The sequence below is a fragment of the Trachemys scripta genome, chromosome 1 (genome assembly GCF_013100865.1).
Source record: "Trachemys scripta elegans isolate TJP31775 chromosome 1, CAS_Tse_1.0, whole genome shotgun sequence".
In the NCBI taxonomy this organism is placed as follows: Eukaryota; Metazoa; Chordata; order Testudines; family Emydidae; genus Trachemys; species Trachemys scripta.
This window is the reverse complement of record NC_048298.1, coordinates 132,930,856-132,999,509: the sequence shown is the minus strand read 5'-3', so window position 1 is coordinate 132,999,509 and position 68,654 is coordinate 132,930,856. Positions and strand designations below refer to the sequence as shown.

Below are 68,654 nucleotides of genomic sequence, written 5' to 3'. Positions count from 1 at the left end.
CACTATAGTTGGAATGTCTTCAAAACAAACCGGGATATTTGTCAGGAACATTCTGGCCAGGTGAGCACAGGTAGTAGTGGTGCAAACACAGTGCCTCTGCCAAAGAAAGAAAAAGGGACAGAGGAGGGGGGATGTGTCATTGGGGAGGGAGAGAATTAGTGAATGGGGGGGGGGTAGGAGAAACAAAATCTATTAAGCTGTGACACTTCCAACCTGGTGGGATTTCAAGGGAAATCCCTGAACTCATGAGTAGCCCCACTGACCATTGTTTATAGCCCAGAAGAGGGACCTGGTCATCCAGGACCAGGAGAGTTCATCTGAGAGTCAGTTCCCGGAGATTTAACGACAAAACAGATACAAGAATGGCCTGTGCCAATGCAAGCTCTACTCACCCACACACTGCCCACATCCATGCCTCCACCTTGACCTGGAGAGACCATGGGTCAGCCCCCCAGCTGGTGTCAATTGATATATGCTGATTCACAGCAGCAGAGGACTTGACCACATGTCCTGAAGGGAACTTAGTCTTCAGTCTCTATGACCCACTTACTTCTCACTCCTGAGGGCCTCAACCACTGCCAGCTGTGACTCATCACAAACTTTGCCTTCTAGGGTGAGCAAAATGATTGATTTACACATTTTTAAACATGTCCGGCAAACATCTTAAAGATCAATCCTGACCTAGGGAAAGGAATGATGCACTCAGAGGGATGGTGCCCAATGTCTGGCTAGTGGCATCTCAGTGATCATGTAAGACATGAGCTAAGCATGTGGGATTGTGTCTCCCGCTAGTGACTAGACTAGACAGAGCACATGGACAAGGGGGATCCAGTGGAGATAGTGTATTTAGATTTTCAGAAAGCCTTTGAGAAAATCCCTCATGAAAGGCTCTTAAGCAAAGTAAGCTGTCATGGGATAAGAGGGAAGGTCCTCTCATGGACTGGTAACTGGTCAAAAGATAGGAAACAAAGGGTAGGAATAAATGGTCAGTTTTTAGAATGGAGCGAGATAAATAGTGGTGTCCCCCAGGGGTCTGTACTGGGCCCAGTCCTATTTAACATATTCCTAAATGATCTGGAAAAAGGGGTAAGCAGTGAGGTGGCAAAATTTGCAGATGATACAAAACTACTCAAGATAGTTAAGTCCCAGGCAGAATGTGAAGAGCTACAAAAGCATCTCTCGGAACTGGGTGACTGGGCAACAAAATGGCAGATGAAATTCAATGTTGATAAATGCAAAGTAATGCACATTGGAAAGCATAATCCCAACTATACATATAAAATGATGGTGTCTAAATTAGCTGTTACCACTCAAGAAAGAAACCTTGGAGTCATTGTGGATAGTCTCTGAAAACATCCACTCAATGTGCAGCGGCAGTCAAAAAAGTGACAGAAAATATCATATTACCTCTATATAAATCCGTGATACACCCACATCTTGAATACTGTGTGCAGATGTGGTTGCCCCATATCAAAAAAGATATATTGGAATGGGAAAAGGTTCCGAAAAGGGCAACAAAATGATTAGGGGTATGGAACGGTTGCCATATAAGGAGAGATTAATAAGACTGGGACTTTTCAGCTTGGAAAAGAGATGACTAAGGGGGGATATGATAGAGGTCTATAAAATCATGACTGGTGTGCAGAAAGTAAATAAGGAAGTGTTATTTACTGCATCTCATAACACAATAACTAGGGGTCCCCAAATGAAATTAATAGGCAGCAGGTTGAAAACAAACCAAAGGAAGTATTTTTTCACACAACGCACAGCCAACTGTGGAACTCCTTGCCAGAGGATGTTGTGAAGGCCAAGACCAGGGATGGCCAACCTGAGCCTGAGAAGGAGCCAGAATTTACCAATGTACATTGCCAAAGAGCCACAGTAATATGTCAGCAGCCCCCATCCGCTCCCCAGCCCCCAGTGCCTCCCACCTGCCGGCAGCCCCCACCAATCAGCACCTACTCCCCTCCTTCCCGCAATCTGCTGTTTCACATGAGCAGGAGGCTATGGGGAGAGAAGCGAGGGCATGGCAGGCTCAGGGGAAGGGGCAGAGGCCCTGGGGGAAGGAGTAGAGTGGGGACAGGGATTGGGGCAGAGCAGGGGGTTGACAAGTGAGCACCCTCCAGCACATTGTAAAGTTAGCATCTATAGCTCCAGCCCCAGAATCAGTGCCTAGATAAGGAGCCGCATATTAACCTCTGAAGAGCCGCATGCAGCTCTGGAGCCACAGGTTGGTCACCCCTGGCCAAGACTATAACGGGGTTCAAAAAAGAACTAGATAAATTCGTGGAGGATAGGTCCATCAATGGCTATTAGCCAGGATGGGCAGGGATGGTGTTCCTAGCCTCTGTTTGCCAGAAGCTGGGAATGAGCGACAGGGAATGGTTCACTTGATGATTGCCTGTTCTGTTCATTCCCTCTGAAGCACAAGGCATTGGCCATTGTCTTACAGGATACTGGGCTAGATGGACCTTTGGTATGACCCAGTATGGCTTTTCGTATGTTCTTATAAGAGCTTGTTATTTTCACAAAATGAAGGTGTCTCTGCAATAACTCAAGTGGCTGGGCCTAGGGCTTGGGCTTTTGGTACTCTAGCCCCTAGATTCAGTCACTGCTGGTGGGCCATGCTGGGATTGTTGCACTCATGGTTGGTTCATTAAGGCACTCTCCTGTCTCCCAGATGAACAGGGAGGGCTGCCTCGCTGCAGTGGCGGACACTAAGGTCTATAACCTGACTCTTCAGAACAGTTACCAGTTCAGTCTAGATGCTGTGGCTTCCCTGGAAGAAAGTAGAACAGGTACAAGGATTCCAGACTTGGAGGAAGGGCTCTGATTCTCCACTGATGGTCTCTTCACCTAATGTTTTTCCTCACCCTGCATATTCTCCCACAAGGCTCCCCAGGGAACCAAGCTTGTTCCCATTAAAGCCAATGTGAGTTTCGCCATTGACTCCCTGGAGAGTAGGACTGGATCAAAGCCTGCAAAATGGAGAGGATGTTTCTGCTCAGACAGAGGTGTTGGTTCGTTTACTTTGGGTGCATTAGAAATGTGCAGGAAGCTAGGTCAGGTCTGGCTGGATTCTTTCATTCTTTACTGTAATCTGGGAAAGGTGTTTCGGCATGGGAGGGGGAGGGAATGGGTCAGGAGACCCATGATATTTTCAGCAGTCCCACACACTCCTCAGGCATTGGCTGTGCGTTATTTGGGAGCTTGCATTTTGCCTATCCCTCCCTCCCCGCCCCCAACACAAACAATGCAGGATTGTTCCCTACAGGCTGTTCTCCGGGGCTTTGTGTGCTAGTTCTAAATGTCCCTAGCAATGGGGCCTCCACCCCTTCCCTTGGGGAGGCTCCTTCTCCATCTCATAGACTCCCTCACTGGTCGAAAACGTTTCCTGATTAGCCAGCCTAGAATCTTCCCTACTTGCTCAGTTTCATCCCATTTCATCTAACTCCCCTGCTTTGAGCCCCAATAATGAACTCCCCTTCCTTCTCGAGGCTTATACCCTACAGATCTGTGTCACTGTCCAGGCTCTATCTCTGCTGCCTTGTGAAAATGACTCTCAGGTGTGAATGGAGAAGCCCACAGACCATCTCATAAACCATGATACCAGGTGCATCTAATCTGACTGCCTTCTCTCAGTCACATGATGTGCACCCCCACCTTCTCTGTTCTCATAGGGTTGGAGTTCAACGCCACTCAGAGCTGCAGGGTAACTTCATCCGTCACTACGCTCCAGTTTTTGGATAATAACATCTACTACCAGCCAGGAGCACCATACCATGGGAGGGTAAGTGAGCTGGGAAGATACTAGGAAAGGAAGAGGAAAGTCCAACCTCAGGGGCTAAGGGAATGCCGTTGTCATGAGGTCCTTAAAGGGGGTCACCTTGCTCTGAGCTGCCACAGCCCCCTTGTGTGTAATCTCTCTCTTTATCTCTTACTCTCTCCCTTGGTGAGGATGTTAAGGCTGGTCACATTATTTAGAACTGGTGGGGGTGGGTTAGGGATTTGTTCTTGGGGTTGTCAGCCTGGGTTGGGGATGGGGGCAGAGGGAGAGATCAGCTGTTGGGGAGGCTTATGGGGCTTGTTGCAGGGTGATTCATGAGCTGGGAGGGGGTGGCTGGTCAAGTCTACACATTTATATGCCTTGCCTCCTTTCTCTCTTCTTCCAGCTGAAGCTCAACAGTGCCAATGGGATGCCCTTGAAGAACACAGAGGTTTTTCTCACTGTATACAGGGGCAAAATGCAGTCTGAGACCTACCTCAGTGACCACACAGGGGTGACCTCTTTCACCTTGGACACTTCACCATGGAGGGACAGCGACAAGGTTTCATTACAGGAGAAACCTGGCTTTTGAAGAATAATGTTTTGCATTTATATGGGGCGGTGCAAGCATTAACCGGTGATCCCCACAGTGAGGCAGGCCAGTGTCATTAGCCTCATTATACAGAGGAGGAAACTGAGGGGCAGAGCAGTAAAGTGACTTGCTGGAGGCTATAGAGGAAGTCCATGGCAGGGCCAGCATTAGCACTGAGTAATTCCTGGCCCCTAGTTCCATGTGCAGTGCCGTAGGCCAAGCTGTCTCTAAATGGGAAAGCATCATTAAAACTAGGGTTTGGGGTAATGTGTCATGGGAGGATGGGGGGAACACAACATCTGCTCCTGCAAGTCAGCGATTTGGGGGCATCCAGGTGGTGACTCCTCCTGGGCTGGCATGGAAGGGCTCTGTGAGTTTGGCCAGCTGGAGAGATTAGAGAGAGCTGGACTATCCTGCATGGGAAGGGGAGACGGGGAGAAAGGTGTGAAATGATGAACAGGGTAGAGGAGGCCCACGGGTGGTACAGTCTATGCCGTCCTTATAACAGCAGAACAAGGAGGCACTTGGGACGTAAGAAGCAGAAGGTGTAGAACACAGCAGAGGCAATGATTTTCTTGGAATGTCTGGTCAGACTGTGGAACCTGCTGCTGCAAAGTAGACTTGAGGTAAAGAGATTCGAAGCCGTCAGTGAAGGAGAGGAAAGGTGGCCCTGTGGGTAAGTTCTGTTTCAGGATTCAGGAGAGGGGGGTGCAGTTCCTGACTCTGTTGCAGACTCCCTCTGTGGCCTTGGGGAAGGCACTAAGGCACCTAAATACTTTCAAGGATCTGAGCCTAACTCCCATTGATTGCCATGGGAGTTAGGCACCTAAGTATCTTCAAGGGATCTGGTCCTTAACCGCTCTGTGCCTTGCTTCCCCATCTGTAAAAGGTGGTAATAATTATCCTTTCTCCCATCTTTTGGCTGTTTCAACGGTAGGCTGTCAAAGGCAGGGACTGTCTCTTATTCTCTGTATGCCCAGTGCCCAGCACAATGGGGCCCTGATCTTGGTTTGGGGCCCTGCTAGGTGCTAGTGTAATACAAATATTAATAAAGTCTCCAGCAAATAATAGCATTTGAAGAGCTGCCACTTGGACAAAGGCTACCAGGACTGTCACTCCTCATGCTTTAGTTTGTAAAGTGATCACTGGCTGATGCCACAGGAGTGCTGAGGTCAGCGTTTGTCCAGGTGAAAGAGCATTGCACGGAGACATGCATTACAGGTGGCTTATACCTTCCCCATAATCATCCAGCCTTGGCCTCTATACACAAGACAGGAGTAGAAGGACCAGAGGTCTCATCCAGTAACTCAGGAGGCAGGATACCAGAGTCCAGTGGTCTGATCTGTTCCAGTGGGAGGAGGGACACTGCCATGGTACAGCCCATTGTGGCAGTAGGCTAGATACCAGCCAGATGTGGATCAGCTTGTTGAACAGGGTTGTGTGGGAAATGCCAGCCCTACGCAGAAGGGCGATGATAGACCCACAGCCCTCCTTCCAGCCTTGTCAGGTGGACATCTAGCCCTGATACTGGGAGGTACCTTCAAAGCACACCACTGCCCTTTCTCTGTCCCGGGTGAAGTCCATGCTGGAAAGCCCAAGGCACAGCTTTTACGAAGGTGGTCCCATCTTACGGCACGGCCTACCGCTCACTGAGGCCCTTCTATTCCTCCAGCAACAGCTCAGTGAAGATCCACCCCACACAGGGCATGCCGCCTTGCGGGGACATGCAGCAGGTCACCGTTCACTATAACATCCTGGCAAAGGAGCTGGAAGAGGGGGCTGCCCAGGTGCAGTTCTAAAACCTGGTGAGTACACAGAGAGGGGCAGTGAGCAGAGGTGGGGGCACATCCCTCCCCTGGGGATTTCCCAGTGACTGCCTCAGCAAACCATGGAGACGAGAAACCCTCAGCCCACTTCTGTGTATGTTTCTTCTCAGGTCTTGGCCAGAGGATCTCTTGCTCTTCACGGCCAAAGTACAGTCCCTCTTGCTGCCCAGCTAGGTAAGCTCCCAGCTACTTTCTGGGTGACAGAATAGGGAGCTTATAGAAAATAACCCTCCATCTGTGCCGTCTTAGTTATTTGGAAAGAAAGGGCAGAGATCAGAGAGTCTGAGACCAACAAACGAGAGCAGGGAGGGCATAGAAGTACAGGAGTGAACAGCAAGTTACAGGTGCGTGCAGTGCCACATGGCAGCAGAAATATCCTGTCTTTGTTTCCTTTTGTTCTCTTCTTTTTCCTCCCCGACCAACATGTGGGACCTCGATCCTGTTAGATCTCACATTCAAAGCAGCCATGGCTTGGGTCAGTTCTTGGCTGGGAGCCCTCCAAGGGAAAAGGCAGGATGATGTAGAAACTAGTGGGGGTGACTCCTTAGGGAGCACTCTCTTATCAAGTCTGTGCTGACCCCAATGCCTCAGTGTGGCGCTAGGGGTTGCTGTGCTGCAGGGTGGGGGGACTCAATAGGGGGGCTCTCCCCTCTGGGTCAGTATTGACTCCAATGCCTAAATGTGGTTTGCCATTTGGCATAGTGATAGCCCTTCAAGGAGCAGTGCACAGCCTTGTACAGGAGGAAATTGAATTAAGTTTGGCTGAATCATTAGCATTTGAAAATTGCATATTGTACATGCACAGCAGATGTTTTTGCTAACCTAGTTGGATTCACACTTAAGGAAGACCCCAGTGTGCATTTGCAGGCAGCTCTCTGAGCTGCGTAGTGAACAGCCTACTCCCTGAATTGCCCCAACCTGGCAGGACAACAGGGATCCTCTTCCTGATTTTCTCCACCTAAAAACACTCCCTTTGCCTGGGGAAATGTGCCTGTAGCTGGTAGCTAGGAGGGCCAGCCAGTATGTTCCTAATCTCCTCAGGAGCAGAGTTCATCTACAGCTCCACAGGAGTTCAGTCAGTCAGGAGCACTGCAGAACTGAAGCATGTTAGGAGAGCCCTACTGAGATCCTAAGCTCTGCAGGAGCAGTGCTAACCTGCAATGTTGTGTGACGAAGTGGGAATGTTCTATAATATTTTTATGAAGCTTATGTGTGCCTCAGTTTCCCCTATGTGCTGCAGTTACCTACTGGGTGAAAAGGGACTGTGTGTTCTCAAGGCAGGCTAAGACCTATGGTTTCATATCAATGGAGCTCTTAAGAAAACAATGGTGAATCCAACTGCCTGGATATGGACACCTAGCAAGCAACACCATGGAGTGATATGGATTCCCCACCTCGCTGCCAGGCGGCTGAGCCACATCTCCCAGCTCAGGATCAAAGGACTGTGGGGTATGAGGAGGAAGTGAAGTGTTGGCTGCGGGAAGCAGTCCGGGTACAACGGAATTTGGACAAAGAGAGATCACAGGGACAGGGCTTTGGGCTCTGTGCTGACCAGGATGGACTGTGCTGTAACTTTCTTTGCTCTGTAACCAAGGACTTTCTATGCTGTGTTCCAGTCCACTAAATTGGACTCGCCGAACAGAGATCACTGTGTGAAGCAGGGGTGCTGAGGGACCAGAGGTCCAGCCTAGGGAGGCAGTTAAGCCGCATGATCTGGCACACTGAAGGGCTCCTCCCAGAGGCTGTTCCAAAGTGGGGGGACATAGCACCCATCCTGTGGAACTGGGACACTTTGTGGAACTCAAGTTTCCAGGCAAACTGCTGCAAATGGGAGGACAGCTCCCCTCTACTACTACAGGACTCTATCATGCAAGTAAATGGCTGGCCACATACTAAACCAACCAAGAGTAGAACAGCTAAGGAGCTCCGCTACTACAGAGAATAGGAACTCTACATGAGCGTCACTTCACAGCCATGGAGCACCTGAGCTGCGCAGGATGGGAGCAGGCAGGTGTTCTCTTGTGCAGCTCCTACCCTGATTGGCAGCATCACTTCTGTGCAGTGCCACTACAGCTAAGATTAATAAATGTACATGTTCTGTTTGCCATTTATTGCAAGGCAGCAGAGCTTCCAAGCTATTTTTATGGTGACTGAAGTTTCTTCACTTGTGTTTTCTTTTCCTTTTTAAAATACATAGGCAATTACATGCAAAAAAGGACGTTAAGAAACACTAAGGTCACAAAGGGTAGCACTCGAAAGTCAGCAGGGACAGAAGTTAAGGTTGCCCACATACACTTAACTCTGCCCTCTGTGCATCTGCATTACGATACAGTCTTCATCATGTAATACACAAATACATCATGTACTATTTTTCAACTTGCATATATAGAGTAACCTACAATTTTCCTAACAGCCTTCGTTATTTCCAATCTCAAAAGTTCAAAAATCATGAGTCAGTCCCTCCAAAGTCATGAAATTGGTCCCAAAGTGTATAAACTGCTAATCCAACTCTCTACATGTATTCTCCGAGGAAACATCTCGTGAGATACTACAATAAAAGAGCACTGGCCAGAGTCTGCAAAGGAAATATACCCTGTTATATGTATTCTACTTGATTATAAGAAAATGATTAACATAAACCTTAGAGAGAAAAGAACTTGCCATAAAAAAGCATAGGACACTAAAGTTATACAGGATTGGGATGACTAAAGTTGGATGACTATTACAAAAATGTTCCAGGAATATTCACTAGGGGTTTTTAATGAATTGGTTTCAGCTGTTCATATGCCCTTGTTTGTGTTCACTTCCCATGAACATCCCAGCAAGTGAGTTTCAAAAGCAAATTTTAAACAAATGCAACAAAATTTGTCATTTCAGGCATTTGCGCCCCAGCAGAGTTATGCTCACGCAGTCAAGCAACTTGTGTCCAATCAAAATAGCTCAGATTTTGAATGTCTGATACTTACAGTGGATTGTTACAATGCTCTGCAGGCCAATAGTTATTCCCAAGAAGCTATTTGGAGTTAAAATAAATTCAAGAAAATTGTGATCTCTCTGTGGACAGAAAAAGGTGACACTTGTTGAATAAATTATTATTTATGGATTCCTTGCTCAGCTCTAATTCTGGCAGTTAAATCAGAGTAAGCATACAAAGGCTAAAACAATCAATAAAAGATTCTGCATGTATCTATGTTTATAATAAAAATTGTATGATGGTGTATTGTATTGGAAATCATACATGATTATGTTATTAAAGACTGTATTAACATATACATGGAATGAGGCAGATAATATATGGAGATATATACCTATCTCATAGAACTGGAAGGGACCCTGAAAGGTCATTGAGTCCAGCCCCCTACCTTTACTAGAGCAGGACCAAGTACTGATTTTGCCCCAGATCCCTAAGTGCCCCCCCCCCCAGGATTGAACTCACAACTCTGGGTTTAGCAGGCCAATGCTCAAACCACTGAGGGATGGGGGGAGTGGTGTGTGTGTGTCAGGATGGGAACTTTTCTCCTCCATGTATTCTGGGGGAGGGGCGTTCTCCTTCCTCTGAAGAATCAGAAATGGTCACAACTGGAGGTGGGACATTGGATGGGGTGGGCAGGTGCTCGGAGTGGCACTGAGCATTCTATCACTCACAGGTACTTGGCTGGTTCTTGCTCACATGCTGAGGGCCATACTGATGGCCATGTGTGGAGTTGGGAAGGAATTGTCCCCCAGCTCAGATTGGCAGTGACTCTGGGGGTTGTTTTTGCCTTCCTCTGCATTATGTGGGTACAGGTGACTCGCCAGGATCATCTGGGTGTGTCTCACTAAATCATTTCCCCACCATTGCAGGGGCCTTGGGCACTAGTGCACCTAAACCCCTCGTATTCTCTGCCTCTGACACAATAGTTAGTCTCCTGAGGGCTGTGGTACTTTGATTTAATTGCAGTTGTTGGGCTTGGTGTGTGGGTGCTGGCTGGCATTTAGTGGCCTGTGGCATACAGGAGGGAAGACTGGATGATCTCATGGTCTCTTCTGGACGTGAACTCTGCATACAACTGTAGTGCTGGCATTTCCTGACTTTTGCACACTCGTGTAAACTTAATGGTCCCTCAGCACAGTTTTCTGCCTGTCTATATTCAGGCATTCAAGTTAGCAGCATATAAGGCTGAAGATTCCATGGACCAAGTCCAGGGGTGTTATGACCATTTGCACCAGCTATGTGCTGAGGCCTGAGCTACAACCAATGTTGGAGCCATAACTGACTTCCCAGCGTGATAATGGTTTCTTTAAACTTTCCTCTCTCTTTTGGATCTCCTTCTCCATGCAGCTCAATATAAAGGGACCTTCAACGTCAGCCTTCCTGTCAACGCCATCTCGCCCTCAGCTACCATACTTGTTTACTCTGTTTTCCACCAAGGCCGGGTGGCTGCCGACAGCACCGATGTGAAAGTCTCCAAGTGCTTCGGGAACAATGTAAGTCGGGAGTGCAACACGGGGAAGGGAAGCACGTGGAATGGACAATTTGTTGCCTGTCACCTGCCTAGGAAAGAGGGTCACCACAGGGAAGATCCAAACAGCCTCTCTCCTCCCTGGTCTTTCTCTCTCCGTTTGCTGAGTGCCTGCCCCTTGTGCCATTCTAGGTGAAGCTATGCTTCTCAGAGAAGATGGTTCTCCCAGGATCGGCTGTCTGCCTCCAGGTGAAGGCCGCCCCGGGCTCCCTGTGCAGCGTCCGTACTGTGGACCAGAGCGTCCTTCTAATGAGGCCAGAGGCAGAGCTGTCCAGGGCCAGTGTGAGTCACTCCAATGCTGGGGAGGCTGAACTGCACCAACGTTAGAAATATTTCAGTGTCGCCTTTGGCTGCAGGCACTGAGGATTCTGGGGCCACATACCTCACTAGGCATGTGACTAGGGACGTGGTACAGCCTGATCAGACTGAAAAAAAGCTAAGCCCAACCTTCAACCCAAATCCAACCCCCCAACTTACTCCTATGGAGAGATCTTATAAAAGAACCATCCTATGGGATTTAATTCCACATTCTACAGAGAGGCTGTCATCCTCTGTTACATTCTGTAGGTCTTTAGCAGAAGGACTGAACCCTATTTTGTTTCATCCTTATTAAATGCTATAGGACCTGGTCATTAGAGCACAGCCAGAGTGGGACCCTAAAGGTGGAAAACTCTGTATCCTGTTCCATTCAGGTGCCCCCAGCCTGGGCTGGATTGGAAACAATGCCCTAAACACCAATCTCAAGCTCTCCTGAGCCATCCAATCGCCCCTCGCCCTGAGCCTGGGTTGGAACTGGGGCCCTGCCAGTAAAAGGGTTTGTATATTCTCCCCCTGACCTGAGACTGGGTTGGATCTAGTGGTGACAGCTATGTATCCTATTCCCTGATCTCCCGGAGCCAGGCCATCCCCTGGCCTTGGCTTTGGGGATTCTGGATGAGTTGTCAGTTAAATTTGAATGCCTTCGATGGAGTCCGAGCTCATGCTATGGCCATAGGAAAGATCAGCTTCTCCCGGTTTGCATTAAGGTCTCAGCTTTGACCTATGAACTCGGTGTGGTCATTGTTACCATAGCCTGGTCCCAGATGGACTCTCCCACCCTATCCTTAGAGTGTGAAAGTTTTCTGCCTCTCTACCCTAATATTGTCTGTTTCCACCTGCCTGTGTGTGTGTCCATCCCTGTCTCCAGGTATACAGTATGTTCAGCTATCCCAAGGAGTATCTCTACATCATCAGAGACAGTTACAATGACCCCTGTGATGGTCACAGGCATTGCAGGAGGAGTCCTGAGGCTTCTGCTTCTTGAGGGACCTCTAGTTCTCCTTATCGGATGACTGAGACTCCTACAACTCCTTCTACAACTACTACTCCACCTTTCATGCATGAATATTATCACACCTATTCCTATGCTGTATCGCTACCTGATCTATATGAACTTTTGAAGGTAAAGTCTCTTCCCAACCCTCAACCGGTGTCCTAGGACCCCAGAATCTCAGACTCCAGACTCTCAGATTGTGGCCCTTCCCAACCCCCAGACATCCAGTCTCAAATTCTCAGATCACTTGCCTCCCAAGTACTTAGAACTTCAGATTCCCAAATTCCCAGTATCCTGGATCCCAAGCTCCTGGACTAAGATCACTGGAGCCCCACACTCTCAGCTCCCTAATACCCCAGAACTCCAGACCCATTGTTCTACAGACCTCTTGAACCTTAGATTCCCCAGCTCCCAGTTCCCCTGTATATCAGTCTCCTAGGCCACCAGAACTCAAAGTGCCAGACCTTCAGACTTCTGGACAGGAGGGAGGGAAGCAAGGAAGGCTGGGGTGTAGAGGAGAGAGAGAGAGCTGGAGAGAGAATGAATATAGAGGTAAGTGAAACAGATAAGGGAGAGTAATAACAATTGAAGGATGGATCAAGTGAGAGAGCACAAGTCTGAGAGGTCATATGGGAAACAGATTACAAAGGTCAGGCTATTGCGATGAACATTTATGAGTTTATGTGTGAGCCATTGCACTCTGTTGACTGCAATGAGAACTATTCATCTGTGTATCATAGGCACTATACAGCTGACAATTGATGGGGATTCTCCTTCATTTTGAGTGGTCAAGGCCTGGACTTTTGGCGCAGAAGGATCTGAGTTCTAGCCTAGATGTTGCTGTAAAGCTCTGAGTGGCCCTGGAGTGCAGCAGAGGGACAGCCGTGACATCCTAAGAAGTCATTGTCACTGATTGGGATGTGGGCAGTCACATCTAGTGGTTGGAGCAGGAGTCAGTAGTCAGGAATCAGAGCCCAGTTAAGGTCAGGGTCAAAATCAGAGATCAAGAATCAGAGCCGAGGGTCAGACCCGGGTTATTTGGGGTGAGGCAGAGTAGGAGCAAGGTTGGGGAAAAGGCTAGAAAAAAGCAGGCACCATCACAACCATGGGCAATTGGCTTGAGCTACTGCTGAGCAGTTGTTGCTGCTGGGCTCAAGAGCCGGTCTGCTGATAGCTGACCCTTCCCACCCATCGGGCAGCCTGCTATGAGCCAGCTGTGCTTGTTTGGTTGCCTAGGCAGTGGCGCTGGTGTAGGCCCTGCTTCCAGACAGTCGTGGCTCTGTTACAACACAAACCAAGCAGGCTTGTGCCCCAGGGAAACTGGCCGTCCACCCCCTCCATCTAATCCTGGCATTTCCCTTCTCTTCCTTTACACCCAGAACACAGGGCTGAAACTTTTAACCAACCTTAAAATCAAGTCTCCCATTGAGTGCGCAGTGGGACCACCTACCATGGAGTCCTCATGAGTACGTCTTGTTTTATCACTATTGCCTTTGATAATAATGAGCTGCTGGATAGCCCAAGGAAAGTGAGAGTATGAAAGAGGCTTAAGATGTTGGTCACATGGGACCATGTCCAGAGTATTGGAGAGGGCTTCCAGAAATGGACAGGTGGGTTTCATGGGATGCATGCAGCTGGGGAGGGGCGGGGTAAGTTTCTGGTGGTGTGGAAGTGGATGGCCTGGAATACACACGCCTGGGGAATCGGGGCAGGGCTCCAGCAGCAGGGAGGAGGATCACCTGGTGAGTGTGTGGCCAAGGGAGGAGAGTCTGAGAGAAGTGGCAGAAGAGGGAAGGGTTTGGTTAAACGACTGGGAAGTGGGAGGGGTCAGGATCCTCTGTCTAGAAAACAGAATAAGGAAAGATCAGCACTTGGTGGGAGTCTGGGGTCCTTTGGGGAGGCAGAACACAAAGCAGCTGTAAGGAGGCTGGGTCCCTCGGAGGGGAGTATGGGCATGTGTTTGGGTGCTGGGTTAGGAGCAGGTGTCTTGTTGAGAGAGACAAGGTTGGAGGAGGTGGGGAGTGCTTTCAGGGGGTCCTGGCTCGAGCAGAAGGGCCTATGAAGAGATCAGAGTGGGAAGAGGGAGAGATGGGGAGCTGACTACAGGTCACTAGCACCCCAAGGGTCAGGGTGTGGCATGCCCAGTGCGTGTGATGTGGGACAGCGCCATTAGACCTAGAAAGAGCAGTGACTTTATTTCCCCCAGCTGAGTGTGCCCTTGACCCTAGTGATGCCTTCCAGCACTGACTAGTTATGTACCTCACCTTAGCTATGGTGGTACCTGTGAGCCACACTTCGGGCACTGAGGCGGACGTGGTTAAGAACAGTAACGAGCCAGAAGGCAATGAGGCAGTGCAGGCAGGCACCTGGTTCCCGGAGACCTTCCTGTGGAGTCTGGTTCCCATCAAGTAAGTAGCTGTACTGCCACAGGCTGTCACCTCTTCAGACCTCACAAGCCCCCTCAGGCTAACAGGGCTTGGATGGGAGCAGAGGCAGGGGAATGCTGCTGCTGCTGCTATGTCTCTTGAGAGGAAGGCTGGTCTTGTGGTTGAGGGAGTAGCTGGGACTCAGGAGGTCTGGGCTCCGTTCCCCTCTGTACAATGGGGCTAACAACACTTCTCTGCTGGATCTGTTTCGATTGTGAGCACTTCAGGACAGGTGCTATCTCTGCTCTGTGTGCTCCAGTGCCCAGCACCGCAGGCCTGGCTGAGGTTGCACTTGTCGTCTGCACGTATCCCAGGGAGCGAGCCTGAGAGGGGAGACTGCTCCCAGCCAGGATTTTCAGTTGAGGCCTTGGTTGGAAGCAAATTTCCGTTTGCAAAATGTTTGCATGTGTCTCCCATTCAATGTCCTACCTAGTCCTTTCCCCAACCTCTGTGCCCCCCACCCGCAGTCCCAGATTCCTAACCCTCTGCATTTCTCTCAGCCTCCTATCCCACTCCTCCAGACCTCCACCTCTGCTCAGGCCAGCAGCTGCAGCCGCACAGCCTGGGCTGAGTATCAGCTCAGTTTCTTTGTGTAAATGTTAAATATTGCTCTATGTACATGGGATATCCGGTCTGTGGGCATCTGGCCCAGGCCACAATCACAGCTGTATGGTCCTTGGTGGGTGGGCCCCCCTTGCTGAGAGCCTTCCCACTTCCTGTCTGCCTGTGGGGATGTCTACACTGGAGCTGGAGGTGTAATTCCCAGCTGGAGAGACATACCCGCGCTAGCTCTGATCGAACTAATGTGATAAAATGTGCAGCAGCAGGAGGGGCTAGCCGACGTGAGTACTTACCTAGGACTCAAGGTGCTAGCCGCTCCTGCTGCTTGCTCTGTGGTGGTTATGCTGTTTTAGTGCAATGGCTTGATCAGAGCTAGCATGGGTATGTCTCCTCAAGCTCCAACTCCCGTGTAGACAGACCCTATGGCTTCTCTTTACACCCCTGCTCTGTGTTAGTGTGGAGTATGTACACTCCATCACAAGCTCCTTACACTTTGTCATTTCCCCACTAAAACCAAACAAACCCCATAATACTTAAATACACCTCTTCTCAGTGAGGCCAACAAAACTAACGTGGACTTTGGAGGCCAGGCCATTTTGGAGATATCATGAGCCAGTAAAAATCAGGGATATTTTCCAAAAAGTCAGCTCCGGGGGTATTATTTTTGAAACACCATCACTTCCTTTCTGATTCCCTTCCCGTCCCCATCAAATCACCCAGAAAACCCTAGGATGAGATATAGCATGTGAAATTTCAGAGCAGCTGGTTCTTTCGGGTGAAGTGAAGGAGCTGTTGAAAATCAAGCGTATAATGGAGTACTAGCCTCAGTCTTAATTATCAAGTGGCAACTGCCCTCATAACCTTACACTCCCCCCACTCCCGCCCACTGTAGTGTGTTGGCAACAGTGGGGTGCTGATGGGACACGGGGTTGCACAGTCCCATTCGGAACAGCACCTCTCCTTTTCTCCCAGTGACTCGGGGGCTGCTGAGCTGCCGCACAACCACTGACTGGAAGGCCATGACTTTCTGTACCTCAGAGCACAGTGGTTTGGGAATCTCTGAGACCATCAGCCTGTGGACCTTCAAGCCCTTCTTTGTGGAACTGACCTTGCCCTATTCTGTGATCGGGGGGGGAGTCATTCCCCCTGAAGGTCAAAGTGTTCAGCTACCTAACGCAGTGCATGGGGGTAAGTGGCTTATCCAGGGGGAAGGGCCCTCTAATACCACTTTCCCCATTGACAGAGATCCAGATAAGGTGTTACCTCAGTGAAGGGTAGACCTCATCAATCACCTTGAAACAGGATCGCTGGGGATCCAGACAGCTCTTCACAACCTCATCCCATCCCAGTCTTCCCCATTGCCCCTTTCCACCAGGGCTGAGCCCCAAAGGAATTGTGGTGTCCGCTGGGGATTAATTGCTCCCAGGTTATTTGCCATATTAGGTGCCAATGCCCCCTGACTGGCATAGGGGCCTGACTAACACCCAGATCAGAAGTTTGAGGGGAAGAGGCAGAAGTAAATCTCACCCCAGTTCCCCTTTTGTCTCACCTCAGATCCTACTTAACCTAAAGGACTCTGGGGATATTGAGTTCATGCGATCGAATGTCAATTTCACCGCCTGCCTCTGCCCTAATTTGGCAAAAACCTTCTCCTGGGATGTGAACACTACAAAACTGGGTAAGGAGGGGTGAGTGACTGGAACTGCAGGGCAGGACCGAGGGGCATTGGCAGAGCTGTGTGGGGAGCCCAGCACTGGAATAGCAGGGGCTGCAGGGCAGGACTGAGGGCCTGGGTGAACTGGAGGAAAGGATCCAGCTGACCAAATTCCAGTGCAGGTTTTAGATGGTATAGCTCGATATATTTACAATTGGTTTTACAGGGGAGGTGAATTTCACCATCACTGCTGAGGCAACTGTACATTTGCACAGAGAACGTGACTGTTGTGCTAGACACAGGAGGGAAAGGTACAGTGATTAAACCCCTGCTGGTCAAGGTCAGGTCCTGCTGTGGGGTCCTCTGAGGATGGGGTTTGAAAAACTTTGTGTCAATCACAGCCTTACACTGAGCCATTCACTTATGCAGGGGAGAGGGGGGAGATAACCCCTGGTTAGCCCCCTCAGGGACAGTCCAGGCCTGCCCAATGCCTCGGGGTGAGGCTGACTAGGGTCTCTTGATGAGCACAGATTGCCCTGTCCAGTCCCCAGGGTTTGGTGTCTAACAGATACCTGGCCATTCTGAGAGGTATTTTGGGGATCCCAGGAGCTGCTCCGGTGCTTATGGTGCCTTATTATCTCTCAGTATTTCCCATTCTGAGCCTGTTTGCACTCTCCCGCCAAGCAGAGGGACTGCCAGAGGAGAACACCCACACCTCCCTTCTGTGCCCAAAAGGAGGGGGGGGCCGCTCCTGGGCACTGGAATCGGGGGGGGGGCGGGGAGGCAGCTGATGTTCTACTGGACATTTATATGTGCATGGAGATGGGAGGTGATACAGAAATAATGTGATCTACCAGCAACCCCCATGATATCGGGCTGGGCAAGAGGAGCCCTGATGAGAGGGGACAGACAGGAGCTGTGGGACGTTTGCGGGAAGGGGGCCACTGTCAGACAATAAGGTCTTTCATGGCAGCACAAGCTCCTGGTACCATTGAACAATTGAATAACCATGTCACAGAACCACGATGCCACCCTGTCACTGACAGCTTGTCCCACACCTGCCTCGAAGGGTATGTTCACACTGCGGGGTGAGCCCAGGATTAGTAGAACTCGAGTTAGCAGACCCTGGGCTCGTTAACAGAGGGCTTGAGCATCTACACTCTCTTGTAATCCTAGGTTAGGAATTGTTGAACCCAAGCTGGAGCTCCAGCAGCTACACTGCAAGTTCAACCACCCCATCCCAGACTTCCTAGCACCCTCCCAAAATATGCCCGCTCTAGCCTTTTGTTCTTGGGCCGTGTGGGAAAAGTTGATTGTCCAGAGGACAAAGAAAGTCAGCCCATGGGATCATGGGATACTTCTGGCCGACTTCCAGAGCATGATTCCAGTGGGGCCAAATCTACACTGCAAAGCAATAGGGCTTGAACCCTGAGTCCCAGCTTGACGCAGGCTTGGACCCTCCGTTCTGTGGGGTCCTGGGCCCCTGGATCCAAGCCCTGGGTTAGTGCGATTTGTACGTAGACGGAGGGGGGTTTGGCTTGAGCCTGAGTTCAAACCTTGGACTTACATTGCACTGTAGACATATCTGGCCATATCATTCTGCCAGCAAGCCCCAGCACCACTGCATCCACTCCATCAGGCCATCACGATACCATGTTACGACGCCCCAGCAACACTATGCCACTCTGCTATTAATCCACTGCACTTACCCACATGAGCATAACAGACGACCCCCCGCCATTCCATGGACTGGAAGAAGGCAAACCCTCCACCTTCGTCCCCACATCGATACGGCTTCAGGGAAGGTGCGGGGACTGCCTGTCAGTGTAACTTGCTGTAATGTTCACCGTCCCTTTTGTGTCCCAGGAGATCATCAGTGTCCAGGGAATCTTTTGAATTCTGATGTCAATTATTGGCGCATTCAGGGCCAGAGGATCCCACATCTCATTCACCCTTTGAGGAGGCTGGTCTCATGGGGATGCTTAGCGTGGGTTGGGCTCCCATGTCACTCCACCATGCTGACAGGCCAGTGCTTTTGTTGTTTGCAGGGAACACCACTTCAGAGACCATCACTCTGGCTGTGCCGGGATGTGGTGCCAGGGTCAGAGAGAGCTCACATTTCCACTCTAGGTGAGGAGTGACTGTCTGTCTGTCTCAGCCAGGGCTTCTTGGAAAGCAGGATTCTCCATGCAGGAGACTTTCTCCTTCTAATGCCATCTTCTCACGGAGGAGCAAATTCACCCCGGGTAGAACTCCACTTACTGTGATGATCAGCATGCATAGAATTGTATGAACTAAAGGTGGAAGATTTCTGTTACCACAGCCCCCTTCTTGTCCATCCTCCTGCCCCGAATCCCCTTAGCCAATGCAAGATTGTTCCCTGCAAGATCACTGCCCAGTCAGTGAGCCTCTTTCTCACACACTCTTTGAATATTTAAAATATACGCATGTCCTTTGGAAGCATCTGAATGGGAGAAGCCCCATTATGAAGCTACTTCCTAAAAGAGCAGGATAAAATGGACAGTACACTGCTCAAATACTTTTTTCATACAAAGCGTAATTAACCTGCACAACTCCTTGCTGCAGGATTTAGAGGAAAATGGCTTTAGAGAGTTAAAAAGTAGACCTACGAATAAGAACAGAATCTGCAGTGCTGTTAGCTAGCATAATAATGACCAGGGCTCTGAAACCTCATGCTCTAGTGAATAAAGTGATCTCCACCTGGGAATCAATTGAAAATTCCCCCCCACCAACCCCCCAAGAGGAAGTATTGCACAGCGAGATGGATTATGGGGAATTTATGCCTTCCTGTGACTCATCCTGCCTTGGCCCCTCAGATCCTGGACTAGTAGGTTTTGTGGTCTGGTTCAGCACAGTAGGAGGTGTGCCATTGGACTTCTGGATGGGTCCTTAATCTGTAACAGTAATGATATCTCCTATGGCCCTGGTTCTCCTATCACACCAATTTTACCCTGATGTAACTCCATTGGCTTTAATGGCATGACTCCTGATTCACAGCAGAGTAGGGGAGAGGTGAATCAGGCCCTATGTTTCTAGGTTATTTCACAGGCTATGTCAGCAAAAAGGATTTTTATGTCTATAAATCTATAAAGCCCTCTATGGCACGGTTCGGTATCACAGGAGACATCATGGGGACAGCACTGCAGAACATCGACGGCCTCCTGCAGATGTCCAGTGGATGTGGAGAGCAGAACATGGTGCGTTTCGCCCCCAATGCCTTCATCACACAGTACCTGGAGGAGATGGGACAGCTGACCCAAGAGATCAAACAGAAAGGTGCTGGCTTCCTGGAAAGTGGTGAGCAGATCTGAATGTAGGTTGGGCTGCTGGCTGTGAGAGTTCACTAAGGGCTTGTCTACACCAGAAATACTGCAGTGGCACAGCTAGAGCACTACAGTGGTGCTGCTGTAGTGCTTCAGTGTAGATGCTATCCATGCTGCTGGGAGAGGTTCTCCCATTGGCAGAGGTAATCCACCTCCCCGAGAGGTGGTAGCTAGGCCAATGGGCGAATTCTTCTGTCGACCTAGTGCTGTCTACACGGGGGCCTTAGATTGGCTTAACTACGTTGCTTAGAGGTGTGAACTTTTCACACCCCAGAGCAACATAAACTGGGTCAATCTAATTTTCTAGGTTAGACCAGCCCTAAGCTGATCACATGATGAAGGTGTAAGGAGAGTCCAGCTCCTGGATTCCAAGCTGGGTGAATCCGGCATAATTCTACTGATGTCACAAGAGTTACTCCAGACTGACGATGTAAATGAGTGCAGAATCCTTCTTTATCCCATATCTACTCAAGGGGGACAATAGTGCTTACATACCTCTGCAGATCCCTTTGGCTGCGCTGCTCAGGTGCAAAACTCTGAACATTATTATTATAAAGAGGAACTGGGAGGGAGATCGTTCACCCAAAGAATGGGATGGCTGCAAAACATCTTCACTGTCTGTCTGGCTCTCCGCAGGATACCAGCGGCAGCTCCGGTATACGCACATTGACAGCTCATACAGTGCCTTTGGGGAAGGCCCTGGGCCAGGGAACACCTGGTAAGCAGAGATCCCCAGAGCATGAGCTGAGAGCTGGCCTAGCTCAGTTCAGGCATGGCAAAGAGGAGCAGATCTGGTCAGGGAGGCACTGCCCTAAGTATAGGGAACCTGAGATGGTTCAGAGATTCGGATGCTGCTCTGAACTGACACTGGGGCTGGGAAATCTCACTCGGGAGCTGATGTACTGATTTGGGGGGTCTCCATGTTTGGGTGTCCAAAGTTGGGCAGAGTAAGATGCCACCTTTGAAAATCTGACTGCAAACGCTTTATCTTCTCACAAGACGCCCATGGCTCTCTGGGTAAGTCTATGCTGCATGTTGAGCCTGGATCTGTGGGACCCTGGCTTGCGGACTCAGTGTTTACAAACTCATGCGTAAGCGTCCATGCTGCATTGCACACCTGGGTTTGCAGTTAGGTCCCTCAGTCATGCTGACCCGTCCATACTGCACTACACAGAGCTTCTGATTCAGGTCTGCAGCTGGGATTTCAGCCCTACTGGCCCTACCTGCACTTGGGGCATGAGGTGAGAACAACAGGGACCAGAAGGGAGAAACAACACTGAATTTTTAGAAGCTCCAAAATGTCCTGGTGGGCGGGGGTGAGTCTGAGCTCAGGGCTGAAAGCTTCAGATCTTTTTTATTGTGTCTGTGTTGCTTCTGTTTGCCCCCTCCTACTCTCCTAATACTACATCAGGGAGCAGCCTGTTTCACCCCACGTGCAAAATACAATGGGAGACACCATGACGTTTGTGTCCTTTTAGAAACGGTTCTGCTGGGACTAGCGCCCCACTCGTTCTCTGTCCCCCCTCCCATCTCTTCCCTGGACTCAGGCTGACCGCTCTTGTCCTCAAGTCATTTCGCCAAGCCCAGCACCTCATCCACATAGATAAGCAGAACATAAAGGATGCTGCCAGGGCCCTGACCTGGAGCCAGACGCCATCCGGCTGCTTCCAGAGCATGGGGAAGCTCTTCAACAACGGCTTGATGGTACAACGCACCCCCAGCTGCTTTCCAGACTCCTCAGTGTTGCCTCCCACTCTGTCCCTTGAGCTGTGTGTCAGGAGCAAAGTCCAGCTACACTGCTGGGGAAGCCATGTCACTGGATAGCCTGCCCTAGGTGACCAGCCCTCTGTGGAGAAAGAAGTGTTTCAGGACTATTTAGAAAAGCTGGAGGAGCACAAATCCATGTGCTGCATCCGAGGGTGCTAAAGGAGTTGGCGGATGTGATTGCAGAGCCATTGGCCATTATCTTTGAAAACTCATGGCAATCGGGGGAGGTCCTGGATGACTGGAAAAAGGCTAATGTAGTGCCCATTTTTTAAAAAGGGAAGAAGGAGGATCCAGGGAACTACAGGCCAGTCAGCCTCACCTCAGTCCCTGGAAAAATCATGAAGTAGGTCCTCAAGAAATCAATTCTGAAGCGCTTAGAGAAGAGGAAAGTGATCAGGAACAGTCAGCATGGATTCACCAAGGGCAAGTCATGCCTGACTAACCTAATTGCCTTCTATGATGAGATAACTGGCTCTGAGGATGAGGGGAAAGCAGTGGACGTGTTATTCCTTGACTTTAGCAAAGCTTTTGATACGGTCTCCCACAGTAGTCTTGCCGGCAAGTTAAAGAAGTATGGGCTGGATGAATGGACTATAAGCTGGATAGAAAGCTGGCTAGATCGTCGGGATCAACAGGTAGTGATCAATGGCTCCATGTCTAGTTGGCAGTCAAGGGTCAGTCCTGGGGCCGGTTTTGTTCAATATCTTCATTAATGATCTGGAGCAGGGGTCGGCAACCTTTCAGGAGTGGTGTGCCGAGTCTTCATTTATTCACTCTAATTTAAGGTTTCGCGTGCCAGTCATACATTTTAACGTTTTTAGAAGGTCTCTTTCTATAAGTCTATAATATATAATGAACCTATTGTTGTATGTAAAGTAAATAAGGCTTATAAAATGTTTAAGAAGCTTCCTTTTAAATTAAATTAAAATGCAGAGCCCCTGGACCGGTGGCCAGTACCCGGGCAGTGTGAGTGCCACTGAAAATCAGCTTGCGTGCCGCCTTCGGCACTCGTGCCATAGGTTGCCTACCCCTGATCTGGAGGATGGCGTCAGAGTGACCAGATGTCCCGATTTTATAGGGACAGTCCCGATTTTTGGGTCTTTTTCTCATATAGGCTCCTATTACCCCCCACCCCCATCCCGATTGTTCACATTTGCTGTCTGGTCACCTTAGATGGCGTGGACTGCACTCTCAGCAAGTTTGCAGATGACACTAAACTGGGAGGAATGGTCAGGGGCAGCAGGTTAAATGGGCTCGTGCTGCCCGAGCACCAGGAATGTTCAAGGCTGGGGGCTGTGCTCTACCAATATTGGGGGGAGGAGGGATAGCTCAGTGGTTTGAGCATTGGCCTGCTAAATCTAGGGTTATGAGTTTAATCCTTAAGGGGGCCACTTAGGGATCTGGGGCAAAATCAGTATGTGGTCCTGCTAGTGAAGGCAGGGGGCTGGACTTGATGACCTTTCAGGGTCCCTTCCAGTTCTAGGAGATAGGATATCTCCATATATAATATCTGGAGCTGGGTTTCTCTCCTGGAGTGGGCCCCTGCTACCACCACCCCAGAGCGTCCCCTCCCGCCCAGTAGCGTAGCTGGAGGGGAGCAGCCACTCCCCTCTGTGCACATTTTCCAAAAGCGGCGCCTTTCCAGTTTCCAGGCAGCCAGCACTAGGCTCTGGACTCGGAGTCTGGAGCCGGGTTTTGCATGTGGCCACCGGCTGGCGCTGGGCTCCGCACCGCCCCCCCTGCATCCCCAGCCCTGCTCCCTAGCTCCTGGGCTGCAGGCGGCATTGGCTGGTTGCCGGGCTCCCTGGGGATGAGGAGGAGGAGGCTCCCTAAGCCGGGGTGGGCTCTGCCGAGAGGGGAAGGGGTGGCAGCGCAGCCCCCCAGCGCAGCGGGGGGCCTGAGGAGCAGCGGTCCCCGGCATCCCCATGCAGAGCGAGGCAGCTGCGAGGGAGGGAGGGAGGGAGGGGGGCTCTGAAGCCCAGATGGTGCCAGTGGAGAAGGAAGGAAAAGGGGGGGGGTGTTTTTTCCTCGTGGTCTCTCTTCAACGGAGGGGGCTGAGGGAGCGGCAGGACCAGGAGGCAAAGGAGCGACTTTGGGTTATTCCCCCCCCCCCCCCCCCGTACTTACACCCCCCCCCAGGGCTGCACCCTGGGCTGTGAAACTGTGCTTAGTGCAGCTTGTGAAGGAAGGAGGGTAAATGTGCTTTAAGGTGCCAGTTACATCTCCTCAGTCTCACTGCTGACTAGCTGCAGACCCAGGGCTCAGAATTAAGCAGTGTTCTCAGGGACTGTACAGACTCTATACTAGTTTTCAATTGCCTGCTAAACGCTTCAGCCATGCCACCTTTTCACTTAGCTATCTCCTGAATAGTGGTGACTGGGAATGGGGGTGGGGGGAGTGTAGCAGATGCCAATTTAAGGTGAATAGTCCCTTGGCCAGATTCTACTGGGTTTATGGTGCTTTGTGCTATGGACTGGAGCAAAGTGGCTGGTGAATAACCAGGAATCTGGTTAATAATTGTTCTCTAAATTCAGCTTTCTTCTTTCTCTCTCTCTCAATTATCACTAATTCAAAATAGTAGTGTGCAAGGGTACGTCTATACTTACCCGCTGGTTCGGCGGCAAGCAATCCATCTTCTGGGATCGATTTATCGTGTCTTGTCTAGACGCGATAAATTGATCCCATAAGTGCTCGCCGTCGACACCGGTACTCCTGCTCCGTGAGAGGAGTAGGCGGAGTCGACGGGGGAGCCTGCCTGCCGCGTGTGGACCCACGGTAAGTACCTTTAAGTTTGAACTAAGATACTTCGACTTCAGCTACATTATTCACGTAGCTGAAGTTGCGTATCTTAGTTCGAACTGGGGGCTTAGTGTGGACCAGCCCCAAGTTGACTGGATAATGTCATCACATAATCTCTCGTTATAACATTGTAAACCCTACTACCTGATTAGTAATTTGATATGTTGGGTGGCGCCTTTTTTATGTGTTCGCTCCTCCTGATGTTAGAACCTGGCTACGCCACTGGGGAGCGGGGCTTCTTAGACCTGAGCAGCTGGGGCTTGGGTGAATTTTGTGACACCCTGTCCCCCCCCCCAGCCACCACCCTGCAGTCCCCACTCCTGCCCCATGCTGGGCAAGGGGCAGCCCCATCCCCAGTGAGGCTATGGTGAGGGGCAGCAGCAGGGGAGGCCACACGTGATGGCAACCCGCCCCCCCCCCGGTACCCACCATAGGGGAGGCGAGTGGGCTTTCTGGACCTGAGAGAGGTCCTAGGAGCATGTGCAGTGACCATGGTGCAGAGTGAGTGTGCTGCGGGGGAAGAGGAGGGGTCCCTTCCCTGGAGCTTGCTGCTGCCAGTGGGGGGGGTGAGTCCTCTCTGGGGCAGCCTGTCTGCACCCCAAGTTCCTCATCCCCAGCCCTGCCCCACCCCAGAGCTTGTGCCCCAGCACCCCAACCCTGAGCACCCTCCTGCACTGTGAACCCCTCATCCCCAGCCCCACCCCAGAGCCCTCCCTGAGGGGAAAAACACACAACTTAAAGTTGGTGGTCAGTTTGGAGTATCATTGTGTTTAGCACAATACTCAATTATTTTACACCCTTTAAAGTATATAACTAGTCGTATACAGGTGTTACAAAGTGGGAATGTTCTTAATGTTTTCTCTGAATACTGTGTGGGTGCCTCAGTTTCCCCTAAGCATTTCTTAAGGATCTAGATGGTGGGATAAGGGGGTGTGATAGTTGTAGAGCCCTAGAGGGCCAGTGTGATGGTGTCTGCACAGAGAATGGCCGAAACCCTGTCTCCGGACAACTAATGGCCTAGGCCAATCTCCTGCAAGGTGCCAACTGAACGTGTTGGAGAACAGAGAGATCAGGTGGCCTCCTAATGCTTGAAAAAGAGACAAAGGCCAGAGGAGGGAGTGTTAGTGCCTGTGTGGACTTCCAGGAAGCGCATGGTGTGGAAGGGGATGCTGGGATGCTCTGGAATCACTCCTTCAAAGCCAGTCAGGACTCTGGGGGAGCCTCCTCTCTCTGAGCAGACTGTCTCCAGGGCAAGAAGCTTACACCTTCCTGGGTCTGACCTCAGAGCATTCAGCATGCCCTTCCACACTGTGTGCTTCCCGCAGCAAGTCCGCCCAGGCGGAGTCCTGGGGCAGCCAGAGGTCCCTGCACCCCAACTCTGCAGTCAGACATGACTCTCAGCCAGCTGGGAAAACAGAAGGTTTATTAGACGACAGTAACACAGTCTAAAACAGAGCTTGTAGTTACAGAAAACAGGACCCCTCGGTCAGGTCCATCTTGGGGGGTGGGGAGCCCAGACCCAAGTTCTGGGCCTCTCCCCATTTCCCGAGCCAGCTCCAAACTGACACTCCCTCCTCTGGCCTTTGTGTCTCTTCTGGACAAGGAGGCCACCTGATCTCTTTGTCCCCAACACCTTCAGTTGGCACCTTGCAGGGGAAACTGAGGCACCCACACAGTATTCAGAGAAAACATTAAGAACATTCCCACTTCGTCACAACAGGTGCAACAAAATATAATACTGTATATTGAAGCAGGCAAGTGCTGCTTCTGACTTTCCACTTTTAATTGACCCTGGTAATCTTGTGGCGCCGACGCGTTGTAGCTTCATTTTATCCCAGCAACTAATTCTTGATTTGTAGGACCACTGTCAACAATGGATTTTTCTGATAGTGATATTGGGCAATAAAGAGAAACATTGCACTTAAATGCTTACGGCTTCCAGTCCATGTTTACACTATTTAATAAAATATATATATCGGCTTATTTTCAATTTGATGCAAAGTGATTTCCCCCCACCCCCACCCCCAATCCAATATTTTGGAATTGGCAGACAACCAAAAACTTGGTTATTTTCCCTGCTCTCTAACTGTGGCTGTGGGAGATCCCTGCTCCTCTGGGAAAGGGACAGCCCAGAAGTGTCCTGAACCAACCCCATCTCCAACCAACCCTGCCTACTACCCTCCCAGCAACCGTCCCTGCTGCCAGACCGTCCCGTGACCCCTCAGCAAGCAGCCTGGTCTGCCTTCCCCAGTACTGAATCCTACTCAGAGGGCAGAGAGTGACAGAAAGGAAATGTGGGGGGGGGGGGTGCATCACCAACACGAGGTGCATCTTGATATAAATCCATGGTACGCCCGCACTTTGAATACTGTGTGCAGATGTGGTCACCCCATCTCAAAAAAGGTATATTGGAATTGGAAAAGGTTCAGAAAAGGGCAACAAAAGTGATTAGGGGTCTGGAACGGCTGCTGTATGAGGAGAGATTAATCGGACTGGGACTTTTCATCTTGGAACAGAGACGCCTAAGGAGGGATATGATAGAGGTCTATAAAATCATGACTGGTGTGGCGAAAGTAAATAAGGAAGTGTTATTTATCCCTTCTCATAACACAAGAACTAGGGGTCACCAAATGAAATTAATAGGCAGCAGGTTTAAAATAAACAAAAGGAAGAATTTCTTCACACAACACACAGTCAACCTGTGGAACTCTTTGCCAGAGGATATTGTGAAGGCCAAGACTATAACAGGGTTCAAAAAAGAACTAGATAAGTTCATGGAGGATAGGTCCATCAGTGGCTATTAGCCAGGATGGGGAGGGATGGTATCCCTAGCCTCTGTTTCCCAGAAACTGGGAATGGGAGACTGGGCACACTGGGAGACAAGGTGGTCGGGGAAGGGAAATCAGCCCAGTGCTCTCTAGAAGAAGAGAGCAGTTTGTGCTAGGAAGGTGTGTGCTGTGAGGTGAAAGCTGCTTCATCAGAGGGGGAAGCTCAAACACCCTTCCCAGACCACCTCCTCCCAGGTGAATGGTACCATGGCTGTGGTATGTGCAGCTGTGTTTCATTTAGGGAGGTGGCTTAGGGAGAGCTGGGCTGGGGAAGCAGAGACTGGAAACCTCCCGGTGCTCTGTGCTCATTGTGTTTCCTTACCTCTGCTCTGGCTGTTGGGGAATTATAGGGTGCAGTGGAGGAAGGACTTGGGCTGAGCACTGCCATTACCACAGCCCTCATTCGCTCGGGGATGCAGCAGTCGGTGAGTATCAGCAGCAGGAACATGCTCTCTGAAAACTGAGCTCTGCACGCACGCAAGCTCGCTGGCAGCATGATCTGCATGTGCTCCAGGTATTCGCTGACTGCCTAGTCAGAGCACTCGCGGCCTGTACACTCTGCATAACTTTGCACACATTCTGTCTGCACTGCCCTCCGTTAGGTACCTCGATAATATATGTTACTCCCTTGTTTGCATTCTAGGACCCAGTCTTGCAGAAAGCTCTGAAGTGCCTAAAGGAACTAGTCAGTGCTGATCCTGGCAGTTCCAGCCTCTACAGCCAGGCACTAGCAGCAATTGCCTTTGCTCTGGCTGGGGATGAGGTAATGAGGAAAGAAATAGTAAACAGATTGGATCAATCAGCCATCCTAGCAGGTATGACAATCTGGAGGTCAGGACAGAGACACTGACACAGCTGTGAGGTGAACCCAGGACTGGACTAGCAGGGGGCTGCAGGGCAGGACTGAGGGGCATTGGCAGAGCTGTGTGGGGAGCCCAGGATGGGAATAGCAGGGGGGCTGCAGGGCATGACTGAGGGACATTGGGAGAGCCAGTAGCTGTTGGCCAAGCCCTCACTGTAGACAATATACACCGGGTGTCTTTCCTATCCACTTCTCCTCAGATGGGCATATGTATTGGACCCAGCAGCCCAAACCAAAGGAGGGTTCCATGTACTGGTATCGGGCTCCGTCCGTTGATGTGGAGCTGACATCTAGCAACCTCATGGTTCATCTCTTGAAGCCAAACTTATCTTCTGCTGACATCAGAAGAGCGTCCCAGATCGTGAGCTGGCTCACCAAGCAGCAGAAATCCTATGGAGGCTTTGCCTCAACCCAGGTAACCTGCTGCTTCCCTCACAGGCAGAGAACCCACCTTGATCTGGGGGCCTGTAAGAGCAATAGGCTGTAGGCCATAATGCTGTCCTGAGGGGAACAAACCACCTAGCTTGGGAGGCTGTGTGGAGCTACCTGCACATGGGGACTGGGAGGGGGAAATCTTTCTCCAACTCATACTGTCTGTTCTAGGGGAAGCCTCTATCTCTCTCCACGTTGCCCCTCGCCGTTGTGTGAGGGGTGGGGCAGGAGGAGGGATGGGAGTTCACAGAAAGCATGTGACTCTTTTTCCCCCATCATATGTCTGTTCCCCAGGGCACTGTGGTTGCCCTTGAAGCCTTAGCCTTGTATGGCCTCAAGACCTACAGCAAAGATGGCCCTGACCTCCATGCTTCCATCTCCTCTGAGGGCTTCAGCCATGAGATCCAGGTGAACGACACCAACCAGCTTCTGCTGCAGACGGTGCAGCTGCCAGCCATCCCCAGCAGCTACACAGTGCAGGCTCAGGGCCACAGGTGCCTGTTCCTCCAGGTCAGTCTGGGCAAGGGAGAGGGGTCCTCTCTGGGGGAAGACGCCATTGAGACAGCCATTGGTGTAGGAAGGAGACGAGCGAACTCCCTGGTATTCAGCCTGGATTGGAGAGCAGGCAATTGGGAACTATCCTGCCCCAGGTCCCCAGGGCTGGGTGGATGGGGTAGCTAGGGGTCTAAGAAGGGGTTTTATGTCTCTCAGTCAGTGATGGTGGAGTCCCTCCTCACCAGGCTGGAGGAGCTGCTGTCTTCCAGGAGGCCTGGCGACCAATTGCCAGACACAGAGGGACAGCGCAGCCACCCAACCTGCCCAGTCCTCAGGATGGTCCTTTCCCCCGACTGTGTGAGACAGCAGAAGGCCTGGAGAGCACGGTTTGCTCTGTGACATCTGCCCCTGCACTGGGGCTCACTGTCCATGTCTGCCTCTCTCTGTGTCTCCTGACAGACCACCCTGCGATACAACATCCCTCCCCCAAGGAGCGACCTCACCTTTGCACCGTCTGTGCGGACGGAGTGCATCGGCCTGAAGGCTATCCGCTTTCCTATCACCGTTCACAGCCAGTAGGAGACCCGCACCTGCCACTCGCCATCCCTGTGCACAGGGGCTTCTGGCTCTGTTAGCCTCCAGCTCTGTAGCAATCGCCAGCCAGCCAGGGTCCCCCTTTCCCACTCCTCTTGGGAGGCCTAAGTGCTGCTGCGGACCCAGTCTTCCTAGGACATAGTCCTCCCGCATCCTCCCAAGCACCATGGATGTTACTAGCCCTGGGGTGAGCCTCACCTTATGGGATGTAGAGTGGTGCAGGCTGCGGCCCTGACCTGGGCAGTGCTGATCCCCCCCAGCTCCCCATGAAGCCAGCAATGTTCAGCATCTTGCAGGATTAGGCCCTGAAACACTAATATGGAGGGACACGCACAACACACAGGCTGAACCAGCCCTGGCACTCACCTCATCCAGGTAGAGGGTGACTTGCTCAACTTCTCTTTCGATTTTCTTCACCACAGGCATTTTCTTTAACTGAAAATAGAAAACAAACCCAAACAAAGACTCCAGCATGGAACATCTGTCTCCACGGAGTCTCGCCTGCATGCAGGCAAGTATGTGATTGTCCTTGGTGACCAGAATTGGTGGGGGGAACCACTGAATTTGTTTCAAGAGAGAGCTGGATGAAATTATGAGTGTGACTGTCTGATGGGGGTGCATGTGATGGTGGGGGCAGGGCTCAGCAGCCCCGTGGCTCACTTCTGGCTTATGTCCTGTGTTCCTAAAGCTCATGCTTCAGGGCTTCAGCCAACCACCTGCAAGGGCCAGGAAGGGATTTTTTTCCCCCAATGGATTTTGAGAGGGTTTTTTTTAATCACCTTACTCTGAAGTAGCAGGGATGGCTGGGGCTGAAGATGGGACTGGGGGAGGGTGGGCCAGGGCTGAGGTGGCACCGAGCATTTTCTCTCGCTCAGGGGCTGGGCTGTCTGGGTCTTGCTCACAAGCTCAGGGTCTAACATCGTCATGTGTGGGGTTGGGAAGAATTTCCCCCCATGTCAGATTGGCAGGGACCCTGGGTTTTTTCCTCCTGTCTCTGCGGTGTGAGAGTGTGAGTCAAATGCCAGGATTATCTGGGTATATCTCACTTAATCATTTCCCTGCCTTTGCAGGGACCTCAGTCACTGGTGCACCTTGGTCCCGCCTAGACTCTGCCTGTGGCATATCATAGTCTAGTCTCCTGAGGACTGTAATACTTGGTGTCATTTTGGTTGGGTTTAGTGTGTACCCTGTTTCCCCGAAAATAAGACAGTGTCTTATATTAATTTTTGCTCCCAAAGATGCGCTAGGTCTTATTTTCAGGGGATGTCTTATTTTTCAGAAATGAAAAATGCCTTATTATCGGTGGATGCCTTATTATCAGGGAGGTCTTATTATCGGGGGGATGCCTTATATTACAACGAGAGGCAAAACTGTAAGTAGGCCTTATTTTCGGAGGATGTCTTATTTTCGGGGAAACAGGGTAGGTGCTGAGTCGTGGTGGTGGCCTGTGATATACAGCAGGTCAGACTAGGTGATCGGGGGAGAAGGGGGGTGGCCCTTCTGGCTTTAAACTCTGTGTCTCTCTGACAGTTGCACACTGACTCTGTTTTACACCAGTCCACAGTATGTGACATGCTGCCAGATCCGAATTCTCCACTCATTCATGTTGGTGCTAACATTCTGACTGCACGTTGCACCGGTGGAAACAACAGCACAGGGCATATGGCGGGGGACAATCAGGCCCCAGGTGTCTAAAGATTGGCACAAATGAAGGCACCCACCGTGCAAGGCCACTTTTGCACATTTGAGCATCAAGGTATAAAGAAAGGGGAAATCTCCCGTGGGACTAAAGCTGGGATCAGGGGTTACCATGGTGTATAGTGAAAAGCGGACGCTCTAAATGGGACTAGGATGACAGCGCAGTTCCTCCCCTGAGACTATTGCATTTCCATGGTGGGTGACCCCTCCCTATAGAGGCTGGCGCTAGGGGAACATGAGGGATTATCACACAAGATCTTGGTTCTGGCTGTAACGTCTGCCTTTGCATCTCTGCTCTTTAGCTGACTTGGGACTCTCAGTACTATACCCTTCAGGTGAAGGACCTGAAGATGTGAAGGTCTATGATTACTACGTGCCGGGTCATGGGTGAGCTCAGAACTGCTGACCAGTGGCTATACTACTGCAGAAGTCTGGGGCCTGCTTTTGCTAGGCGCTGGGCACTCCCAGCGCCCCTTCAAGTCGATGCCTGTCATGGTAGCTCCGCACCTCTCAGGCTTAGGCCCTTAATGAGCAATTTGTAGCGGCAGCTCAGAACCTCAGACTCCTACAAATCAAAGCTGCTGGCGAGACCTGTCTGATAGCTAATATCTGGCTAATCCCTCCCTCAGCACTGCATCCTGGGGCAGGCCTGCCCCCTGCTGTACACTGGCTAGTTGAGTGTGCTCTCCGGTGTCCCAGTGAGCAGTCTGGGCTCTGCGGCAGAGTGAGCGCTAGGGTGAAGCAGACAGGGGCCAGGGGCAGAAATTTCCCTCCAGAGACCCAAGGCTGTAGAACTTGCTCTTCATGTGGGTCCAGCTGAGCCCAGAGCTTGCTAACTTCAGGGCATGCTGCCAGTGCCAGTGTTTTCATAATAGATGGACTGATGCGGTCTCCTCTGGGGGCCGGACCCTTCCAACAAAAGAAGAGGCCAGAACCCAGAGGAGCTTCGTTTTGTGTAAGGGAATGCAGACAGAGAGGCCAGATGCACACTGGTGGGTGGTTTAGGTAATAGGGAAAATAATATATTTCATATCTGCCCTGGGATCTTCAAGAGGAGAGGAGCTAGAGACATGTCAGGGCATGGTGTTGTTCTGGTCCAACTCTGTGGCCACCAAGAATGTCACTGTTCTTGGAATACACTGCTTCAAAAGCCAAGGCCGTGACCACTCAAGCTAAAGGAGAATCCCCAATAGCTGTTACCAGTGCAGAGCCTATGACACACAGATCAGCAATTCTGAGTCTAGCCAGTCTAGGTTATTGGTAGGCTCTCTCTTTATTATGAGCAAGTGTGCTGGCATTGCATTTGGCTCTACTTTCATGGTTTCTGACAAATGTGTTTCATAGTCAATTTTCCTGCCTCTTACAGAAGAAAATGCTGTGCCAGACTATGGTGCCCCCTGCCTGTGAGATGAGTAGGTGGTGCATCCTCTCATGCTTTGTATGTGACTGTCTGGCGCACGCTGGGAGTCCTGAAAGTTTCATTCAAGAAAAACACCAACCTGGGTAAAAGCATGTTGAGGGTGGGATGGGACTGGCATACAGCAGAACCCTGTTTATCTGATCGAATTGGGACCGTGGCCAGATCAGATCAACATAAATCCAAACAACTGGAAAATGGGAAAGTGCAACGTTGCAGCACCCTCTAGTGGTCACAGGAGAGATCGCCCCCTTCTGGACCTGTGTGCGCTGATTGTCCAGTTAGCAGGGGCGGGTCCAGGCACCAGCGCAGCAAGCGCGTGCCTGGGGCGGCAAGCCGCGGGGGGGCAACCTGCCAGTCGCTGTGAGGGCGGCAGTCAGGCGACCTTCGGCAGCGTGCCTGCAGGAGGTCCGCCAGTCCCATGGTTTCGGCGGCAATTCGGTGGCGGGTATGCCAAAGCCATGGACCGGCAGATCACCCGCAGAAACTGAGCCCCAGAATGGATCCTGATCACTCTGTATTTAGGCAGAGATCAACGTCTGTTTCAGGATCCTCCTTGTGAGGCAGGGCTGTGTATGAGCCGAGCACTGGTCTTGGATTTTGGACATCTAGGCCCTGTTCTTGGCTCTGCTGGATGACCCTGCACTTTCCTTTCCCCTTATGTGTACAAGGGGCCTGGGAGTGGGAAGATACCTGTCTCCAAAGGGTGAGGCGATGCTCAGCTTATTCATGCGTGCAAAGCGCGTTAACGTTCTCGGATGAAAGGGGAGGGGTGGGAGGGAGAATGTGATTGTAATGAACAGGCTGGTGTGCATAGGCAATACCACCTTCTGCTGGATGGAATCAGCACTACCCTACGCTGTCAGTGGAGTGAGATTCTCCTTTAGCTTTAGCTCAAGTGGTTACAGCCTGGGATTCTGAAGCAGCAGGAGGGGATTGCTATCCTTGCTGTTGCTGTCAAGTTCCATGTGGCCAAAGTGTCCTAAATCTCCCTCGGCTGCTTATGTTATTTTTTCTCAGGGTTGTGTGTGTGTTTCTTTTTTCTTTTCCCCTCCCCATCTCAGTCAGGGACACTTTGTAAGTCCTTTGTTTTTCTCTTCACAGGATTGGGACAGTCAGCTGCTGACAGCTTTCCAACAGTCCTTTGTCAGTCATGTCCCACTGATGTCAGATACCATAGTGAGAGATTATGGGTGACGGGCCTAATCAGTTGCCAGAACCAGGGAACTCGCATCTGCTGGTCATGCACCAACATCATCCCTGTGGGATCCCATCATTCTCCAGTGACCATCAAACCAACCTTGCATGCAATTGTTTTAATTCTTTTCCTTGGGCAATTCCCCAGCTTAAATTGACTTGAAGCCAAAGACACCCTCCCCCTGGAAAGAAAAGTCAGACAGGAACTGTCAGCTGGGCAGGAAGCCATAATCCAAGCTCCCCAGCCAGAAGCTGCTCCATGAATCCCGCACAGGTTCCCCACAATGCAGCACAGTCATTGCTTTCCGAAGGCTGCAGGAATGTTATCGAGCTGTGGTGGGAGTCACTGCTGGAGGCCTCGCTTCCATCCAGCCTCCTCCCCCTGCACTGAAAGACAGGGCAGAGCCATTACCCAGCAGACAGGGGGCAGCAGCTCACCTCAAATACTTGGGAGATTCTGTCCCCCTTGGTATCATCTGGGAAAGCAGCTCGGCTGCTGTGTTAGTGAAGGCAGGCAGGATGGGTGTGATCCAGCCCAACCATTCCCCTTGGCCTCAGTGGACTTTGGCGCAGGCCCTGCCTTGGCCAGCAGTGGGTGGGCTCCTGAGCTCCTTGGTCAGACTTCTGTTTTAGATCCAGCCCCAGTGAAGTGCTTCCTGGAGTCAGCGGCGGCTCCAGGCACCAGCGCTCCAAGCGCGTGCCTGGGGCGGCAAGCTGCGGGGGGCGCCCTGCTGGTCCCTGCAAGGGCAGCAGTCAGGCAGCCTTTGGCGGCATGCCTGTGGGAGGTCCGCCGGTCCCGCAGATTCAGCGGCAATTCGGCGGTGGGTACACTGAAGCCGCGGGACTGGTGGACCTCCTGCAGGCATGCCGCCGAATCCGCAGGACCGGGGACCTCCCGCAGGCATGCTGTGGAAAGCCGCCTGACTGCCGTGCTTAGGGCAGCAAAAAAGCTAGAGCTGCCCCTGCCTGGAGTGCAGCTCCATTTTATCCCTTCAGAGGCAGCTTGCACAGAGCCAGCTACAGGTGCCTGGTGTGCACAGTGGTTGCAAGAACCACCAGGTGGCAGGAACAAATAGCTCAGCCCCACTCCAAAGGCCAGATCCCTCCTCCTCCCCCTAGACAAGGTGGCACCATCCCAGCTGCTGCTCCCTATTTACCCCATAACAAGCAGGGCTCCTGCCTCCCCACAACTCCTCCCTCCCACCACAAGGGTTTCAGCACCCAGCACAACAGAGCGGTCCTTCCACCCCTACAGGAGAACCCTCACTCAGCCGCTCTTCTCCAGTCCCCTGCAGTGGCTTCCTCACTGTGTCCTGACAAGTGCTCCCCATGACCTAGCAGCCACCCCACGACCTAGCAGCCACCCCACTCTCTCCTGGGGCACCTCCTGCTCTCTGGATTCCCATCATAACCCACCCCAGACATCCACTCTCACCCATCCCGCCCCCAGCTGTCAGCTCCCGAGCCACTGGTTAGCCTCACTGTGGGCCAGAGCTCACACCTACCTCAGCTGCAGACAGCATTATAGTCAACCAGGGCTCGCTCCTCTGCAATGGGAAACAAGAAAGCCAGAATTACACCTGGGGGAGAGTGTGCAGAGTCTGACACCAGCTCCCTTCAGCCACAGCTTGGAGGCCAGGAAGAGCCTCAGCTCCCTGCCTGTATACACAGCAGCCACCACAACCCACCTGGCTGGTAGTAGTCATAGACTTTGATGTTGGCTGGTTTCAGGCCCTTCACCTCGATCTCTTGTTCCAGTTGCAGGATGAAAGTCTGTGACTCATCGCTCAGCTTGTGGGGGTAGGAGGGAGACCAGCAGGGAAAGGGAGGGATAGAGAGAAAGAAGTTACACACCTGCTTTGGTCAGGGCTTGATGTGACTTTCTCCACTTAAAGCTCTCCAGGCTGTTAGAGGGTCAGGACTTTAGAAAAGGAGCAACTACTAGGATTGGCAAACACCAGACAGAGGAACAGGGCTATACAAGCTTCCCCACTGCACAACTCTGCCAATGCCCCTCAGTCCTGCCCTGCAGCCCCCTGCTATTCCAGTGCTGGGCTCCCCACATAGCTCTGCCAATGCCCCTCAGTCCTGCCCTGTAGCCCAGCCACCCCCACTTCTTGTCCAGACCAAAAGTTATTGCTCAAATTTACCTTCTCCAGATAAATGAAGATTGCATCAATTTTCACCTCCGTTTTCCTAACGAGGGGTCTCTGCTGCAGCTGAGATAGGAGATAAGAGAATTTCTGAGCTCCTCCTCTTCCCCCCCAGGGAAGGGAGTGTGAGAGGGTCTATAGGTTCGGAGGGATGGTGTGAGAAGTGCCCCGCCCCTGCCCTTACGTCAGGTTTCATTTCCTCAGGCATCCCATCATGGAGAGTTTATTCATAGATTCCGAGTCCAGAAGGTACCACTGTGACCTCAACACAGACCATAGAACATCCCCAAAATAATTCCTAGAGTTGGTTTAAACATTGTCAGTGATGGAGAACCCACCATGACCACTGGTAACATGTTCCAGTGGTTCATTACTGTCACTGTTAAAAATGTGTGCTTTACTCGTGATAATTCTTGCAGGCCCAGGGAAGAGCAGGGTCCTGCCCGGATGCTCTCCAAATGAGCTGGGACAGTCTCCCCCTCCCAGGAGCGAGGGGCATGGATATGGTGTACATGGCTACAGCCTGTAAATCCTCTTTGCAGCAGCTGGAGCAGTTCTGGGTCTGCCTGCTGGACATAAGCTCTGATTCACAATCAGGCCAGCTGCTGTTTGGTCTGACTCCTCGCCCAGCTCATGAATGCTAGTACTGCTCCAGACACAGGGGAGGGGAGGCTCCAGATTCCCAGAAGCTAGGCAGCCTGGGAGTAGTATGTAGAGAGAGATCAGCGGTGGCCCAAGGTGGTACAAAGGCTCCAAGTGTTATGGAGGGTTGCAGGAGCAGCTGAGTGAGGGCTGAGCAGCGAGTGAACAGAGGGGTCCCCACAGCTGTCTAAGAGCCTCTGTCTGTGGAAGCCCCCTCCTCTCTCAGCAAGGACAGATCCCACCAGTGATTCACCACCTCACCCTTCGCCATGGCCCCCATTCTGATGCCAAGGTTCCTTACCGATGTGCGGGAGCCCGAAGACAGACTGAATCCAGACAGCAGGGAGACCTCCACAATCACCATGTTAGAAGTGACTCTGCTCCCGATGTAGCTGGAAGTGGGGAGATGGTCAGACTGTGAGCAAGGGCTAAATGAGGCTGTAACATTTCCTCCCCATCTGTCCTCACCAGCACTATCCCTCCTATGCACAGGGACTGGTGCTTAGCGTCCTGGCAGGGAGATGAGGCCTTGGCATTTGAAGATCTGGGGGCTAATGGAATCACCCTGTTCTGAGCTGCCCCACCCTCTTGGATATCCCTCAGTGATTCCCTTCTCTGTACCTATCAGACTCCTCCCCCAGCTGGTTAAAGCTGCAGGACCCTCCCACTGTCCCACCCGCTTGACAGGCACCTGGTCCTGACCTTCCTCCCCATCTCTCCCTGCTCTCCTTTCCCCACACGGATAAGCACCCCAGCCCTTTGGCTTGCCTTGTTTCCAGCTGCCAAAGCTCTCTGCATCCCCCAGCCAGGTGGCCTGATCCCCTGCCCAGCTCTGACACTCCCTGCTCTGCTCCAAGCAGGGGCTGCATCCCAGGCGAGTGGTGTTACATGGGGGGAAATCGCAGGGTCACCTGACGTGGATGCGGACAGTGAGGAAGCGCGCATTGCCCTTGGCGCAGTCAATCAGCTGTGTGGTGACGCGCAGAGAGAAGGTCACGGAGACCCGTGGAGGGGGCTCATTGTATCTCAGCACTGTCTGCAGAGGAACGAGAGGAGGGGAAGTGACAGATCGGAAATGCCGTGCAGAGGGAAGGGGCAGAATTCCCACCCCCCAACCAGCAGCACTTCCCCCTTGTCTCAGACACACTCCCCAGTGACTCACCTGGGCGTAGACGCAGCCGCTGCCCTGGGCCTGCACTGAGAACTCCCCGGGGATTTCCGTTAGCACCGTTTGCTGCAGGAGCAGCCGGTTCTTGTGGGTGACCTGGAATTTCCTCTCAAAGCTCCCCTGAGACTTCACCGTCACTGTCACCTGTGCCAATGTGCTGAACGTCCGGGCTGCATACTTAGCCAGGGCCTGCAGTGCGACCACCGTGTCCTGGCGAGGGAGAGACAGCTACCTCACTGTTTGTGTCAAACCCTGCGGGCACAGGGAGGGATCTGTGCACCTGGGGGATACCCCCCTCCATTCCTCAAGTGCAGCGGGATCTGCACCCCTGGGAACGAGCACTAGGCTTCTCCTCCCTCTGCCTGAGTACAGGGGCACTCCCCAAAGGAATTAGCCCCAGCATTCACATTCTCTGTTCTTGAGTGCAGCAGGGGTCACAGCCCACAATATTAGCACTGGGTACATGGCACCAGCTCCCAAGAACAACCACCCCCCAAGGCACTAGCACCTGCGTTCACCCTCCCAGGCAGTGGGATAACTCCCCCCAGGCAAAGCAGTGCTGGTGTTTGCTCTCCCAGGGCCACAAGGTTCAAAAAAGCCGCCCTGTGTGGAGATTCACCTCCCAACCTATTCCTCTGCCTGAGGCCCTAGAGGGAGGGGGGCTCTGTCTCTGGTGGGAGCCGCTCATCACCTGCGTGGAAGCAAACCCTCCACGGGCGTTCTGCTGCCGAGCCAGCCAGGCCACAATGCCGGCAGCAGTGGCCATGTCCTCTGCATTTATGCGTGGTTTGGAGAGGTAAGCCAGGAGCACATAGGCTGTCAGCTCAACATCCATTGACTGAGTCCTAGGCCAGAAATCTGTGGCAGCCGGTGAGCTGGGCTTGGGGCTCCAGTGGATTTGGCCTCCTAGGGAAGGAAAAAATAACACACAAGTTACCTGAGGGAAAACGCATCTCCAGAGATGGGGAAAGCCCTAGAGGAATCATCCCAGTCATCCCCAGGGGCCCAACCCAGGATTGCTCCCTACAGTCTGTGCTCTGGGGATTTGTCCAGTCCTAGATCTCAGTGTTCTGAATGATGGGCCTTCCACCCCTTTCCTTGAGGAAAGTTGCTCATTCTCACAGACTCCTCTGTGTTAGGAAGTGTTTCCTGATTATCCAACCTGAAATGCCGCCCTTTGCTCTACTGCAGCCCGTGAGATCCATCCCCACAATCCACTTCCTCTTCCTTCTTGGTGATCACACCCTTCACATACTGTAGCCTGTTACCATGTTCACTGTGACTGTACAGCCAGCCAGCAGGAAGTGCTCCAACAGCCCTAAATATCCTACAAAATCAGAGTGTTTGTAATTGGGGGGGCGGTTCAAAAGCACTCAGCCCTGGCCTACCTCTGCTCCCATGGAAGTCGGTGAGAGTTTTGCCATTTGCACTTGCGTGTTAGGTTTTAGTGCTGAGTATGTCTGAGCAGGTCTAACTCCTGGATCCTGCAGTGCAGTTAAAGGCCACGAAAGCAGCCCCCTGAGCCCCTGTTCAGTCCCTCACAAAGCAGCCTGCCTGGCTTTACAGACTTCAAACCCCAGAGGGCTTGACCAGCGCTGCTGCTGCCGACTGACCATTCGCACCGCCCTGGGCAGGTGTATGCTGCTTTTGCTCCCAGCAAATCAGACAACAGTCTCTGCCCTGAAGAGCTGCCAGTCTAACCCAGTACCTGATTTGATGGCCTGTTCATCCAGCTTGTACAGCAGCTCCTGGGTCACCTCATAGTCCCCGGCCAGGGCGAAGGCATAGGCCAACACGGCTTCCGTGTAAATGTTGGTGACATTGTGAACGGCGTGAATGAGGCAACGTAAGGCGGCCTGCACCATGCTGCCCTGTGCAGGAGAAGATGACCACACAGAGGTCACATCTCAGACAACTGGTATTTCTTTATCTGCAGGCACGTACAAACCTGGGGACAATTGCACTCACTTCAATGGGCTTACACCAGGGATGAATGAGACCCCTTGAGACTGCACTGGCACAGCAACACTATGGGCCAGACTCTGATCTCTGTGAAACGGATGTAACTCCACGAATGCTACACTTGTGCAACAGAGCAGAATCTGCCCCACTGAGTGGGCTTTAACTCTACACCGCAACAGCTCTACAACGTGCCTGCCCTGGAGCTGCACCAGGACTCCTGCGTTACTAACCCCCACTGCTCTGTCACACCAGACCAATTATGCTGAGTGTGAGCTTCCTCCAGGCAGTGCCTTATCAACAACACCTGGCCTGGCAGGTGCCCTCAGAGCCCTGCCCGCGTGGTGCCCAGCCATGGAAACGGTTGCAGCAGCAGTGTGAGCTTCTCTAAAGCAGTGCCCCATCAGTGCCTGCCCAGAGGGATTCCAGCCCGCTCGGCTTCCTCACAGCAGCGCCCAGCTGGGGCCCTAGAGGAGAAAAGTGAGAGATGGGGGATGAGGTGGGTGGGCTCACCTTCAGTGGCTGCCCCAGCTCCAGCAGTGCCGCAGTGATGTAGGCCCCCAGGGAGATCTCATCATTCACACCGCCCTGTGGGAAGTACCAGCACACAGAGAGATGGGAGAGTGGACACACAGCACAAGTTAGCAACCAAATGTCATTCTAATGGGCATGTCCCCTATGGAGAGTCCTGGGTCCTAGTCAAGACCCATTTTCCCATTTAAAGGGGTTTCTAGCATTGGGGAGGTGTCTCCTTGGGGTGTGTCCCCTGTGAGAATCCTAAGGGATCTACCCCAGACTCTGTTCCCTATAGGGCTGATGAGAGGAATCCCAGGGCTGATCTCCCAGGATTCTTCTTGACCCCCACAATCCTTTGCAGTCACAGCGTCTGCCCATGTGTGCTCAGTCCCCCAGCAATCCTGTCTGGCTTGGCTGCTATTTACCTTCATGGAAGAGTGGAAGAGCCTCCCTTTGCTGGTAAAGCAGCCGCTGGGGAGCTGGTGAAGCTCCAGCCATTTCAGGGCATCTTGAATGTTCTTATCATCTATGAAGATGGATTTTTTGGCTTGTCCAAAACTCTTAACCACAAATGCTGTCAGCCTAGGAAGGTTGGGGTGGGGAGGCATGGGGTGAGACAGATAGACACAAAAGCTTAAATTCCTCCCCAGCAGAAGCCCATTGAAAGTGAGAGGTAGAAGTTCCCCATTTTGGCCCATCCAGCCCTTCTCTGTTGGACCAACTCAGCATGGCCTCCCTACAGCACATGTCTAGTGCTTTGTCCAGTCTAGTTTGAGATGTGACGGGCCCTTGCTTTCTTCTCCTGAGAATCAGTCCCCACCTCTTACTACCAGGAAGAGTTCCTAATCTTCAATCTATATTCCCCCTTTCTTAATTCCATCCCATGATCCCCAGGTAGCCCATCATGCCGCAATCACTAATTCCTCTCCCTCCTTCTTGTGTATGTCTTGCAAATACCTGTGGGCAGTTGTCTAAAGGGACTGGGGGGGGTGATTATGGCATCACAGAGCCACGCCAAGCAGATTCAGCAATTTCCATTTCTCCTCCACCCACTGGATCATTTTGGTTTCTCTTCTCTGAGCTCTCTCCAGTCCGTCAACGGCTTCCTGCCCCTAGGATGCCCAGAGCCATAGAGCGGGGCACTAGCTTTCCCCACCCCTGCCCTCTCTGTGGGGCGATGCTTCTGTATGTGCCACCCAAAACCACACTGGCCATCTAGCAGCCTTATCACGTTGGCAACTCCAATCTAATCTGCTCTCATTAGGTCTTTCTCAGCGTCACTGCTCCCAGTGAAGGCATGCGTGTATCAGATGATCTTTCCCCAGCTGTGGTAGCAGGCATCTGTTCAGGCTGAGCATCAGAACAAGGGAAGGCACCAGCTCTTACCACGTGTTCCCCTCTCCATCGCGCTCCCCAAAGGCGCTGTAAGCACCATGTCTGTGCTTATACAGGAGTTGCCTCTGGTACCCTGGGGAGGGAGGAAAGAAAACTCATACATAGGCGCCGACTCCGTGGGTGCTCCAGGGCTGGAGCACCCACGGGGAAAAATTAGTGGGTGCTCTGCACCCACCAGCAGCCAAGCTTCCCCGCCCCTTCCTCCGCCTCCTTCCTTGAGCGTGCCGTGTCCCCACTCCTCCGCCTACCTCCCAGCGCTTCCTGCCTGACTACCACCAAACAACTGTTTGGCTGCTCCGGGAGGGAGCGGGAGGAGCGGGAACGTGGCGCGCTCAGGGGAGGAGGGGGGGAAGAGGCGGGGCTGGGGTGGGAGTTTGGGGAAGGAGTTGGAATGGGGCGGGGGGGTGGAGTTGGGGTGGAGACTTTGAGGAAGGGGTTGGAATGGGGGCGGGGCCTCATGGAAGGGGTGCAGTTGGGACGGAGCTGGGGGCAGAGTGGGGTCAAGCATCCACCGGCGGGAGCAGAAGTCAGCGCCCATGAACTCATATACTGCACAGCAGTGCCAGGGAGAAGGCCAGTAGTGACAGGGGGTGCAGGAGAGGGGCAGGAGGCTATTGGCACAGCAGGTGCCAGGTTGGATGCTAGTGGAGCTGGGCTCAGGGTACTTGCCACTGCGCAGGAATCCCGTTGCCCTCTCCCTGATCTCCAGGGTCAGCTGCCCAGTCTTTTCCAGATACTGCAGCACGTAGATGATGGGGGCAAACAGCACCATGTTCTGCTCCCCACAGCCACTGGGCATCTGCACCAGCCGGTCCAGGTTCTGCAGCGCCGTCCCCATGATGTCACCTGCCAGGGCGGAGGGGAAAAAACCTTCAGTGCAATCTTAAATGCTTTCTTGTGGCTGATCATTCAAAACAACCTGGGGTGCCCTGCCCAGTCCGGATCTGACAACTCAATCTTTAATTACCAGGATGAGAGCTCTGGCTGGTGTGGATGCAGAAGGGGGCTCATGGGAAGTTATGGGTGTTTGGCAAATGTCTAACCTGGGGAAAACAACACAGGTTGGATACAATGTGAACTGACTGGAAACCTTTGCCACAATCCTCCAGTTAAAAAAGCTGCACTGAACTCTAATTACAATGAGCCCTGCTTGTAAAAGGACACCAATGGGGCTGTTTCTCTGGCTGTGCTGACAGGTGACCAGGTTACACAGGGAGAGTAACACAGAGGCACTTTTGCAGGGCCTGAGATTTTACTGGCCTTTAAGGCAAGCAGACAGTGTTAGTAGCAAAATGGCAGCTTGGGTGTCCTTCTGTTTCATCACTGCAGTTGCCTCAATCTTTTATCAGGCCAGATCAGAAGCACTGAAATCCAAACAGGACAGTAGCTGTTCTCACCTGACTGGAAGTGGAAAATGCTGTAAATCTGAGGGAGGGAAAGCCTTGTTCTCTGTTATATCCCAGGGGCTTTCTTAAATTAAGTCTCTTATAGTGCAGACAGGAGCCCCGACCATGACTGCCTCGTCTTGTAGCAGTCCTGTATTGGGACACTAGGCAGCACAGTCTATGAATGAATCCACAAGTCAGAGCCAGAGAGAACCTCAGGGTCTGGCTGTGTCCAGCAGCCTCAGTAAAGCCTTTGTCTTCAGTACAGCCGAGGCCAGTCTGTTCTCCACTGCAAGGCTGCACTATAGCTGTGAAACTCAACACGGCTGTGAGCATTATTGAGTATATCCCAGCCAGGCTCCCAAAGTCCTGTCCCAGTCGGCACTGGGCTCATTGTAGGCCTTGGCCTGCATTCTCTGGGGGCAGCCTCTTTGGTCCAAAGTCCTGCTCAGGAAGGTGCAGGGGATCTTCCCCCAGGACACTCCCTTCCCCTTTAAAGTTGGGGTGCCAATCTAGAACTTCTGAAACAAGGTGGTTGGAAAATCTTGCAGAGATTCACTAATAAACAAGCATCAAATCTTTTGAGGCTTCCCCTGTCACTAATGGGACATGACTGCCCAGATCAGCACCTGTTTGTCTGTAACAGGAGTCAGTGAGCTCACACACTGGGGCAACTTACCCAAGACAGAGATGGTAGCTCTGGCTGATCCTTTCACTGCATTAGCAGGGAGGGTGAGGGACACAGGGTCTTTGACTGTATTTCCTGATGATCACACGTTAAAGAAACAGCATTAGAAATCAAGCTGTAGGAATCCACCCAAGGAGACGAGGTGGTAAGCAATAAATCAGAGGTGTTCACATCTTGATCGCCTCCATCATCCCGGCCAGTGCAGTCCACTCTCCAGGGCTCTGGCTAGTCCCAGTTTTAACAATTCCCCAGTGATGGAGCTCCCAACACTCCTCTGAGGGAGACTCTTCCAGCTTTGTTATCATCCTGTCTAACATACCTCCCTTCGCTCATTTTCACCTGGCTAGCCCCATTTATTCCATCACATCCCTCACCAACAGCCCTTAGTTACTTGTTGTGATCCCAGTTAGAGCAGTAGTTGTAGATCCTGCACTAACTCTTTACAAGGCACTGGCAGAGTGACTATGGAGATAAAATGGCATCAGAATATGAAAGCCATTACCCCAAACTCCAAGCATATAGATTCAAGTTTGGTCACCACTTGGCTGGGCATCTTCCTGGGAAAAACCTAGACTGCTGCAGGGAGGGGCATGGGGGACTCAATGGGAGAGGGGTTCTTCCCTCTGAGTTATCACTGGCCTCAATGTCCCAGAGTGGTGCTAGAGGGCGCTGTGCTAGAGGTAACTGGGTGGGTAGCTCAGCAGAGGGCGCTCTCTCCCCAGGTTGCGTGGTAGACGCAGTGGAATGCCAATGGGAGGGATTATTTTTTGTCTTTTCCTGTCACGCCGAATGAGAAATACAGTTTTACATATTCCTTTATCTGCCACCCCTGCACACCAGTCCCATTCCCTGCCCACAATGAGTGCAGGGACAAGGCTCCTGAGACCCCTCTGGTGCAGCCCTCCTACCTCCTCTAGGGCACAGCAGGCAGCTGTGAGCCTTCTCCACGAGCACTCCCTCCGGCTGTTGGAGCAGAGACAGGGGCATTGGAGGGGACAAACAGGGTTACAAACAAGATTTCCAAACAGCCGCAAAATCCATGTGTGATTTCGGGTCTCAAGGGGTTGTGCCCGAGCTGTCAGGAGCTTTACCCCCATTAGCCTCGGGCTGGGGTCTCTCTCCTTTTAAACCCAGAGGGCTGGGCTGGAGCTGCCCACCACAAGGACCCCAGTGTTCCAGTCACAGTCAGGTCAAGGGAACAGGAAGAACAAACCTAGAGGGAGGCAGCACCCTGGTCTGTGATCACATGCCGGAGGTGAGAAGAGCACAGATGGGAGCGTGGGTATGGCGTGCAGGGTGGCATGGGAAATGGTGCCGCAGGGAGGGTATAAGCAGGAGAGTTAGAGGAGCGCTGGGGACAGCAGTGACTGGTGCAAAGGCTTTGGGATGCTGGCTCCAGCCAATGGCACAGAATGAGAAGTTTGTTCCCCAAACTCTCCTCCCCCCTTCAACTAGGGAGATGGGGACAGAGGGAAGCCTGGCCTCATACTGACCCGGACTATCAGGGGTTTGATCAGTGTATCCTTCCGTGGCATTGCTGGAGGGAAGGTCCTCCTGCCTCCACACTGTGGCGTGTTGTCCATCACCACTGTGCTGACCGTTATATTCACCGCCCCTGTCAATCAAATTGAACAGTGTCTGTTTCTCACAACTAGTGCCAGGCTGAGGCCATGTGCCCCAGCTGACATTTTGCTGACACTGATCAGGCAGAGGGCTGGAAGGTCTTAATCTAGTTGACTAGTCAGGATTGCTGACTCCTGGTGATTTTGGCCCATTAAGAAGATCACTGTCAATGGCAAGTGCCTTCAACGCAGGTGGAGAGGGAAGACTCAGCAGCTCCTTGGAAACTGGAGTCCCTCTTTATTGACAGGCTGGGTCCAGTATGGCAGCAACAATGCGAGCTTGCCCTGCATGTACCTGTGTGCCTCTCCCTGCCCCAGCTCAATAAGAGTCTGCCCCACCTTCAAGGGACATGAGAGAGGGACTCCAAACCCCATCCATCCTGTCAACAGATGGGGGAGGCAATTAGTGCCAAGGTGGTTTTGTGTCTTCTCCTACTAGGAATTGGACTGAGAGCCAAGTGGGGACCCAGAGGTGAAAGGCTCCATTTTACACTCCCAGTCTCTCTGTGCCACCCAGCCCCTCTTCGTCAGAGTCCAGTGGTGATGGACTTACTCGCCCCTCCGCCACTGTCCCTGCCTTACCCAATGTTGTGGCTGTCACGCTCCATGAGAAGGTTCTGGATTCTTCTGCACACAGGCAGTGGATGTACCTGCAGCTCCTGCACAGCTCCACCCGGAAGTCTGGGGATTTAGCCAGGGACACTTGGATCTGAGCGAGCGATAGAGGTAGGCAAGAGATTAGCACAGCCTGGAAAGCCCAGCTGCTGGATGCAGAGCTCTTGGGCACGGCAGGGACTGCTCCATCGGGCGTGCTGCCACGTGGAGTGGCAGGACACTCACCTGGATGCACTGCCGCAGGTAGTTGAAGACGGTGGCCTTTAGGGTGAAGGTCTCTCCCCGGACCACAGAGTATGGCAGCGTCACATCCACAAAGAAGGGCTGGAATGTCACAAGACTCGTGGTTGGGGCGAGTCCAAAGCCCAGCCTGGCCATGCAGAACATCCCGGCTTTCCACTCAGTGATGGTGTCAGGCACTGTGACTGGGACATCCCTGTTTCCAGTGGGACTGAGAGCGGGAGAGCCATCACATAAAGCAATTTAACCCACCACCTTACAAAGGGAGCAAAGCCAGGGTCCCAGGCTCAGTGTGTGCAGTCGCAATCCTGATATTATGGAGCAGCCAATAACCCTAATCTCAAGACAACTCTCTAGTCCATTGATATTAGCCCTCCTTAGGAATGAAAAAGAGATGGAAAGAGACTTCGTACTGGGCCATATTTGGTCCATCCCCCAGGCCAGGATGGCTCCCTACAGTCTGTTCTCCTAGGCTTTGTCCAGGGCTCATTTTAAATGTCCTCAGTGATGGAGCTTCCATCTCCTCCCTTGCGGAGACTCTTCTATAGTCCAGCAGACCCTCATTGTTGGTGTTTCCCGGTACACTCCAGATTTGTGGGTTCCAACCCAAACATACTGGGAGTGGGAGCCACACTTTGCATTCAGCTGGGAGTGTCTACCGAGTTGAGAACTTGGTCTTGAACCAAGTAGAGGATGCCCACTGAGTGGGGATGCTTGGTCTTGAACCAAAAGGAGTGTTTTTCTTTGTTAAGTGTGGTGAGAGCTGAATCTTGCTCCCCAGGTTCCCAGCTGGGTTTTGGTTTGGCACATTACAAATATAGAGTTCAGCTACAAAATTCAGACCCAAGTTGGGGGAATTCAGGCCCTCTCCACAAAGATCTTTGGGATCTTTGAATTCGGGCTTTTGCTTCCACTGCAGTGAGTCTAATCATGTGATCCACGCTCAGAAAACCCTTCTGTTTCAAAGAGAAAGACCAAAGGAGACAATCCCTTGCTCTGGGACAAAAATAGGTGTTTGGAGTCAGTATAAATACATTTGATCTGCTCTCAAGAGTCAACAGTGACTCCATTGGTACATCTGGTATGTGGGTAGAAGGGACCTGCCATGATATTTATGATCAAAGACAAATGAATTAAATGTGTCTTGCTTGACTAAGGACAACAAAGGGGTGATAACTGTCTGGAGGTATGTAAAGACCAGGTAGGTTCAGGAGGCTACAGAGTTATAATGTAGGAGGAAATGTGATAGAAACTGAGCAAAGTAAGAGATTCTGGATGTAGATCAGGAAATATTCCCTAACACTTAGGATCTACTGAGTGGGAGAAAACCTCCCCAAACGGAGCAATGGAAACTCCATTGCTTGAATCACCATCAACCAGGACTAGATAATGCATTGGAGAATGTGTTGTGAGAACAAACCTGTACTGGCTGGGACAGTGGAGGTACTGGTAAATCTTTTCCATTTGGGATTTTAAGAATTCTTACATCTGGCCTTTAATACAAATGCTGGGGAGAAATCACTCAGACTTAACAAGAAAGGGCACGGTTTCCCTTCAGCCCCCATGGCATTCCTCTAGCTGCCAGTACCTACCCGACAGAGATCAAATCCCAGAGCCAGGTTTCAGGGAAATACTGGCGAACTCTCCCTGGGATAGTGGATTCTGGAGGAGCCTCTGAAACAAAGAATACAGATTCCCTGTCAGGATTTGGGCAGCTTAGCCCCCTCAGTCCCAGACTGTCCAGCGCTGGGACGGCAGGTTCAGCTGGCAGAGGGAGGGTGCCAGGGCTGATAGTCTGTGAGTGAGGGGTTAGTCTGGCACTGGAGATGGAAGATTAAGGACAAAGCCACGCTTACTTCTGGAGACTGGCCCCCCATTAGTCTCTATGCAATGCCCCCAAAAGTGCCAAAGCTGAGAAGGAGCCCTGCCCCTCACTGACAAGTGGGTGCTGCACCCATTAGGGGCAGTGGGTGTTCCCAGCATGGGGCACATGGTGAGAGATGGCTGGCAGCTAGGCTGTCCCAAGGACCTGGAAAGAGGAGCCTGGCAGAGGGATGCACTTGGGATTGGGCTGAGGTGATGGGAGCTCCTATGGGAAAGGAGGGGAAATGGGGAAAGGAAAGCAGCATTGTCCTAGGGAGGCTAGGGCCCTGGGGAAAAGAGAGAAGGGGAGGCCTCTATAGGGTGACCTTAGCGGAGGTTGCTTATGCTGTGCCTACCCATCAGCACCAGGGCACTGCCGGTGGGGCTCGGCTTTCCTCCCTTCACGCTGGGAGAATTGCAAGTGCCACTGTGATCCTCTGGTGGGCCCTGCTGCCTCAGTGCATGACCAGTCACATCACTGCTCTCCTGCCATTGGCAGCCTACTGTGTTTGAATTCTGGGCCTGATCCAAAGGCCATTGAAGTATCACCAGGGCCTTAACACAGTGTCCCAGATGCACTAAGGAGGGAACATGAAGACAACTCCACCCGACCCTAATCTCCACCTCTTGGCATCAAGCTTCTCCAGAGTGCTTCCCCCACAATGGATCTGTGGTTTAAGTCTGTCCCAGATCAATGGGATCTGTGCTCATTCTGTCTTGGTTTTGGATGGCTCTTTTGCTGGGAGTTGACTGCTGGGGTGTCCCGCTGCCCCCCCCCCCCCCCCCCCCCCCCGGACTTCTGAAGGAGCAGAAAGAAAGACAAACAAAGGAGAAAGGAAAAGGGGAGAGTGGAGGATCTGTTCAGCAGCTTGGGGAAGAGGAAGGAAGTACTGAAAAGAAACAGCAGAGACAGACAACCATGAAATGTTTGAAGAAGCCAGAGGGTTTAGAGAGTGCAAAGTGAATAGCTACAAAGGAAATCACTGTTACCTTGGCCAGCAGAGGCAGAGTTTTGAGAATAATTCGATAGCAACTGAGCAGATCAGGTAAGGTTAATTATAGTTATAAATTATAACACTTTGTATTGCTCAGCAACAAAGGGGCTCAAAGCACTTTGCAAACAATAATGATTTAAGCTTTATAATCCCATTGTGAGACAGCGCAGTATCATTATCCCCCTTTTACAGATGGGGAAACTGAGGCACACAGCGGGAGTGACTTGCTCAGGGCAACACAGCAGGCCAGTGGCACAGATGTGAAGAGAACCCAGGTCTCAGAACTCCCTGTGCTGAGGACTAAGCACCGGGCAACTCTCCCTTCTGGGTTTTGGCCTCAGCCCTGGTTTTCTCTCAGTATCCATTGGCCAGGCAGAGGCAGGGATACCCATCCAGCAGCTGGAGGGAGGGAATGGATAAAGCTTACCCAGGATGCTGATGGGCCTTAGTGGGGGTGCTGTCGGCCTCTTGTCCACGGGATAATAGCACTGAGTCGGCTTCTTTATCATGAGGTTGGAAAAGATTTTCAGGCCTATGCTCTGTTACAAAGAAAAAGAGTGATGGGGCGGGAGAGCAGCAGCTGCAATATGGCAAGGTCAGATTCATTAATAACCGTGATCTAATCTGAGCTGCTGGGATCAGCCCTGCGTCTGGGGTGGTGTGGGGCTGCTCTGCCTCAGGAGGGGATGCGCCTCAGACTCCTGTTCCCCTCTTGCTCTGGGAGGGTGGCACATCACTGCATCCCTTTCTGGGGTGCAGTTTACTTCCCCGCTTGGGCCTGCCAGCTCCAGTGGCAGGCACATGGGGGCGGAGCCATTGCCTGCCCCCTCCCAGCACACTGGGAAGGAGTAACCCATCCATGCTTTGTGGCTGTTCAGAGGTCTGAGCTTCATTGCCCGTAATTCCCCTGCATGGCCTTGTAGGATCATGGCACAGCCTTGCCCACTGTGACAAATCTATGGGCAACGGGGGCTGCGTTGCACACGGTGGGAGAGTGCCCACTACTGAGTCACCCAGACAACCTCCTAAAGGCCCCATTTGATTCTCAACCCCAAGCACTAATTGAAGCCTCCAATCTTCTCTCCTCATCAGAAGGGGGAGTCTCAGAGACTCGGATTGGCCATTTAATGTCCAGTGACTCCAGTCACCTGCCCAATGTCGTCGCACCGCCAAGGAGTGCTGTGTTCTACTGCCACCAATCTGAGGTGCCCACCTCGCCTGCCCTGCCCCAGCCAGTGAGTGTCACTGCCTCGCTATTAGTTGGGAAAGAGTAAAGAGGGGTAACACTTATCCCTGGAGGAAAATGATCTAGAAATCAGGAGTGTCCTGTAATGATGAACTCTAGGCGCTGCGGCACAGTCTCCCCAAGGGATGAGGTGGAAGCCACACACCACTTGGGACGCTAAAGCTAAGAATGGGGGAATAGACTGCAGAGAGTAAAGCTGTTGGGGGAGGGCACTTTCCCATTCGCATGTGTTTTCCCGGGTGTCATTTCCACGCAAATTCCAGGAAAGGATCAGAGATAATTACCCTGAAGAGGTTAAAGACATCCAGCTGATAGGGATACCAAGGCCTCCGTGACACCAGTGGTAATAAAGGTGGAAGTCGCACACATAGATCTGGGTATTCCTCAACTTGGTGGGGGTACCCATGGCGGTGTATGAAAGGGAATAACTCATAGACCTAGGGAAACCAACAGAACGGAAAGAATCAGGCAGAGAGGAGCACCATACGGAAGCCATTGACAGACTGGAGAGAGCTCAGAGAAGAGAAACCAAAATGATCCAGTGGGTGGAGGAGAAATGGAAATTGCTGAATCTGCTTGGCGTGGCTCTGTGATGCCATAATCACCCTCACACCATCCCAGAGACAAATGTCCCACACTTGCCCCTCCCTAACACAGAACCCCCCGCCCCTTCACCCTTCACCCCAGAGCCCCAGCTTTCACCTCCAGCCCCTTCCCCGGCAGACCTGCTGGTTCACAAGTCACTCCCCCTTTGTGTCTCCTCAATCCATCCCTGGTCCTGGGTGACCATGACTCTGAGGGACAGACAGTCACTCACCGTTTGATTGGTCAGCTCTTTCTCGGGCCTCGTGAGGACCACGCTCTTGTCCACTGCCCGGACTGCACACACCGAGCCGGAAGCCGCCTGAAGCTGGAGCTGGACTGTCGATCCTGGGAGAGTTTCTTTAGCTGAGAAGCCCATCTTCACCTTGATCAGCACATGGGGAAAGCAAGCAACAGTGGAAGAGAAAAAGAGATGTTACCTTTATGGGCCTTCCCACCCCTCCATCTCCACCCCTCTTTTTTCTCATCCCTACTCACAGATGGCAAACACCCTCTCCAGCTCTTTCCTCTGCTCACTCACTCTTTGTGCCTCTGACCTGGCTGGCAGTGGGGCCAGTGGGTCTTTCCTTTCAGCCCCACCCAGTGTTCTGGTTGGGAAGACATGGTGGCTAGGTCTTTTCAGTGGAGATCACCCAGACCTTTGCTCTTGTAACTCTGTCCCAAGGCTAGGCACAGCTAGCAGAGCACTGCTCCGTGCACTGAGACAGTAGCTGATCCCCACTTCACACTCCGAACTGTCCCACAGAGGCCAACTCCCCCCAGAATTCACAGGCTCCCTTTGACACAGATTCTGGGGGCCCCAAAGGCCATCTCTGACAGCAAGAGATCTCTGGGACAGGCAATGCAGTGATAAGTCCCAGGGTAAATGGCTCTAAAGCACTGCACAACTGACCACATGCATCCTGGTGCCTTGCTTTCCTCTGTGACAGCAGGTAGTGGCCATGGCTGGATGAAAGAAACCAGACTTGATGGTCCATTGCTCTGATCCAGCACAGTGGAAGGTGGGGTACTGCATTAGGCAGGCTTATGGTCTGATCTGGTATAGGAAAAGACCAGACTAGATGGAGCCGGTGCCTTGACCACTCTGAATACTCTCCTGCAGACCGGTCACTACTAGAGGGAAGCTCTGTGCCCCTGGGACCTGCGCTTTCACACAATGCTTGCACTCATTTTCTCCCCTCTGAAGATTCTGGGGCTCCGGTTTGCCCAAGGTGCACCAATCCCTCCCGGCTCTTCCCACTCACCAACACCCCCAGATTCCCCCATCAGTTGCGTCTCACCTGGTTTTTGAAGCACATGGCAACATCAAACTGGATGCTGTCGGCTGCCACCCCCTTGCTGGGGAAGATGGCATACACCACTAATGAAGGGGCGGGCGTGAAGTCGGAGGTGAAGGTCAGAGGGATGGAGAAGGAGCCTTTCAGTGCTTGATAGAGAGAGAAAAAAAGTGTTTCCATCACAACTCCACCAAGATCTCCTCCTATCCCCTCTGCCTCCCTGAATGTCTAATGCACCCATCACCGTGGTATCGAGGCATCTCCCACTATCCCTCCACTCTCTTTTCCATGTTCTCCTCTCTGCTCTATCCTTCCCTTAATCCTTTTCAGTCTCTCCTCCCTTCGCTCCCTCCCCACTCCATCATTCCATCCTCAGTTCCCTTTGTCCCAGCTGCTATGATTTCTTCCCACAAGCCTCTCTCTCACCTATTGCCCATGTGTTACAGCTCTGCCATGGAACCAGGTCACTCAGAACCAAGGGAGATTTCAAGGGAAACCTATGAAACATCCATTTGGCCCCCAGGAGCCCTTCAGTAACTGGCTCCACCCTCTAGATCAGCCCTGGGACCAGGTTTCAGAACTCACTGCTCAGTTTCCCAATCCGTATGTTCTTCTGGCCCCTAACAACAATCCCGGCTTTCCCAGTGACCTGAGGGAGGAGAAAAACTGGATGAATCTGCATGTTGTTATCCCCAGAATGCAATCAACCCCACCCCATGCACCCAAGTATAGCACACAGGTTGTACCCTTGATGGAACTGAGGCTCTAAGATAAGGGTCTTTTCACCGCTAGGATACTGGCTGATTCAGGGAGATCAGGGAATGGGATGAGGAGTCTTTCCCCCCAAGGGAACCAGTTATGAGTCGACCCCAGGTCAGGGGCAACGGATGGATAGTGAGTGCGTCAGGGGATCAGGGTGTGGGAGATGGGGTCTTTCACCTCCAGAGAACAGACTCTATTCAAGCCTGGATGAATAGTGACCAGAAGTCATTCCCACTGGGTGGCTGTTTGGCAGCCTGTCTGAAAGGAATGAGGGGTTCTCAGTCCAGTTCCTAGTGAGAGAAGTGTGCACATCATAAAAACCCACCATGCTTATTGATGCTGAGTGGCCTACCCTCGGCAGCCTCAGCAGAGGCCAAGGATGGAATAAGCCACACAGACTGAACTCCTCTCTCACCCATGGAGATGTCCCCAGGGCCCAGCTGAGGGTCATGTTGTGGAGAAGTTTGAACTGCTGCTCCACATACTGCACCCAGAGGTCTCTGAGTGCCTGTCTATCTGGCACTTTCCCTCAGTTCCAAATTAAGTGGCAGCTACAGCATTTCCCTATAGGCTTCAGCTCGGCAACCCACCCCAATGTGGGCTGCTCTCCCCTTCCCCATACATGATTATCCCTCCACTGTGACTCACGTAGTAGGCGAAATCCATGCGGCTGGCTCCTTCTCCCAGGTCCTTCCGGCTGAGGACAAATGTAACCTGGACATTCTGCTGCAGCCCACAGGGCAGCGTTCCCGGCAGTGGGTGTATCTTCAGGAAGCTCTTGGTTGTGACATGGAACGGCTGCAGGTACTGGTAAGTGTTCACATAATCAACGTTGATCTTCCCAGGTTCCTGCACCAGATCCTCCAGTTTGAATCTTCCCTAGGATAAGGTCACAGACACATAGAAATTAGGGATGAAGACCTGTACAGTCACATTTTATCTCCTCCTTCTCCCCAACCCACACCAAGGCAGTCTATGCTCTAGGGCTTTGTTCATGACCAGCTACAAATGTCTCAAGAGATAGGGCTTCCACCACTTCCCTTGGGAAAGGCTATTCCTAATAACTCTGCACTGCCAGAGCTGTGTGGGGAGCCCAGGACTGGAATAGCAGGGGGGCTGCAGGGCAAGACTCAGGGGTGTTGGCTGGGTTGTTTAGTTCCAAGTCTTCACGTTCATGAACACAAGTGTTGAATCTTCTGGACTTACCTCCAAAGAGACCGACGAGCTATTCCAGGCAGTTGTGTCCATGTTGAATGAAGCTCTCCCAGTGCCATCTGTGATGTATGTTTTGTTAAACCGTCGCCCCATGTAGCTTAGCATGAGGTAAACTTTTGTGCTTTTCATAATATCCCCACGATGATCCTGTAGTTTAATCTGGTTGCACCACAGAGGGACATAAAAACTAAGATCACTTATCTCGTTTAGTTCCCTACCCATCAGCGTCCGGCCCATGACTAATGCACCTCCAGAGCACTGATTGCAATCTAGCCCCAGAGCAGGGGCACTGACTGGCTCAGGGGGATTGGAGCTGGCTCTTTTCACCTCTAGGGCCCTGGTTCCAGTCTGGAGCCACGTCAGGCAAAAGGGATATTAAGCTTTCCCACCTCTAAAGCCAAGTATTCAGCATCAGCCAAGTTGAGAGTGGTTGAAAATTGTCCACCCTCAGCTATATGGTGGCCTGTGTGAAAAGAGTTGGTGTGGGTCAGTCCAGTTCCTATTGGACAGGGGTCCAATCGCATCTGCTAATGGCATTAATTAACCCCTTTGTTTGACTCTCAGCAGACATCAGAGGTGAAACTACCTAAGCAAACTGGGGAAGGGGGGTGGATGTGGCATGAAAATGCCTAACTCCTGAAGAGTGCAGAGAGCAATAACAGCACAGGAAAACCCTGGTATGAGGGGACATGTCTCCCACAGGTAGCTGTACCTCTGGAGCTGATGCTGAATGAACATCTCTGCCAGCCCAGTGGGAGTACATCTAAAGCAAGGCTAAGGCCCATTGGCAGGGGGGAGAGGGAGGGAAGCTGTATGCATAGTGGGGCCAAAGAGATCTGGTCAGCTCTCCACCAGGTGTTGGTTCAGCACAATTTATCAGCCACTAAATTCACTTGCAAACTAGGGGAAGGAAAGAGAGGGGGAGAATCACCTTCCCTCTGTAGGGGACTCCAGGGATGTAGTAATCATCCAGCTTCTCAAATGTGGCAGTCACCGCTGTCCTGGAGATGAGGAATTGGCTGGAGGCATTGATTTGCACCCCTAAGTGAAAGGGAGAGAGGGTGAGGAATGTGAGCTAGTGAAGCTGGCACCAGGGAATGACTCCACCTAGAGAATGGCCCCTGGTTATCCAGCCTTTGTTCAATTTCATTTCATTATTCCTGTAACCCCCACTGGGAGCCTGCTAAACAGTTCCTGCTTGGCATGTGCACCCTTCAGAGACATGGAGACTGTTGGCATGGCGTGTTTCCCCAGAGTTCTCAAACACACCTCTGTAAAATCACTGCCAACATTCACAGCCACTCCCAACCCCATTGTGAAGCAACAATGCCTCAGAGCAGAGATCTCTGCAGGACACACACAGCCCAGAACGCTCTCTGGCTCTCCTGATGCCTTGATGCAACACTCTGAAAGGAATGGACAAAAAGAGGGATGAAGAGCTCCTGATCCCCTCCCGCTCCATTGGTGTGACCAGTCTGGAAATACCTCCATCTGGTACCTTCCCTGTACCATGTGTTCCCACATGTCTCATGCATCTATGCTCACCTGTGCCGTCTTCCACCAGAGAGGCCTCTGCACTGAGCTTGCTGTCATACTCATAGGAGGTGAGGTTAAAGACTGCCATGCTCACAGACGTGGAGAAGCAGCCCCGGCTGGTGGTCTGGAAATGGAAAGGGTGCATGCATTAGCTGTGCCTGGGTGGAGGGGCTGTGGAGACAGGAAGGAGTTACTGGGCCACACAAGCCTTGTGCAACTATTTCCCATGCTACAAAATGGGCAGTGCTGCTGCCCTCTCCTGTCCCTCCCTCTCCCTGACACCTCTGTCTCCACAGTGCTCCCTTCCTACCCGCTTACCGTCTCCAATCGGGCTAACCAGCTCACCTGGCCACTGTACTCTTCACAGATATCTGTGCCAAAGTGTCTTGGAGGCCGCCTGTATCTCCAAGCTTTCTGGCACAGGGTCACCCGGACGGTGCCCTGCACTGCTCTCCCATAGGTGTACCTGTGAGGAGCAGGGCAGAGGGGAAAGAAAACCAGGAGAGAAACACTAAGGAAAGATAGAAATATTGTAGAGTGTGCAGTGGCATGAGCACTGTGCTCCTCTATGGTTGCCTCCCTCCTGAGGGTCTCAAACACTCACAAATGAAACCTCCACTGTGAGGGAGGTCAGTACCATTATCCCCATTTTACAGTCGCTTCTTCAGGGCTTTTCTCAGTTTGATTTCAAATAACCCAAGTTGGGGCTTCCACATTTCTGGGGGTGGGGGGACGATGTCACAGTCTAGCAACTCAGTGACAGGAATGTTTCCTCATAGCCCAGTCTGAAATTTACCCCTTTGCTCCTGGCTCTCCCCATTCAGTGCCTTCTTGAACATTTTCTCCCTCTCCGTGGAGTTTACACCATCCAAGTAGCGGTGGAGCGTTCGCACATCCTCCTTCCCCCTGCCCCTTAGCCATTGCTAACAGTTATGGCTCCACTGAAACCCACCCCGCTCCACCTATGAAGCAAATACAGTCAGCAGAGTTTAAGCAATGAGAAGTGGTGTGTTCTTCCCAAACATGATGGTGCGTGTTCCTTCACCTCAAGAAGGGTCTCTCTAGGCTGGTATGTGTACCTCACCCTACCCCAGCTCTTTCCAGGTGGGCATGTGTATCTTCCCAGGGGACAGTCTCTCCAGCCTGGCACAGGACTCCCCACTCCGAGTGAGGGCCACTCTCCAGTTGGACTCCTGTAGATCTTCCACAGGGAAAGACAATGGCTTGGATCTTGCACTACCCAGTGAATCTCTTGGTATCTGAAGAGGCACCCAATGTTTGCCCCTTCTCCTTTCCCATTTCCTTCCTTTGATGGACTCAGGGGAAGGGGGGCTTGGGGAAGGGGTGTGTGACCATTGATTAGCAGCTCCCCCCACCCCACAAAGCAGCCTCCTCACCTGCCGCACACACGGAGTGGGAAGGTTTTATCCAATGCGTAAATGTGAATTGGCCCCTCAAAGAAAACCTCGAATTTTGGCAGCACTAGAAGAAAAAGCCAGAGAGACCAGGTGAAGAACAGGCTGGCAGGACATAGGCTTAGGGATGGGTTTCACAAGAGAACTGGGTGTGTGGATGTATAGGGGGTGTAGGCATTGAGTGAATGAACAAGGGGAGGAGTATGTCCTATAGGTCACTGCTGGGATCCCTCAATGAAATGGTGTTGGAGGAATTTCCAGCACTGCTGTCATACTATTCCAGCCCAAGTATTAACTAGGCAACTTGGTGAAGTGACATTTCAACTTGTCCTGACTATGATTCCCGCATCACCCCATCAGGTGCGATCCTCCCCGGATGTGACTCCTCCACCGGCATGTGATTAATCTTGGCTCTCAGATGGTATATGATCACTATCCCACTACTCAGATGAAAATGTTTTGCCTTCACATTTTTTTGGACATTAGAAATACAATCAATCGATAGGAGTTTCCTCTCCTCATATCTCTCCCCTCCACATTTTATCATACCATACTCCTCGACACTAAAGGTACTGGAAGCTTTTGTGCTGGCCACGTTGATGGTGTAAGTCCCCAGGGAAGGTTCATCAGCTAACTGGAAGGATAGATCCACAATGCCCTGCCTCGGCCGCACATCGAGCCATTGACCAATCCGGTTACTGTTGGGGTCCTGCTCTCAGAGAGAAAAAAAGGCAGCCGCCATTAGCACTGGCCTACTTGCTTATTTAAAAAGGCTGAGTCCAGAACTTTCTAACAATTCTAAGGGGGTAGCCGTGTTAGTCTGTATCTACAAAAACAACAAGGAGTCTGGTGCAATCCGAAGAAGTGAGGTTTTTACTCACGAAAGCTTATGCCCAAATAAATCTGTTAGTCTTTAAGGTGCCACCAGACTCCTTGTTGTTTTTCTAACAATTCTAGTTGCTTTTGTTCATTACGTTCTAAAATGGTCTGAGTTGTGAAACTCAAAGTTTTAAGTCTACTAGCTTCTTTTTTCTCATTAAAGTCTATTCAGCCACAGTTCATAACCCAAAAATTGACAAAGGTTCCAAGTTTCAGAGGAGCCTAGATCCCAGAACCCACAAAGTTATAAAGGTTTTAGATTCTTTGCCCATTAAGTCCTAAATAGGCCTAAAATAAAGTTCTACCTTATTGCTGCTAATTTTAAAGAGCCTAGATCTTATAGTATATGACGTTTTAAAGCTGAAGTCTTCAAAGCTTCAGAATTCTGTTCCATATTATAGCTTAAAAGGAGACTATTAAGGGCCCTGACTTCTAGAACCTCCCACTTTATCTAGGAATGAAATTCAAGAACCAGCATAGGTTGCTTGAAGCTCTAGAACCTACCCATTCATAAAAGATTGATCATGAGGTTCTGGGATGTCTGCTGTGAAAAGTGACTGGACAAAACACACACACAACCCTGTCCAAAGGGAAATATCTTTAACTCAATACTCAAATTATCTATGTATGTATCCTGGAGCATCCATCACCATAGTATCTAGGTGTTATGAGATACCCACCTGGAGTTCTATCACTGAGTACTGAAAAGTAAACAGATAGCAGGATTAGAAAATGTAATGACCCAGCAGACAGATATGTAAAAAACGGCATTGTCACTTAGCTAGTTACACATGCTGCAGCAGCATTCCCATCCCCAAAAGTTAAAAAATTAGTCCAGCCCTCTCCCAAAAAATCATGAGATCGACTTTAAAATTCATGAGATATTTTAAAGTAATAAATGTTGGGTTCTTTGTCTTCTGGTTTCTGAGCCTTTGGTGTGCACTTGCTTCATATTTTCAAGCTTTTCTCTGCAACAAGGGCTAGAAACTTACTTTTTTAAAACCAAATGAAAGCTGATGTTCTCTTACAACATCATTCCAGCAGCGGAGGCTTTGAGAGAAGCACTCAGAGACCACGAGACTCACAATAAAATCGTGAGCCTTGGCAACACAGCACCAGTAATGGGAGAGAACACGTGGCTCTAAAATCACTGGCTTCCCAGGGAAGGGTTATAGTGGGTATTTACTCTTCCAGCCACTAGTGAGGGGGAGTGGTTACAGGATTATAAACCCAGGAGCAGGTGCGAATTACTGGTTTTGGATCCGATTTCTCACTGCCTTGTACCATCATTTACACCTGTGCAAAATGAGTATTAATGTGGTGTGAGGTGGAAAGGACTACAAAGGGTGCAAAGGACTGCACAATGTGCAAGGCACAGGAGATTCAGGCTCTATCTGTATGTATGAGTGAGCCTGTGATAGCAGCCTCTAGTGGATGGCTCAAAAAGAGGAAATTTCCTCCTCTTCGGATCTGTGTTTGTACAGAACCTAGCACAATGGGGTCCTGCCCCATGACAATAATATAAATAAATATTAGTAAAGTTGTTGGCAGAAGAAGCTCTCTTTGAGCTCAGGTAGTAGAATCCTGAGCTTTTCAGAGCTGCAGGACAAGAGTTCTAGTCCCAGCTTGCTGTGCATGGGATTTGTATAGTAATTATGGCTGAAGTCTGCAGACGCTTACACAGGCTGGCATGTCCTCTTTGGTAGGGGAGTGTGGTGCAGATCTCTGGACTATCCCTCAACCAGCCAGAACAGGGAGCTGGGATACATTCAATAGAGAATCGGCATTTCTGAGCCACATGCTGGGGAGTGGCCATGTGGTGATTCAGACAGCACTGGACCTAAGCCTCGGCATTAGCAATCGGGCACCAGCTCCCATCCAATTTTAATAACAGTTTAGCGACTGTTACCTTGAGGGGTAGGGCCTATTAGACCTTGTGTATATTCATGAAGAAAGAGGCAGACATGACTTGGAATTGCCAGGGAGTGGAGGTGACTGGAGGAAGGGTGGGGGATGTGGAGTCAGGAAACTTCCCTTTGTCCTCTTGAATGTGCCTTACCTTGCTGTTAAGGGGAACAAACTCCTCATTCAGAGTCAAAATCCGAAACTTCACTGAAGGGAGAAAAGAATATTGAAAGAAAAGTTATGAAGATGGAACACATTCAGAAATGGACTTCAGTCCTGCCCTGCAGCCCCTGCTATTCCAGTGCTGGGCCCCCGACACAGCTCTGCCAATGCCCCTCAGTCCTGCCCTGAAGCCCCCCTGCTATTCCAGTGCTGGGCCCCCGCACAGCTCTGCCAATGCCCCTCAGTCCTGCCCTGAAGCCCCCCTGCTATTCCAGTGCTGGGCCCCCGACACAGCTCTGCCAATGCCCCTCAGTCCTGCCCTGAAGCCCCCCTGCTATTCCAGTGCTGGGCCCCCGCACAGCTCTGCCAGACCCAGGAAATTCTACCATTTGTACCCTACACCCAACATTTTTGTCCCACTTCCTCTGACAATTTGCGAGGCTTATGGGTCGCAGTCTGTCTCTGTTATATTTTCTTCTCAGTGAAGCCTATAAAGAGCTATGAGCTAAGCTCAGGTGGAGGCCTTCAAGCTCCTCCTTTTGAGAGGTGAACAAGAGTGGGTTTTCCCCAATCCTTAGGCCCTTGCATGTCCCCATCTCCCAGCTAATTCCTGCCTAGACCCTAGTGTTCCCCATCGCTGACTGTATGTATCTCCAGACTTTGTTCCCCCACCCCCAAGCACCAGTGTGTCCCCTGGCAGTCCTGAGGCCCTGCACTACATCATCCATCCTTGTGTGCCTGTCTCCCCACACTGTACATCCTCCATGTGGTCTGTCTTCCCTCCCACCCATGTGCTCCCATCACATGCATGAGCACCCCAAATATTCCCCAGCCCCCATTGCCAACCACAGGGACAGGTCACGCAGCTGAGGCTTCGTGGCCAGAGCCCCCAGCAGAGGGTGGAGCAGCTCAGGCATGGACTGAGGAAGGACTGGCAAGTCAGGCCTCCCGCCTACCTGCTCCCACCATTGCTTCTTCCAGCAGTCAACACGTACAGCAGCTACCTCAGGCCTGTGGTGACAAACATGGGGCAGCCCTGACCAAGCCCGGAGAGCTGCAGGTGTGATACACTCACAGCTCTTACCTTTCTGCCCTGGCGTGTAAACAGGTTTGTCTGTTTGGACAAAGGTGCTGCTGTCACTCCTGCGGATCAGGACCTTCTTCTCCTCCTTCACATTGAAGTAGCGGCCGTTGGAGATGGTCAGCTGGACAGTGCAAACCTCCTCCTGGCCCCCAGCAGGAGACGGGACCTGCACACGGAGAGAGGGAACCATCGTTTGCTCGCTGGGGAGAACCGGGGGATGGGAAAGGAGCACAGCGCATTCTCCCCTGTCCCAATGGTATCAAAGCAGACGATCTTCTCCCTGCTCCCTGGTGTCTTGCGTCCAACTAATTCCCTCCCTGCCGGGAAGGACACCTGCCACTGATGCAATCCGTTCTCTCAGTGGCCAGGACTCCGTCTGCTGGAACAGTGAATGGTGCCTTTGTTCTGCTCTTGGGTTTGGGCTGTGGAGCCCTGGCAGGTGTGTGAATGGCAGAGATGTTAGCGGGGGTGGGGAGATGTTTGCCCTAGTGCAGGAGCAGCCTGTATGATGGCCTGTGCACTGCCTGGTCTCACCAGTGTAATGAGTTGTGGAGGGTTCACTCCAATCCTTAGCGGGACACCACAAATCAGCACTAACTGGTCCCCCTCACTGGCCATCTCTGTGTGGAGATCAATGACTGAATGGTTCATGGGGGCTGAAATTCCCCCTCACTCGTAGAGATGGTTTAGGACAGAGGCACATGGGTGGTGGACATGATATGTAGGAAGCACCATGCTTTGCCTACTCAGGGATAACCAGAGGACACCACTCCCCAGGGCTGCCGATTCAGCACCTTTTAAGGCCAATAAATGCCCATCGAGGAAGAAATCAGGGAGAGACAAGAACGTAAGGCAAGACATTTGGAGAGGTAAATGAAGAGACACAGTGGAGAAAAGCCAAGATGGCCAGAGCTTCCTTAATAGGCAGCATGCCAGGAGAATTCTGCTGTTTCTAGGTCACGTATCTGGTACTAAGGGCAGCATGTCAGACACATTTCACCTCCCCAAACAGGAGCATTACGATGAAGCCACACAGATAAATGCAGAAAGAGAGCAGAGACTATGCAGGCTGCCATTTACCATCCTTCCTGGCTTTTTTCTGCCTCACTTTCCCTCCTCCTCCTTTCTCACCCTCCCGCGTCAGTCTCACTTTCTCATTCTCTGAATCTTTTCCTTTCTCTTTCTCTGGTGAGAGAACCTATGATGTGACCAACAGCCTGGGAGCTGTCAGCAATGGGAGCTTGGCTCGTCCCCGGGAGAGCTGCTCACCCAAAACTTGGAGCATTCCAAGATCCTGTTGTTCCGGATGACTCTTCGGAAGAGGACAAGGCTCCTGGACGCATGCACAAGAGTCAAGGCCACTCGAATGGGCTTGTCCACCCCTCTCAGGTCCAAGCACACCCTCTGGGCCGATGGGAAGGTCAGTTCGGCTGGGATGACGATCAGGTATCTCCTGCAGGAAGCACAAAGAACAGAAGAACAATTCAGTTTATATTAGGAGGCTCACCCTCATGGGAACAAATGGGACTAATGCTATAGGATCCATGTGACAACTTTTATAGGGATGGGGGGTGACAACATCTATCAGATTGGCTGGGAGAGAATATAACAATGTCTATAGGATCAGGGAGTGGATTTGACAAATTATGTAGAATCGTGAGGGGAATGTGATCAATTCAATAAATTCAATGAGGAGCAAGCCGCCAATGGAAAGGAAACAGGATCTTGCCCTGATCTCTGCATCTGTAGGTGCCATTTTTATAAGTTGCCGGGAGGTGCTAGACCCCCACTCTGCCCCAGGCCCTGCCCCCACTCCCCCCCCCTTCCCCCAAGCTCCCACCCCACCTCTTCCCCTCCTGCCCCTGCCCTGCCCCGATCCACCCCCTCCCCCAAGAGTGCCCCCTTCACTCCTCCCCCCAGCACCTCCTGAACGCTGATGAACAGCTGATCCATGGTGGGTGGGAGGCGCTGGGAGGGAGGGGGAGGTGTTGATCAGCGGGGCTCGCTGGCAGCTGAGAGGCGCTGGGGAAAGGGGGAGGAACTGATCGGGGGGGGGCCGCCAATGGGTGCTGAGCACCCACTAGTTTTTTTTCCCATAGGTGCTCCAGTCCCGGAGCACCCACGGAGTTGGCACCTATGTTTGCATCCATTCTCTGAGGAGTCTCACCCTCAGGGGCATGTATGTAATCATGGGTGAGTGCAGTAAGCTCTGTGGGCTCGGGGGCTGTTGGAGAGGTGAAGAACAAATCCCCCCATCAAGTGATGTATCACATTTTCCATGTGCCAAACTACACCTAGGTGTAAAATACAAAAGAAATGAATTCTTGGTGGAAGGATGATCTCCCAGCATGATTTAGTGGGGAGGAGGAGGAAAAAGAGTCCAGACACTATTTTGACCTCAAAGGAGAGAGAAATTTAGGCAAACATTTTGGGGGGATCAGCCCATAATCTCCTAATTCCTATGGGATGGTGATGGCTGCAGAGGTAAACCAGTATGTTATCGGGGAGGTGGCAGATAACTCTGTGATCTCTGGGTTATCAAAATCCACCGTGTGGTGAAGTTGGAACATATCCCTAGCAAAGATGGAAGGACCAAGCCCTGCAGGTATGGTGGGGAGAAGTGGGGAAGATGCTGTATGGCTTAGAAATGCAGCTCACCCTTTTTAAAAAAGATGGAATATCTATATATCCTCTTTCCCTTTTAAGTCCATTTTTTAACCTTAGGCCAAACCCTAAGGTCTGTACTAATTTCTTACTCTGTCACTGGCAGTTTTGACACCAATGGGAGTTTTCTCTGAGCAAATATTTTGGGATTTCATCTGTCTCATACCATCTTCTATCACAGGAACTCAAAGCACTTTATAGACATTAATGGATTTAGCCTCACAACCCCTTGAAGTGGGTCACAGAGTCAGGGCCACTTGGAGGTGGTGGCAGGGCAAAGGGGTCGCAGCACCACTCAGGTTTGGCCCGGCCACTCTTCTGTCATGATGGGGGCCGGTCTGGGCCAAATTTGAGTGAGTGGCTTTATGGCCTGGCACACAAGATTGCAGCACCACTTAGGACTGGCCCAGCCATCCCTCCGTCATGATGGAGGCCCACCTGTGCCAGAGCTGAGCAGCTCTGAGACCCCATGTGCCAGATTGCTACATCCAGAGCAGGGAGCTGTGCCCTGCCCTGAAGGACAGGAGCAGCCACTGCAGGGTGCTAGGTGGGCTCGCTCTCTAAACCCTCCTGCCCAGAGCCTCCCCTCAGTGCTTATGTTTTGGAAGGGGCGTGTGGCTCAGTTTCAGATTTTGCCCCAAGTCCCCAGAAACCTCTGTGCGGATCTGTCTGGAGTTTAAGGCCAGAAGGGACCATCAGATCATAGTCTGACCTGCATATCACAGGCAACTAACCCCCACCCAGCCACCCCTGCATTAGCCCAATACATTGGTTTAGATTAAAATATTACAGCCCTTGGTAGACTATTACGTGCCACAGGCAGAGGAGAGGAGGGACCAAGGTTGCATCTGTGCCCAAGGCACCCACAATGACAGGGAATTGATTCAATGAGATATAGCCACGTGATCCTAGCGGGAGATCCGTGCTGCAGAGGAAAGCAAAACAAAAACAAAAAGCAAAAACCCAAGGTCCCTGCCAATCTGACCCAGGGGACAATTCTTTTCCGACCTTAAAAATGCCGATCAGTTAGGCCCTGCATATGTGAGCAGGCTCCATCTGCCACACCCCTGAGATAATTCTCTGTACCTCCTCAGAACCCTGCTCCTACCTCCAGCAGCATTAACTCCGTCTGACAGACGGGAAAACCAAGGTGGAGAAGTGACCCACCCAAGGACACAGAGTCACTGGCCAAGCCAGTAGAGCCAGATCTCTCCAGACTCCCAGCCTATGCGTTAACCACAAACCCACAGGCTGAAGTCCTGTGTTTATCCCTCAGGAAAGGCAGCGCCCCGACACTAGGACTTGATTCTGCCCTGGGGGCAGAGGGGAGTCTCCAGGCCCCATGCAGTCCATGGCTTCTCTGCTTCGACTTCCACCCACGGCACCAATCAGTGCCAGCAGTATTTCAGGGTTTACAATGTAGACACCTCCCCTGCTTGGAGCAAGACTGAGAGCCACCAGCACATGTCACACAGGGGCTACTGCTGTATCCCTTTGGAGCACAAAACAGTAGCACAGGTGAGGGGCCTGCACAGCTCTCCTGGCATAGAGAAATCACCTGCACCTGGGACAAGGGAACCATCCCCAGTGGGGCCCCTCTCCCTGGTGGAGTCCTAGAAATCAGAGCTGGGGACAGACCTGCTGGGCCTGACTGCAATGTTCAGGTCTGGATCTAGATCCAAACCAGCCAAAGTTCTGGGGACACTTAGACCTGGGGCCTTGGCTCTGCCCTCATAGAGATAAGGACCATTGTGTACTTCCAATCCAAACCAGTCCCAGAGCCCTGGGTCATTCCAATCTCAGGTCTGATTAGGACCCATCTCTAACATCTGGACCATTCTCCCAGGAGCCAGCTCAGGATTGTTCAGTCTATTCTCCAGGGCTTTGTCCAGTCCTAGTTCCCAATGTCCCAACTTGCAATGAAGCTCCCATCCCTTCCCTGGGGGAGATTCTTCCACAGTCTCACAGGGCCCTGCTGTTGGGCAGTATCTTCTGGTCACCCAGACCCAAATCCTCCATCCCCCTTCCTTTGTTCAATGCCATCCCCTTTACTCCTAGGTCCCCTCCCCTCAAGCTGCCAATCCCTCCCTCCTTGGTGTAGCAACTTTCCATATACCCATATACCCAGATCATCACATTTCTCTGATATATTTTAGTGGGACTTTCTCAGGTTGGTAGGATTTGGTCCTATAAGATGGGGCTTGTAGGCTGTTGCAAACCACCCCCAAGCCTGTCCCTTCAGAGAACGGACAGGCATGGTTGCTGCCTCCCTTCTGTGACATCCTGGTCCCATTGACCCCCTCAATGTTATCTCTACTGATCAAGTATTTCAACATCTCTTACGGTTGTGCCACTGTCACCATGGTGTAGAACATGCAGCTAAGGATGACGGGAGCCCACATCTTCATGGGAGACCCGTGAGGATCACAGGGAGGTGGAGTGTCTCAGGATGGAGGTCAGGAGAGAAGGGAGGCTGGTGATGAAGCTTGTTCTCTCACTTGGAGAACTCCAGACCTGTGTTCTGCTGTTTCTCCCCAGGGACGGTCAAGCAGAACAAGAGTCCAAGGGATCACCTGTCTCTCACTCACTCCAGTATTTATAGTCCCCCAGTTCCAGGGGTGTATCATACAGGATGTTCCCCAGCCAATCCAAGCCTTCCTGGACTCTGTCCAATAGTCACTGCCCCCCTCTGCTTCCCATGCCCCTGCACATCGATTAGTGTCATTCAGACAAATTGGCTTTTCACCCTGTTGAGCAGCTGCAGATTTCACATTTGCTAAGCTGACCCCACTCGCTGTTCCGCTTGCAACTTCTGTCCCATTGTTTTGCCTTGAGATGGATCATCATGAGTCCCCTCTTGCATGTACACTTGGCTGGATTTCATAGCGAATGCTTCTGACCATACCACCCTCAAATCCTGTGATCCCATCAGCTCTCATGTGCCAAGAAGGTTCAGGGCCTGCTCAGGATTTGTATGGGAGACCAGGTGTTGCAGAAAATGGGCAGCCAAGTCATAGGTGCTCCCTGAGTCCTGGAACAGGGAGTTACCCGGTTTCCCAATTTTGCACCAGTCTGGGGGATGAGACTGGAAGACAGAGCAGAGTCCTCCCTCACAGATCACCCTCTCTTCTAAGGGCACAGTGCACTGAGTCCATGAGCTCAAGTTTCACCTCACAGATTCATAGATTCTAGGACTGGAAGGAACCTTGAGAAGTCATCAAGTCCAGTCCCCTGCCCGCATGGCAGGACCAAATACTGTCTAGACCATCCCTGATAGACATTTATCTAACCTACTCTTAAATATCTCCAGAGATGGAGATTCCACAACCTCCCTAGGCAATTTATTCCAGTGTTTAACCACCCTGACAGTTAGGAACTTTTTCCTAATGTCCAACCTAGACCTCCCTTGCTGCAGTTTAAGCCCATTGCTTCTTGTTCTATCCTTAGAGGCTAAGGTGAACAAGTTTTCTCCCTTCTCCTTATGACACCCTTTTAGATACCTGAAAACTGCTATCATGTCCCCTCTCAATCTTCTCTTTTCCAAACTAAACAAACCCAATTCTTTCAGCCTTCCTTCATAGGATATGTTCTCAAGACCTTTAATCATTCTTGTTGCTCTTCTCTGGACCCTTTCCAATTTCTCCACATCTTTCTTGAAATGCGGTGCCCAGAACTGGACACAATACTCCAGCTGAGGCCTAACCAGAGCAGAGTAGAGCGGAAGAATGACTTCTCGTGTCTTTCTCACAACACACCTGTTAATACATCCCAGTACCATGTTTGCTTTTTTTGCAACAGCATCACACTGTTGACTCATATTTAGCTTGTAGTCCACTATAACCCCTAGATCCCTTTCTGCCGTACTCCTTCCTAGACAGTCTCTTCCCATTCTGTATGTGTGAAACTGATTTTTTCTTCCTAAGTGGAGCACTTTGCATTTGTCTTTGTTAAACTTCATCCTGTTTAACTCAGACCATTTCTCCAATTTGTCCAGATCATTTTGAATTATGACCCTGTCCTCCAAAGCAGTTGCAATCCCTCCCAGTTTGGTATCATCCGCAAACTTAATAAGCGTACTTTCTATGCCAATATCTAAGTCGTTAATGAAGATATTGAACAGAGCCGGTCCCAAAACAGACTCCTGCGGAACCCCACTCTTTATGCCTTTCCAGCAGGATTGGGAACCATTAATAACAACTCTCTGAGTACGGTTATCCAGCCAGTTATGCACCCGCCTTAGAGTAGCCCCATCTAAATTGTATTTGCCTAGTTTATCGATAAGAATATCATGCGAGACCGTATCAAATGCCTTACTAAAGTCTAGGTATACCACATCCACAGCTTCTCCCTTATCCACAAGACTCATTATCCTATCAAAGAAAGCTATCAGATTGGTTTGACATGATTTGTTCTTTACAAATCCGTGCTGGCTGTTCCCTATCACCTTACCACCTTCCAAGTGTTTGCAGATGATTTCCTTAATGATTTGCTCCATTATCTTCCCTGGCACAGAAGTTAAACTAACTGGTCTGTAGTTTCCTGGGTTGTTTTTATTTCCCTTTTTATAGATGGGCACTATATTTGCCCTTTTCC

At 51.5% G+C, this 68,654-nt stretch overlaps 4 protein-coding genes and 1 long non-coding RNA gene across 10 annotated transcripts in view; 4 read left to right on the top strand and 1 right to left on the bottom strand.

The window, feature by feature from the left end:
* Positions 1–4,358, top strand: part of LOC117872917 (alpha-2-macroglobulin-like protein 1) — a 5,786-nt gene extending 1,428 nt beyond the window's left edge. The window contains exons 3-4 of the mRNA XM_034761817.1: positions 3,681–3,790; positions 4,173–4,358. Of these exons, the coding sequence (XP_034617708.1) occupies positions 3,681–3,790; positions 4,173–4,358 (296 nt within the window). The remainder of the gene's footprint in view (positions 1–3,680; positions 3,791–4,172) is intronic.
* Positions 4,359–10,468: 6,110 nt separating this feature from the next.
* LOC117885043 (alpha-2-macroglobulin-like) lies at positions 10,469–11,150 on the top strand (the record flags this gene model as incomplete). Its single annotated transcript, XM_034786134.1, has 2 exons — positions 10,469–10,651; positions 10,819–11,150. Coding segments are annotated over 2 exons (378 nt in total), but the record flags the coding sequence as incomplete, so codon positions are not given.
* Positions 11,151–11,206: 56 nt separating this feature from the next.
* On the top strand, positions 11,207–17,346 carry LOC117885057. Of its 3 annotated transcripts, XR_004647703.1 has the most exons (6): positions 11,207–12,127; positions 13,378–13,608; positions 14,268–14,406; positions 15,958–16,173; positions 16,540–16,663; positions 17,285–17,346. It is a non-coding gene; the product is annotated as an uncharacterized LOC117885057 (long non-coding RNA). The 3 variants fall into 3 exon arrangements; XR_004647702.1 differs by lacking the exon at positions 11,207–12,127 and having other exon boundaries at positions 12,826–13,464; XR_004647701.1 differs by lacking the exon at positions 11,207–12,127 and having other exon boundaries at positions 12,826–13,608.
* A 9,994-nt stretch (positions 17,347–27,340) lies between these two features.
* Positions 27,341–34,825, top strand: LOC117885024 (alpha-1-inhibitor 3-like). Of its 4 annotated transcripts, XR_004647698.1 has the most exons (7): positions 27,341–27,802; positions 28,021–28,192; positions 28,440–28,654; positions 28,966–29,181; positions 29,626–29,741; positions 30,183–30,271; positions 33,980–33,997. XR_004647698.1 is itself a non-coding variant. In XM_034786121.1 (6 exons), the coding sequence occupies exons 1-6, from the start codon at positions 27,791–27,793 to the stop codon at positions 33,999–34,001; spliced, it is 726 nt and encodes a 241-aa protein (XP_034642012.1). In that variant the 5' UTR covers positions 27,341–27,790; the 3' UTR covers positions 34,002–34,825. The 4 variants fall into 4 exon arrangements, 3 of the variants coding, with proteins under 3 accessions (XP_034642012.1, XP_034641992.1, XP_034641999.1); XM_034786121.1 differs by lacking the exon at positions 29,626–29,741 and having other exon boundaries at positions 33,980–34,825; XM_034786101.1 differs by lacking the exon at positions 29,626–29,741 and having other exon boundaries at positions 30,183–30,275; positions 33,980–34,825.
* Positions 34,376–66,463, bottom strand: LOC117872844 (alpha-2-macroglobulin-like protein 1). The gene is made up of 36 exons (XM_034761689.1): positions 66,405–66,463; positions 62,667–62,850; positions 61,398–61,563; positions 60,306–60,358; positions 58,927–58,947; positions 57,917–58,076; positions 57,350–57,434; positions 56,298–56,418; positions 55,962–56,076; positions 55,348–55,457; positions 54,408–54,575; positions 53,850–54,080; positions 53,025–53,088; positions 52,443–52,588; positions 51,377–51,526; positions 50,844–50,996; positions 49,741–49,852; positions 48,048–48,129; positions 46,441–46,666; positions 46,183–46,309; positions 45,472–45,593; positions 44,887–44,941; positions 43,970–44,053; positions 42,575–42,751; positions 41,897–41,978; positions 40,936–41,092; positions 40,508–40,582; positions 39,744–39,906; positions 38,727–38,941; positions 38,030–38,245; positions 37,779–37,903; positions 37,169–37,259; positions 36,223–36,291; positions 35,761–35,863; positions 35,578–35,619; positions 34,376–34,459 (listed from the first exon to the last, which is right to left on the bottom strand). Exons 1-35 carry the CDS (start codon positions 66,461–66,463, stop codon positions 35,579–35,581), a joined length of 4,308 nt encoding a protein of 1,435 aa, XP_034617580.1. The 3' UTR covers positions 34,376–34,459; position 35,578.
* Between the last annotated feature and the right edge of the window lie 2,191 nt (positions 66,464–68,654).

Bases quoted from the DNA above. Each gene is read 5' to 3' on its own strand.
- LOC117885024 (XM_034786101.1), top strand. The intron at 28,193-28,439 runs GTATGACAATCT...ACTTCTCCTCAG, and splicing joins TCAATCAGCCATCCTAGCAG to ATGGGCATATGTATTGGACC. The intron at 28,655-28,965 runs GTAACCTGCTGC...TCTGTTCCCCAG, and splicing joins GAGGCTTTGCCTCAACCCAG to GGCACTGTGGTTGCCCTTGA.
- LOC117872844 (XM_034761689.1), bottom strand. From the start codon at position 66,463: ATGTGGGCTCCCGTCATCCTTAGCTGCATGTTCTACACCATGGTGACA. The intron at 44,942-45,471 runs GTCAGTATGAGG...CTGCTCCAACAG, and splicing joins TCAAACCCCTGATAGTCCGG to CCGGAGGGAGTGCTCGTGGA. The intron at 40,583-40,935 runs GTAAATAGCAGC...TACTTCCCACAG, and splicing joins TCTTCCACTCTTCCATGAAG to GGCGGTGTGAATGATGAGAT.